General features: G+C 44.3%; 1 protein-coding gene across 1 annotated transcript; it reads left to right on the top strand.

Moving 5' to 3' along the window:
• The first annotated feature begins 39,001 nt into the window (after positions 1-39,001).
• On the top strand, positions 39,002-66,683 carry Rbp2 (retinol binding protein 2). The gene is made up of 4 exons (XM_004663608.2): positions 39,002-39,121; positions 54,015-54,193; positions 64,660-64,761; positions 66,470-66,683. Exons 1-4 carry the CDS (start codon positions 39,049-39,051, stop codon positions 66,518-66,520), a joined length of 405 nt encoding a protein of 134 aa, XP_004663665.1. The 5' UTR covers positions 39,002-39,048; the 3' UTR covers positions 66,521-66,683.
• Positions 66,684-72,089: the final 5,406 nt, after the last annotated feature.

Below are 72,089 nucleotides of genomic sequence, written 5' to 3'. Positions count from 1 at the left end.
GATGTCTTCCTACATTGCAGCCACATTCCAAACTTTGTGATGATGAGACGCCCACAAATTGAACTACCCCAATAAAGAGCTCTGGAGGAGAGCCACCTCAGAAAATTAGATTGTGTGAAGTGACCTCTGCAAGTGATGTCAGTAGAGAAACTGACTTGGGATGACAGTATGGTAAAACTTCCTGATTCTGTTGTCATGGATACCATCCACACTGGCAGTCAGTGCTGAGTCATGCTACGGTATAGACTTTATGTAGCATTCAAGCTTGACTCTAGGGAATTGTGGAATACCTATTACTCTGTAATAAATTTCCTTTTCCATGTAAGCTAGGGTGAGGTTTTGTTTGCAATTAAGAACATTGAACTCGAGCTGGGTATGCAGCTCATGACTATAGTCTTAGCACTCTGGGAGACCGAAGCTGGGGGATTGTTTGATGTCAGCTTGAGCTACATGGTGAGTCAAGACCAGCCTGGAAAAGGTAGTGGGACAGTATTGAGGAAAAAAAAAGTTACATACCTATTGGGTGATACCTGCCCATGTTATAACTCTCCTTTACTGAGACAAAGCCTTCTGAAGGTTCAGGTTTTCGTAGAGTAGGAAGAGACCCGTGCTTTCCAGCACGCAACCTGACCCAAGAGAGCCAGTCAGATGATCTGTCCTAGGCACTGGGATCCAGTGATGGTGGCTAGTCTCTGCTGCTGCTGCTGCTGCTGCTTGAATTGAGGACCCAGAGTTTGGGGATCAGGCTGGAGAGAGGTGAGAGGAGGATTTTACACTCAGTGTAGAAAGGGAGAGGAAGCTGGTCTGCAGAAAGGAAAATGACATAAATGTATGGACTGAAGCCTGGGACGGCCGATGCTGTCTTCCTGGATTTGCACGTGACAAATTTAGGTCACCCAAGTGACACTTCTCACTGAAGACACCAAGAGTTATTCTTTCTTCCCTCCCTCCCTCCCTCCCTCCCTCCCTCCCTCCCTCCCTCCCTCCCTCCTTTCTTTCTTTCTTTCTTTCTTTCTTTTTTGAGGTGGGGTCTCACTGTAGCCCAGGCTGACCTGGGATTCACTATGTAGCTTCAGGCTGGCCTCGCACAACTCACAGTGATCCTCCTCCCTCTGCCTCCTGAGCACTGGGATTAAAGGCATGCACCACCACGCCCCACTCCAGGAGTTATTCTTGAATTTCCCAAAACATTTCTTCCTCTGTCAGGCTTAACCCAGTGAGGCTTGCAGTTTCTCCGCCCCGCCCCCTCTGTGCGTGGTATGTGGTGTATTCCCATGCGTATGCCTACGAGGTGCCCCGTGTATTCCCCTACCGCTGGGTGCACTGGCCTGTGGTGGCTAGCGCAGAATGTCCAGTGTGTCAGGCCTTCTCATTCTGCTGCCGGCGCTTACTTGAGCTGGTTTGTTTGTTGTTCCCTGAGAGCTCAATGATTCCAGATCTCTGCTCCTCTATGGGACTCCAGCTGCAGACGTGGGTGGCCGCACCCAGCTGTTTACTTGGTTCCTGGGGATTAGACTCCAAGCAGGCCTCCTGAGGCCCTGGTGCTCACACAGGAAGTGCTCTTAAACACTGAGCCATCTCTCCAGTCCACCAGTGAAATTTTGATACTTTCAAAGAATCTTTTTAATTTAATCACTTATTTGGTAATTATGCATTCCTCAAAAACTTTTTTTAAAAATGTTTTATTTATTTATTTGATAGAGAAATAGGCAGATAGAAAGAGAATGGACATGCCAGCACCTCTAGCCACTGCAAAAAGAACTCCAAATGCATGTTCCGCCTTGTGCATCTGGCTTATGTGGGTACTGAGGAATTGAACCTGAGTCCTTAGGTTTTGCAGACAAGTACTTTAACCACTACACCATCTCTCTAGCCCAAGACTTCTTTATGTGGTTGTCGGTATTGCTATTGTTTTCTATAATACTCACAGAGCAAAATACTAAGTAATATACTTATTATGGTTTTTATTTTATTTATTATTTATTTGAGAGAGAGAGGAAGAGGCAGATAGAGAGAAAGAGAGAATGGGCATGCCAGGGCCTTCCGCCACCGCAAATTAACTCCAGGCATATGCACCACCTTGTACATCTGGTTTATGTGGGTCCTGGGGAATCGAACCACAGTCCTTTGGATTTGCAGGCAAACGCCTTAACCACTAAGTCACTTCCCTGGCCCTGTGTTTTTTGTTTTTTTTTTTATTTTATAAGCTTTAAATATGCAATAGGTTTGCTTTATACACAATCATGTACATTTTATATACATTTTATAAAATATAAAATTTATATTTTACACTGACTATATACCTCCACAGAACATCCTCAAGTCACCCTTGTGAAGTTATTTTATGAATTCTTTCAACTTTTTGCAAACATGTGATAACTTATAAACATGGTTAAACTGTAAAGAGAAGAGCTTAATGGGCCAGGAAGAAAAGCCCAACACTTCACTTTTACTTTCTTCTTATATCGTGTTATATGACCTTAGTTATGTTAAGATAAGGATATATTCTTTATGACTAGGAAAAGTTAATAACCTCCAATGGGTTAATGGACAGAGGCGATGTTCATCAGTGCTTGCTGGCATCAGAATCAGAGAGGCACACCTTCCCATCCAGCATCACAGGGCAGGGCGCAGTCCTGCCAGGACAGCTCTGACGCCACTAAGACTTTGGACAGCCAACACATGCACAGGAAATTCAGGGACAGTTAAAGTACATTATAGGGATGCAAAGAAGCGACAGCATAAGAACTCCGGTTTCATAAACAAGCTGTAGGAAACCAAAAAAGAGACTGGGGCAAAATCTCTATTTTAAAGAGGACACAGAAAACAAATTAATTGTACTGTTTGGCTATTATTGAATCCTGACATGAACAAAGAGACTGGGAAAAAAAAAACAAAATTAAATTAAAGCAACAAAAATATATGAGATGATTGGATGAATGTGTAAAGTGAGTGGTGTCTTTCTTTTTCTTTTTTGCTACTACTGGAAACACTGCTAAGTGTTTAGGTGTGGTGATGGTAATACTTCCAAGGAAAAATAGCATTTTGTGTTGACTTTGTTTAAAGATTATTGGGAAAGAAAGGAGTAATAGGAATGCAGGCAAAACAAGACCGAGAATAAGGCATAAATGGTGAAGCAGGGTCTACAGGAGTCATTCAACTATCCTGTCTGTATGTGTAAATCTGAACTATTGCATGACCATTTTAAAAATCAAATAATGTTCAAAATAAATGTGTACAAACTCACACTCTGTCCGTTGCACTGTGGATACCTGCACAGGGCTGGCGTGCAGACTTAACCAGGCACTTTCTGTTGTAGATCAAAGCACAGAAAGAAGCTGCCTCGCCTTCTGTGGGGACAATGTGGGGTAACGACTTGAATGAGGGTTCTCAGGAGCCACAGTTCATTCTGACCATCTGCTCTCCTTCAGTTCACAGATGCTCTAGTGCCCAAGGCCGTTCTGGGTGCCATGGAACCCAGCATCAGAGCCACCGCACCTCTCCACTCTGTCCCGGTCAGCCAGCCCTGCACCCCACCTGCAGCCCGCTCTCTGCATAACCCAGCCACATGCAAGTGCCTTGCCATGGGCATGTTGGCAAATGTGCGGAAGTGACAGAGCCGTGAGGACCATATAAGGCAGTGAGATGGGGAGGAGGCAAGAGCAGTTTCATAGAGCACTGCAAAGCATTCAGAGGACTTACCAAATGGTCAAATATGGAGGTAGGAAAGGAGAAGCCAGAAAAGGGTCTCCCCAGCAAGTACTAGGCAGTTCATAACTTGTCTCTCTTCCAGTCTTCACCATCACTGAAGAGGACCACTGCCCTCCGCCTTGTTTTTTTCCACCCCTGTTCTCTCCCTTCTGCTAGAAACACTCAGTCTATTAGATTCAGACATGGCCAACCTTCCTTTCCACAACTAGCTCTAGCACACAACGCAGGCAAAGCAAACCCAAGGTCTGTGGATCTAAAACAAGCAATGGTGGGATTCTAGTCTAAACGGCTTGGAGAAAGTTGCTCTCTATCATCTAAGGAGGGTAAAGAGAAATGTGAAATGAAGCTGACATGGAGGGAAGTTGAGGCAAGAGACAACCATGCTTCATCATGTGAGCAGCGGGACCCAGTCTTGCCTGAAGCCAGTCCCCACCCTAGATTTCTCACTGTGAGCCAATCAGATCACTTCCCCTCTCCTTGTATGAGTGTAGGTTCTGTAACTTGGAACTCAAATGGTCCTATAATAATGGTTTTGTAGGATAAATACTATTAACCTCCTCATGAGGAAATGGAACCTCTAAGCAGTTAGTGAAATTGCTTAAAATTATACATGTGCTTAAGTTAAAATTGTATTCTTTCCCCTTACCCATTTTCTTTCTTTACTCGCTCATCTTTCATTGGGAAGGGTTCTTTGGCATTATAGAATAAGACATTTTTTGTGAACATTGAGGTCTTACAACAGGAGCCAGACTCCATTATAAAAAGAGAAAGAGTTCTCTTGCAGACATTGGAGTTTTAAAATCAGTGGAACCTAAAGCCTTTCCAGGTACTGCTACCTAAAATGTCTAGGATATACTGTGGCATCCACCACCCCTGCTGCACCCACATACAGGTCTCCCTGACATGGATACTGAGCCTCGGGGGTGGGCGTTAGGGGTAGGGAGAAGAGTAGCAGGAAGACGAAGTAAATGAAGACAGTGGAGAAGCAGAGTGGATACCAATAGGTAAAGGCATTGTGGCGGCTTCAAGATAGGTGAGTGAATTCTTTGACACACTTTCCCTCAAGCAATGGAGCCTAGGCTAGAGAGATAGCACAATTGGTAAGGTGCTTGTCTGGCAAGCAGAAGAACCTAAGTTTGATCCCCAGAAGCCACCTAAATATGCTAGGTATAGTGGTACATGCTTGTCATCCCAGTGCTGGGGAAGTAGAAACAGTTGTGGCTCACTGGGGCTTGCTGACCAGTCAGCACAGCCTAAATGGTGTGTTCCAACGACAGGCCATGTCTTAGATAAGGGGAATGGCGCTCCTGAAGTACAGAGTCTATCCTCTGGCCTCCGCATGCACAGACACACACACACACACACACACAAGGGTGGAGCTTGGCTACCCTTCCATATGGACTGGAAGCACAAGGGAAGTGGGTGACTCCCGAGGCTGGGATATAAAGAGAACAGCTGTCTCCTGTTCCCTTGCTTGGCTCTCTTCCCCTTCAGGAAATCAGCACTGGGTCATGAAGACACCTGAGGAGCAGCATGGACGTCCACGTAGAAAGAAACTGAGGCCGTGTCCCCACAGCCTCTGTCCCACCTTCAAAGCAGAGTCTGAGCTACCCTCAGTTCTTTGCTCTTAACTCTGAGACAGTGAATTTTTGATTTGTCACAAGGTACTAATTTTGGGGATTTATTTTTGTACAAACAATAACTAATATAGACATTTCCAGAAACACAGGCTGTCCTCTGTGTGGACTGACGATATCTCAACGGAAACCATGAGGAACTTTTATACTAGGTCCCCTAAACTCCATAGACATGAGATACCAGCTGGTGACAAGACTTCCTTTCTGTTCTACAGGGCCTCACAAGCATAGCCACGAGGCAGCATTGAGACTGACCCCTGGGTCCGTGATGTCACAGAGTGTCCTTTCCTTGGGGTCACATCCCGGTCTAGATGCCAAGAAACTAGACAAAGGTGAAAGCAGGTGGTCCCGAAGAAGAAACTAACAAAGTCCCAGGGAGACTGAGAATCAGGGAATAGAATACTGGTGACTTTCTTATTAATTGAATTATTTAAAACCCAAGGGACCAATCTTCCAAGGCTCAGGGATTGTTGTGGAAGATGGGGGAAGTTTGTAAGAGCCACAGGGTAGGTATGAACATCGTGGCGCACAGCCCCCCTCACTCTGGAGAATGAGGCCCTATTTACCCCACAGTGAACACCAATAACCCTACTGAGGAGGGAAATGGGAGTCCGGAGAGTGGGAATATAAGACCATAATCTATGTAAAAAACAAATAAACTGCTTAAGCTCAAAATGAAAGATCCAATTAGCCACAAAAGAAAACAATTAGACCTGAAGAGATCTTAGATTGTCAACTTCCAGTTGCAGTTATAATGTATGCACATACAAGTTTGAAGGATTTAAAGACTTGAAAATGAAATTATATACATGAATGGTCTGTGTTCTTAAATATTTTATTTTTATCTATTATTTGCAAGCAGAGAGACAGAGATACAGACAGAGAGAGGGTGGTGTGTCAAGGCCTCTAACCACTGCAAACAAATTTCAGATGCATGCACTACTTTGTGCATCTGGCTCTACATGGGTAATGGAGAACTAAACCCTGGTCTTTAGGCTGTGCAGGCAAGCACCTCAACCACTGAACCATCTCTCCAGCCCATGAATGGCCTATTTTAAAGAGCCCAACTGAACTTCTGAGAACAAAATTTAACTAAAATTTATCAACAACAAAACCAAATGTAAAGCAAGCATCGTGGACACGCCTGTAATCTGAGCACTCTGGAAGCTGAGACAGGAGCTCTAAATTTGAGGCTAGCCTGGGCTAGTGACACCCTTTCTTAAAACAAAGATGGAGATGATGTGATTAAGATGGGGATGGATATGAGATCATGCTGGATAAAGGTGTGCCCTTGATTCAATGAGCCTATCCTTAGAAGAGCAGGAAAGAGACCGCTCAGAGGAAGGTGACTGGAATACGGAGGCAACCATTGCAGTACTGCATTATTTACACTGTGATAATGGCAAGGACTGCGGGCTACCACTAGGAGGCAGGAGAGAGGCGCTCTACAGATGGTCTCTGAACCTCTTGAAGAAATGGGTCCTATGCACGCCTGGATGTTACTCTTCTGGCTTCCTGAACTGAGAGAATAGCCAGCCGCCAGTGATTTTTAAGCCAAACAAGCGACAAAAATCATACCAATAAAATAAACTTAATAAATTCTGCAGCGGTACTTAATAGGTTGATATTGTATATATGTAAGTACAATGGTTGAGATGGGGAGGTAATATGATGGAGAATGGAATTTCAAAGAGGAAAGTGTCAGGGGGGAGGGAGGGAATTACCATAGGATATTTTTTTATAATCATGGAAAATGTTAATAAAAATTAAAAAAAATTCTGCAGCGATCAGACAGCAAGTTCACAATGGCCTCAGGAAATTGAGATGTCACCCAGGGCCTTTCACTCTCCCTTTAGCTGTGTATCGATATCCTGAGCTCAGGGCTAAGCTTTGGCTAGATTATCCGCCCAGAAAATGTCACACCATGGCCAGGGGTTAAATGAATGTCCTAGATGGCCAGTGTTATGGGAGCCTACTACATAAAAACTGTATTGGGGCGTAGGAAACTTGAGGGCCTTCTTTCTACAAACCGTGAAGGGATTTTGAAAGGTAAGGCAGACATTTTCTAGCAAGCACAAATAATGCAGCCTCAGGTCATAATCTGGTCCATCATAGGAGGGTGGCCAGGGGGAGGAAATACCTTCAAGTTTTTCTTCCAAAGAACCAGAAGTGGCAGCCAGGCATTTTGACACACAGCACCCCAGAGGCAGGAACAGGAAGATCAAGAATTCAAGGTCATCCTCAACTACATAGTGAGTTGGAGGACAGTCTGGGCTACATGATACCGACTCTGTCTCAGAAATAAAAATTAATGAATTAAATGTAATTTTTAAAAACAGGAAGTAGGTAATGCCTTAATCCAATGACACTGGCATATAGTGAGGGAGAAGTTCAGGAACCACTGAGCGCCACGTGGCACTTTGCCTGCTGGCACATGGCACCTGCTCTCCTCGTTTTGGTGTGGAGGACCCTGGCATTGTGAGCGCTCACTTTTTCTGTTTGACTTGGGCTTCTCCCCTGAAGTGATTTGATCCATCCTGTACTGCATTTATTCTCTTCCTGTTTTCCCTTAAAAAAGAAAGAAAGAAAGAAAGAAAGAAAGAAAGAAAGAAAGAAAGAAAGAAAGAAAGAAGAAAGAAAGAAAGAAAGAAAGAAAGAAAGAAAGAAAGAAAGAAAGAAAGAAAGAAAGAAAGAAAGGGAAGTCCTAGTCTTTCTTTACTAGGAACTTCCTACAAAAGGCCTCCTCTAAGAAGCCTTCCTTAACTCTTTTCTAATTCTCCTCACTTGGATTGTTGTGGTGCTGCGGTGACCTTGACAGAGAAGGGTCCGTTTATCCACACACCCCAGAAGCTGCCTTAGGAACTTGTCTAATCACCACAGGACTTCTGCCAGACTTTGCCCAGCCAGAAGGACCTGGTTGCAAGCTCCTCTCCACTCCCTCCTCACTTCCTGTCTTGAGTACTGGATACGAGACCGTGCAAGTCAGTTAATAAATAACCCAGACTTCATTCAGTGTGGCTATCAGCCCAACCTTGACCACGCTGTCATTTATGGCCCTTCTAAGAAAATTCTGAACCACATGAAGAAATCTTCCTGCCACGCAGCACTAGGTGGGGACCTTTGGTCTCCAGAAGAGCCGCCTCTGAGAGTGTGCTGCTCTTCAGGCGGGGTGGGCATCGCCTCGCCTAATGGGGGCACTAAGATAATGCCTGGAAATGTCTTAAGAAATCCTTGCTATTTTGGACTCCTGCCATTTTATAGCACCTAATTAATAACCCTCAAGGTTCCCGTAATCAACCACAGATCCCCTCCTCCAACCCCACCTATATTTTTAAGATTCAGCTAAAAGCACTGCCTAAGCAAGATGTTATGTCTGGAATTCTTGAACCATCTTTCCTGACTGACTTTGAGTTACTAATAAACTCTGTTCATTTTGTGCTCCATCACATCCCTTAAAAAAACCTTTCAGATTAAACTGTAAGTAACAACCTAAGTAGTTAAATGACTGGAAATTGATGGAAAAAACACATGGAAGAGAATACTTGCAAATCACATATCTAACAAAAGACGCATCTCCAAAGTAGATAAAGAGCATATTAAAGTCAGCAGGATGAAAATAAATAATCCAACTAGAAACTGATCCAAAGAGACTTGAATGGACACTTTACTTACAAAGATATCAGGACAGCAAATAACCACACTAAAAGATGTTCAGCAGCATTAGCCATCTGAAAAATTCAAATTAAAAATACTATGAGCCAAGTGTGGTGATACATGCCTTTAATCCCAGTGCTCAGGAGGCAGAGGTAGGAGGATTGCCATGAGTTCGAAGCCAGCCTGAGAGTACATGGTGAATTCCAGGTCAGCCTGGGCTAGAGCAAGTCCCTATCCTTGAAACACCCCCCCACACACACACAAAAAAAAAATACTATGATATCCTATTAAATATTGTTAGAATGGCACTTAAAATGCTGATAATACTAAATGCTCAAAAGGATGCAAAATTTCAGATCATCACACATTGCTTGTGAGAATATAAAATGGGAGAGTCACTCTGGAACTAAGTGTGAAAATTTCTTTAAAAAGTAAATGTGCCCTGGCCAGGCGTGGTGACGCACACCTTTAATCCTAGCACTCGGGAAGCAGAGGTAGGAGGATCGCCATGAGTTCAAGGCCACCCTGAGACTACAGAGTGAATTCCAGGTCAGCCTGGACCAGAGTGAGACCCTATCTCGAAAAACAAAACAAAACAAAAAATAAATAAATAAATGTGGGGGGCTGGAGAGATGGGTTAGTGGTTAAGCGCTTGCCTGTGAAGCCTAAGGATCCCGGTTCAAGGCTGAATTCCCCAGGACCCATGTTAGCCAGATGCACAAGGGGGCACATATGTCTGGAGTTCGTTTGCAGCAGCTGGAGGCCCTGGCCCGCCCATTCTCAACCTCTCTCTTTCTCTGCCTCTTTCTCTCTCTGTCTGTCTCTCTCAAATAAATAAATAAATAAATAATAATAAAATGTAAAGTAAATGTGGGGTTTGGAGAGATTGCTTGGTGGTTAAGGAACTTGCCTGCAAAGCCAAAGAACCCAGGTTTGATTTCCCAGGTCCCAGATGCACAAGGTCGCTCAAGCATCTGGAGTTCGCTTGCAGTGGCTGGAGGCCCTGGCACACCCACTCTCTTTCTCTCTATCTGCCTCTTTCTCTCTCAAATAAACAAATAAAATATTTTCTAAAAACTAAAAAGGTAATATAGATGGGGGCCTGGGGAGATGTCTTAGTGGTTGAGGCCTGCAAAGCCTAAGGACCCAGGTTCAATTCCCCAGTATGCACAAAAAGTCAGATGTGTAAAGTGGCACATGCATCTAGAGTTCATTTGCTAGAGGTTTTGGTATGCTTATTCTCTCTCCTTACAAATAAATAATTTTTAAAGTAAATATGTACAGATCTGGACAGATGGCTCAATAAGAAAAGTGCTTGCCTCAAAAGCATGAAATGAGTTCAGATCTCCATCACCCACGTAGGAGGCTGGGCAGGTGGTCAGTGAGCTCTAGATTCAGTGGGAATAAGGTGGAGAACAATTGAAGAAGACACATGATGTCAACCTATGGTCTACACACGCATATGTGGGCCTCACACAAACGTAATCAGACATGTAAAACACTCACACATATACACACACAAAAGTAAATGTGTGGGCTGGAAAGATTGCCTAGTGGTTAAGGCCTGCAAAGTGTGAGTACCCAGGTATGATTCCCCTGTACCCACATAAGCCAGATACACAAGGTGGCGTTTGGAGTTCACTCGCAGTGGCTAGAGGACTTGGTGCATCTATTCTCACTCTCTATCTGCCTCTTTCTCTCTCTTTCAAATAAAAATAAATAAATAGTAAGTGTGTATTTATCATACCCACCTATGTATTTTCCCACAGAAATGAGACTTTATGTTCACTAGAAATCTGTGCATAAATGTTCATGACCACTTTATTTTAAAATAATCCCAAACTAAGTACAATCTAAATGCCTTTCAACACATGTCAGATCAAATAAATTATAGTACACCATATTATGGACTATTGATCAAAAAAACCCCACACAAATAATTGCTACCTAGCAATTTGGAGGGATCTTAAGGTATTATTCAAAACTTTAATAATCCTCTTTCATGAGTCATACGATCCATTTATGTGGTTGCAAAGGACAGGGAAGGAGTGAGAGGGTGAAATTCTAAAGGGGCAGTAAGGGACAGTGTGGAAAAGCTCCTCTCTGGAGACAGAACACATGATTGTCAAGATTATATATGTCTTTATAGCATAAAACTGTACACAAACATACAAAATTGAAGGACTGGAAAAAGCTGGCGAAATTTATGTTCTGTAGTCTAGCTAATTGTACTACTTGTAGCAATTTCTTGGTTTTGATTGTGCTGTGTACATGCAAAAGATGACCCGATTGAGGGAAACTAGTCAGTGATCACAAGTGAGCTCTTGGTACTATTTTTAAAATTTTTGTGTCTATAATTATTTCAAAATTAAAAGTATTTTAATTAGCAATATAAAATTCTAAGGGATATGATTAAGCAGTGCTATCAAAAATAATTAGTTAAATTAAATAGTTAACGTTACTCAACAAATATGCAAACAATTAATTAAGAACTTAAAGCAAAGAGGCCTAGAAATATGGTTTAATGGTTAAGGTGCTTGCCTGTGAAGCCTAAGGACCCATGTTCAACTCTCCAGATCCCACATAAGCCAGAAGCACAAAGATGAGGCAAGCGCAAGGTTTCACTTGCCCACGAGGTGGTGTAAGTGTCTGGAGTTTGATTTCAGTGGCTGAGGCCCTGGTGCACCAACTCTCCCTCCCCCCACCTTTCTCTCTCTCTCTCTCTCTCTCTCTCTCTGAGCTAAAAAAATAAGAATTGAAAGATTTTCAAGTAAAGTGTGAAATATCTAAACTGGCTAAAGAATATAGAGAAAAATCTAAAACAGAAATTATTGTATGAAATTGAGAACATTGTCAATGAGCTAACCTTTTTGAAAAAGCCCCATGCTCACATGGTTTTATATACAAATTCATGTTAAATCTTCAAGTAATATTAGTACTATCGCATTTTTTCTTTCAATGATTTTTGGGTTTTTAATTTTTTGTTTTATGTCCATATGCAAATATTGGTGTGCATGCATGTGTGTGATGTGTGTGCACATGTGTATAGAGGCCAGAAAACATCTTCATGTGTCAATCTTTAGGAAAACTATCCATCTTTTTTGAGATGAGGAGATGAGGTCTCTCACTGGCCTGGAGTTTGCCAGTTAGGTAGACTGGCTGGCCTGTGAGCCCCAGGGATATTTCTGCATCTTCTCTCCAGCTCTGAGATTACAGGTATACTACTGTGCCTGCAATTCTTTTTACACGGGTACTGGGAATCAAACTCGCAGTGGCTAGATTGTAAGGCAATCACTTTACTGACTATGCTATCTCCTCAGTCCTCTTTCAACGTCCTCCCTCTTTCTCTCTCTCTGTCTCTGAATGACTTTCTTCTTCTTTTATCTTTATTCTTTCATTTCCCACCCCATTCCATAAGGACCCATTCTACTAGGGTCTCTGTAACACATCGTATATGATGTGAATCATTTTGCAATACTATATCTTAAGTTATATAGTAGTATTATGTTATATATATTATGTTGTGATTGATACTCTTCTCTGCTCCTTTTATTTCCAGGTAGGGTCTCACTCTAGCCCAGGCTGACCTGAAATTCACCGTGTAGTCTCAGGGTGGCCCTGAACTCGTGGCAATCCTCCTACCTCTGCCTCCTGAGTGCTGGGATTAAATGTGTGCGCCACCACGCCAGCTCTATTCTTTTTTTTTTCTTAATGTTCCCTATTCATTTAATTAATTACTTCAGTAATATTTTATGGCAAATACCAGCTATATTTCCCTTCTCCATCCTTCCAGACATACACAGGTTTCCTATCCTGTCCCTATACAGCCCCTCATAGATCTTAGCAGACTCATATCAGGACATGGGCTCAGGCAGAGAAATGGAAGACGGTAGAGAATGTGTGGACCGTATGATCCGGCCTGTGCTCAAGGGTGAGCACATTGCTTGTACCTCCTCACGCTATTGTAGCCCACCAGTCTGTAGGTGCCAACTTCACTTGGCACTACCCAGTTTCCTACATTTGTTTAATGATTGCTCAGTGAAATATCACTGTAGCTCAAGTGTACTTTTGTCTGAGTTTTCAGTGTTTTATGTGCTCATCAGAATCTTGAGTTTTGTCCTCTTTTCTGGTGTTGAAACTAAGATGTGTCTTCTGTTTATTATTTAAAAGGGGTTTTTTTTGTGTTTTATTTTTTGGTTTTTCGAGGTAGGGTTTCACTCTAGTTCAGGCTGACCTGGAATTCACTATGGAGTCTCAGGGTGACCTTGAACTCACAGTGATCCTCCCACCTCTGCCTCCCGAGTGCTGGAATTAAAGGTGTGCATCACCACGCCCCGCTAAAGGTTTTTTTTTTTTTTAAGTGATATTTTATTTATTATTTGAGAGAGCAAGAGAAAGAGTCAGAGAGAGTGAGGGGAGAGAATATGGGCATGCCAGGGCCTCAAGCTACTGTAAACAAACTCCAGACGCATGCTCCACCTTGTGCATCTGGCTTTACAGGGGTACTGAGGAATCAAACCCAGGTCCTTGGGCTTTACAGGCAAGTGACTTAACCACTTACCAATATCTCCAGCCCCTGCTTATTTGTTTATTTTTATTTTATTTTATTTTATTTTATTTTATTTTGGTTTTTCAAGGTAGGATCTCACTCTGGTCCAGGCTGACGTGGAATTAACTATGTAGTCTCAGGTTGGCCTCGAACTCTCGGCAATCCTCCTACCTCTGCCTCCCAAGTGCTGGGATTAAAGGCTCTGCTTATTTTTAAAATTAAGATTGCTAACTTTTTCTCACTGGCTTGTCAGAATTACTTATATAATCTAGATACTACCCATGTCTTGGTTTAGATATTATGAGCGTTTCTTCCCATTCTTTTTTAAGTTAACTTTATCAATGGTGTCTTCTGTTAAACAAAAATCATTAATTTAAATGAAATAAATGTACTTTTTTTTACCTTATGGTTTATCTTTTCAAAATTTTAAGTCTCCTCATAGGTCTAAAAATAGTTAATATTTTCTTCCAGAACTTTATATTTTCACCATAATATATAGATGATACACACACATATATTGCTGTCTTTAATTCATCTTGAATCCAATTTTTGTGGGCAATAGTGGGAGGTTGGTCTTATTTTTCTCTGATGAACTGGGTTTCTATTCTGTGTCCCTTCTCCATTAATCTGTGAAGCCTCATTGCTTGTACATTAACCTATCACATTTCCAGTGGTCCATCTGAGCTCCATTGTGTATTTGCCTGAACTTGTGTCAGCACCTGTTACAGTTTGAAGTGAAACATCCTCCCCAGGCTCACGTGTTTGAGCTCATGGTTCCCAGCTAGTGGTACTGGACTGGAAGGCTGTGGAAAGTCTGGATGTGGAGCCTTGCTGAAGGAGATAGTCAGTGCAGGCCAGCCTGGTGGGTTGGTAGTCTAGCCTTACTTCCTGTCCGCTCTCTGCTTTCTGGTGGCAAACTCTGATATGAATGCCAGTCTCACACTTCTGCTGTCATTCCTCCCTTACCTTCATGGACTGTATCCCTTCTTAAAATGTAAGCCAAAATAAACCTTTACTCCCTACATTGCCTCTTGTCAGGTATTTGGTCCATAATGAAAAATGTATTTAATATAGTATTACAGTGTATTTGTCACTTTGGCTTAGTAGTGTTTGTTTTTGATAGATATCAAACAATTCCCACCCTTCGCTGTTCTTTACTAAACTTAACTATTCATGGAACATTATTATCTCATGTAAACTATAGAACTATGAAACAAAGCTATCTCCTACGCAACACAATTCTAGCAGGTCCATAATTTGGTAGTACATAAATGTTTATAGATGAATTAGCAAGGAATACCATGTTACATGATCTAATTCAAGAACCTAGAATGATTCTTCTCTTATCAGCCACCTCTACATTCTGTAACAGAAGTAGTAAGAGTCCCACATAGAGATCTTGTGGGTTTTTCTTCCTTCAATTCCTTTGTAGATTTCGTCCCCTTGTGAACAATTCCATCTTTCTTAGATTATATTTTCCAGGAAGTTATGGCTGGTTTCAGGGAAATGCCACTGATTTTGTAGGCTGCTCTTTATAGTTGGAAAAATTTTTGAATTCTCTTATTAGTTCCAACGATTGAGGAGGGTTGATTCTGATTTTTCTCTAGGTAAAATAATTGAATCAACTCAAGGGTCTCTTGTAACACTTACCTAGAATAATCTTAAAATTATATAGAAAAGAAAGAAAAAGAAAGATTCCAGATTCATTTCACAAATCACTGTAGTATTCATATAGAAAAATACATATTAACATCATTCATCAATATATATTTATTTACCAGCATTATAGATGAATAAAATTAAATGTAATCAGAATATATCCTTACAACACAGCATGAACAGTGCTACTACAAAAATATAAGAACAATTCAATGTTTCATTATATTGATACGTAAAAAGAGAATTATCATTTGATGCCAGACATCTATTATTGATATTAATTATAAAATAAAACCTAGTAAAATAGGTATGGATGGTAGCTAAATTTTAATCTGATATACTAGATTAAAAACTAGTCTGTCTAGCCGGGCATGGTGGTGCATGCCTTTAATCCCAGCACTTGGGAGGCAGAGGTAGGAAGATCACTGTGAATTCACGGCCACCCTGAGAATACAGAGTGAATTCCAGGTCAGCCTGAGCTAAAGTGAGACCCTACCTCAAAAATCAAAAAAAGGAAAAGAAAGAAAGAAAATAAAAATACTAGTCCATCTTATTAGTAAAACATCAGTAACATTGCTAATAAAAATCAAGAATAAAAATAGTGTGCCCGTTATCATTATTATTATGTATAATAATACTGTGTGTGATGGTTAATCTCAGTTGTTAACTTGACAGGATTTAGAATCACTATGGAAACATATTTCTGGGCACGTCTGTGAGGGATTTTTTTTTTAAATTTTTTTGTTCATTTTTATTTATTTATTTGAGAGTGACAGAGAGAGAAAGAGTCAGGTAGAGAGAGAGAGAGAGAGAGAGAGAGAGAGAGAGAGAGAGAATGGGCGCGCCAGGGCCTCCAGCCACTGCAAATGAACCCCAGATGTGTGTGCCCCCTTTGCATCTGGCTAATGTGGGTCCTGGGGAACCGAGCCTTGAACCGGGGGTCCTTAGGCTTCACAGGCAAGTGCTTAACCACTAAGCCATCTCTCCAGCCCGATTTTTCTAGATTAGGTATATTGACGTGGAAAACCCACCCTCAGTGTGAATGGTGGCTCTCCATGGGCTAGGGCCCTGACCTGAGTAAGGAGTAGAAAGTGAGCTGAGCGCCAGCCCTCGTCCCTCCTGCCTGATGGCAGAGGCCGTGTGACAAGCTGCGTCATGCTCCTGCCAATAATTAATACAAATACTTTCCCGGAAAGATTAGCCATTGCAGTTTGACAACAAAAAGCAGTAGCAGTGCAAAAATTGGAAACGAGATGCAACTTTGTAGATGATATGGTCCTGAACACAGATGATAGTCGCATAAAACCTGTTCCTCAACAACAGGGAGTTCTGGAAATCCCGACTCAGCCCACTGATAGCATCCCAGTTCTGATGCCTCTACCCGAGAATCAGTAACCTTGAAAGTCAAGTGTTTGAATGTACTTAGCTCAATACCTTCAGGCAAAGCACTAAGACTCATAAACACAAGAAATTTAAACAGAACTTATTTATAAGTGTCTTAAATAAGTTTGTAATAAGCATTTTTCTTAAAATTAAAACACACACAGAAAGCAAGTCATTGATAAATCTCCAGGGATTTCCTAAGAGATACATAATTTCTGAAGAATTTATATTAATACCATGTTGCCTCTACACATTTCTCTTCTGGGAAAAACTGAGTATGTTTTCTGATTTTGGCAGCTTTTTCTATTCAGCTCACCAAACCTGTTTATTTTCAGCATCTCTTTGTAAAAGGTAAAAGCACACAATTTTTTGATTTTTCCAGCTATCCTTGGGGAAATCTCAAAGCCTGTTTTTAGGTAAGAAAGATGTCCTGCAAGCTTTATTTTATTTTCTTCAATATTTCAGACCAGATTTTTGGAAGGCAAAAATCAAAAGTTGTCAGAGCAGATTTGGACCCTTGATTAAGTGAGGTAATGGGTAACTGGGAAACAGTATTTGATTACCTATTGAATCAAGGTGACAAAGAGAATGTTAAAAATAAGCACAGAGGCCAAAATGAATGGAAAAATCCTTTTCTCTTTTAGATGCAAGGCACCTGTTTCCTTCTCCTCCATACTTTGCTCTCTCTCCATCACGTTCTCTTCCTCTTTCTTCTTCTCCTTTTTCTTTCATATTAAAGGCACTGAGTCAACATCATGGATATAAAATTACTCAAGACAGCTACAGATTACCCAGAAAGCAAATAGGATGACCAACTGTCTTCATTTCCTCTAGACCATCCTGGTTCAGCCATAAAAGACAAACAAAGTATTGATGTAGATGTCATAGTAAAACCCATTACTTTGTATGCTAACTTTAAAAAAATTTTAAAAAGAACCATTTACATCGTAGGTGAAAATATTAATTAGCAACTCAAGCAAGCAATCCTATCAAGGTTCAATAAACTTGGAAAAATGCTACTATTCTCCTTCATTTCTTTATGTCTGCAGTGGTGGGGATATAACCCAGGCTGGGCAACTGCTCTATCACTGAGCTATATATACCCCAACCCAATTAACATTGCTAATATCATAAACTAGTGTAAGTAAAAGTCACTTACTTTTCCAGTTTTGTTCTTTGTGATACTCTTTTGTTCTGTGGCCGACATTTTAATTCTCATACAAGTCTGGGTTTGGGACACACAAATTCACAACTATGTTTTTGACAATCAGAAGATAAGATAACATGCTATACATTCATAATTGCTCTCTATAAACAGTTTATATATTTCTATTTTATTTTTTAAATATTTTTATTTATTTGTAAGGAGAGAGAGAATGGGCACACCATGGCCTCTAGCAACTGCAAATGAACTCCAGATACATGCACCACATTGCACATCTGCCTTTACATGGGTACTGGGGAATTGAACTCAAGTCATTAGGTTTTTCAGGCAAGTGCCTTAACAACTGAGCAATTTCTCCAGCCCCTCTCTCTCTTATTTTTAATATGCTGAGCATAGATAGTTCTTACCCCATAAAGATCTTTTACATCCTCAATAATTTCAAAATAGTTTAAAGCTTTTGTTATGATTGCATCTTTCCCACATCATTTTAATCTGTGAAACATAGCATTGCCATAACTTAACTGGAAAACATAATCTAAGAAACATGAAATTGTTTTCAAGGGCAAGAAATCAACAAAGAAATTAATAAAAGTAAAACTTGTAAGATCGCCGTGGTAGTTACCTTCATGTTCCTGTAATAAACACTTGACCAACAGCAGCTTCGGGGAGGACAGGGTGTATCTCAGGTTTACAGATGCCAGGGGAAGCTCCAGCATGGTGGGAGAAGCTGGTTCACATCTGTATGTCCACAACAGAAGGAGAAAAGCCAATACCAGCAAGCACAAATAGTCAGAGCTCAAACTGGCTCTCTGTACCTCATTGGGCTGGACTCAAGATCCACCCCGGTAGCAGACTGTTCCACAATGCTGGGATAAACATCCAACCAGACAGTGTTTATGGGATGAAGGGATTTATTTTAAGCTTACAAATCTAAAGGAAGTTCCATCAATGGTGGAAGAAGCTGGCTCCTTCTGACAGACCTAAGCACAGAGAAAAACCACCAGAAGCCAGCAAACACAAAAATCTGCCACAATTCAGACTGCTTTTCACACCTTTGTGCTGGAATTCAGACTTGCCTCCAGTGACATACATTTCTACAGCAGGAATCTGCCTGCTAAGAGCTCAAGCTGTAAATACAATTTTAATAAAACACCTGAATCTATGGGGTCATATATTCTAACTACCACAGCTCCCAATGTCATACCTCTAGCAGAACTCTGCCTATTAGAGACTTAAGTAGGAAGTCTAATTTTAACCTAAAATCCCTGAGTCTATGGGGCCATTTACATTCAAACCACCACATTCCACCCTTGACCCCCACAGACTCATGATCCTCTCATAATGCAAAATGCACTCAGTCTAACTGCAAAAGGCCCCATCATCTTCACTGACTTTAACACTTTTGCAAAGTCTCATCTGAGATTTGGGACTGTCTCTTAACTGTGAGCCCTGTAAAATGACAACACAAGTTACCTACTTCCAACACATAATGGCACACGGTAAACATTTCCATTGCAAAAAAAGGCATAACAAGGAGAGATTAGAACAATGTAAATCAATAGCCGTCAGGTAAATATCAAACATCTATAGTCCCAAGTCTAACGTCCATAACCAGTGATGAAGTCTCCAGGCTTTCAATTCCACCTACCCAGCTGGGCTGTGCATCCCACAGAAAACTCCACTCCAAGCCAACAGCTCTCTATGGCAGCCATTCTGCAGCCCTGGTATATCCAAAACATCTTTGAGTCTATACTGCAGAGCACAGCTCATCTTCATAGCTCTGTACAGTGGCTTGACTGGACTCCCACACAGGTATTAAAACCCTACTTCACATGCCACAGTTCAGCAGTTCCTAGAAGCATGTGTACTTCATAACCTTCTTTCCCTGCATTTTTCATGCTTCCAAAACTTATATGCGGTGTGTGGCATGTTTGTAAATTCAGGGTGGGTAGAGCTTGACTTTCAAAAGCAGGATTCTCCTTTACCAGTCTTCCTTCCAGCCAGCTCCTTTCAAAAGAACTTGCACTGTTACTAGTTTGAGCCTACAGGCATTTTTTCTATTGTCCCAATACAAAACTGTTGATCCACGCTTACTGGTGTTAATCAACTTAACAATTGCAGCTCAAGTAACCTAAAACCAATTTCAGTGTCTGTAATTTCAAACTTGCTTGGATTTCTTTCTATAATAAACTATACATCTTCCATATCTTTCTGTTTTATATTTCTACCAACCACACCAGTCCATTACTTTTAAACTCAAATTTGATCAAATTCTCAGGGTACAGGCTATAAACTACCAACCTTTTTCAGTTGCCCAGTTCTAAGAATTCTCTCTTACCTCTTTGACAATTCATAAATGAAGCCTTCACAGTCCACAATTATCTTTGCATTTAGCAGTACACTACACTCACATCACACACCACAACATGTGTACTCTACATGCCCCCTCTAAAATCATTTCTGAGTTAGCTTGAAGAAAAAACAATATTTAGCACATTCTTTTATTTTCATTTCTTTATTGGAGGGAGAGAGAGAGAGACAGAGAAAGAGGCAGATAGACAAAGAGGAATGGGTGCACCAGAGCCTTTAGCCACTGAAAAAAATTCTCCAAATACATGCACCAGCTTGTGAATCTGGCTTTACATGGGTACTGGGGAATCAAACCCAGGTACTTGGGCTTTGTAGGCAAGTGCCTTAACTGCTGAACTATTTTTCAAGCCCCTATTTAGCACATTTAAAAAATAGTTTTTCTTTTTCTAAGATTTTATTTATTATAGTCAGGAAGAGAGAATGGGCATGTCAGGGCTTCTAGCCACTGAAAACAAACTCCAGATTCATGTGCCACTATGTGCATATGGTTTACGTGGGACCTGGAGAATTGAACCTGGGTCCTTATGCTTTGCAGGAATGGGCCTTAACCACTAGGCAATCTCTCTAGCCCACTATTTAGCACATTTTATGGCACATTAAAGTATTAGATGGTTAGTTATTTTGTGTATTAAGGATTTTATATACACATTTACTTATTTTATAAACCAAACAAAAAGCTCTTATAGTTTATAAAATTTAATAAATTAATGTATTTATTAGAAATAAATGCATACACAATGAGGGGTAATGACATTTTCAATTATAGGTAGCTAGAAAGCCTGTAGCTTCAAGTTTACCCACAATTTGAGTGACACAAAAGACACAAATTAAAAATGAAAACACAAATCTCACCAGACTAATATCAAAGAAATGTTCTCCTGTTCGTAGTAAACATGAAAATTTAAATTGACTTGTGTTCAAAATAGATGAAAATATAAGCAACCCAATAAAACAAAACAAAAATTTAAGCCCAGCAAGCTAAATTCTCTGTTATGCCTCACATAATAGATTAAGTGTCTATTTTCTAACTATATGGCCAGACCATAATGCCAACTGACAATACTTTCTGTCTCCAAGAAGATATAACTGGTTGATTTTAGATGCACCAAACCCAAAAACAAAACATAAGGTTAATTCAGAGAAGAAAATCCCCAGTGAATAAGTTTGTAAGTGCACAGATATAATCTTACTTGGAATTCACCTCTAGGAGCCAAGAAAAATATGTAAAATATGTCTGCCTAGTTGGTCATGAGATTTATTTCCTTGGGTACATATTTCAACTAGATCTATCAGATTACATGGTAAAAATCATAAATCTCATATAAATATCAAGTGGATACTTGGTGTAGATTTCAAATTAACTTATTAATGAGGAGACCCTTAAGATGCTACACTTGCTTCAAATGAATAATGAAGGTTTGAGTTACAGAGACTTATATTCTGTGCTGAAAAGAATCTGGTCACATTGTCATGGTAAGGTATAATTTGCACACAATACTTCAATCAGTTCTATAAGCTAACTTCTAGTTCTATAGGTATTGTATAGCTATTGTTTTCAAATTGAAATATCCTCTTCTGGAGTACAGAGGGAGCCTCAGAAAACTCAGAAAACGCATAAAACGTAAAAAAAAAAAAAAATCCACTCAGGAGAGACTGGAGGGATTGCTTAGCAATTAAGGCACTTGCCTATGAAGCCAAAGGACCTATGTTCGATCACTCTGCCGACCCATGTAAGCCAGGTTCATGCACAAGGTGACAAGCACAAGGTCTCACATACTCACTAGGAGCTCAAGCATCTGGAGTTAAATTGCTATGGCTGAGGCCCTGGAATGCCAATTCTCTTTCTCTCTCACTCAAAAACAAACAAACAAACAAAAAAGGACCCATGAACACCTCCGCAGGCCATATAAGCGGTGGAAAATTGCTGAGGGAAAGGAGAATTTTTAGTAAAGCTGCCTACAACTTGCACAGGATCTTAGAGTGATGTAAGAAGCTGAGTGATTTGGCTTTTTTGAGTTATGATTTATGTTGGAGTAGAATTTTCTGGTGCTGTCCCTGCCTTTGAGTCACATATGCTCCTGAAAGGAAACCTAATAACTCACTTACCCTCCATCTAAACTTTGTTGAAATTGTTTCTTTGCTCTGATGCTGATGCTGTATATGGAATAAATGGGAATTTGTTTTTTCTCTCCCTGGAAAATTCATGGACCACAATTGGGCACACAAACAGGGACCACAGAACTAACGATGAATGATGAGACATGAAACTGAGGTTGATTCATCTGACATTGCTGCACGTGTGAGAGAAATCCTAATCCGGCTGCCTCTCGCCGCATGGTGTGACATGTTGTGCCTTCCTGCCGTAGCGGCAGTTGCGTGCACCCTGCTGTGAGTGATGAGAAGCAGACTCAGATCAAGTCACCTGAGACTGGAATGCCAGGGTGGCCATCTTCCCATACATTATATAGTAGAGCACACTTCCTTGATAAATGGCTTCACATGTGAGCATGTAGATCCCCCAAACAGCTAATGAACTTGAGAATATATTGCAACCACTAACAGTAACACATATGGGAAGTGTTCACAAGCAGACAGCACTTGTGTGGCCTTTGCTGTGAGACATGGTGGCTGAGTCGGTAAATGCACTTACAATACAAGCTCAAGAATGTGAGAATGACCAGGCGTGGTGGCACACACCCTTGACCCCAGCACTCGGGAGGCAGGGGTAGGTGGATCGCCGTGAGTTTAAGGCCACCCTGAGAGTACATAATGAATTTCACGTCAGCCTGGGCTGGGCTAGAGTGAGACCCTACATGAAAAACCAGAAAAGAAAAAAAAAAAAAAACACCTGGTATGGGCCCTCATGTAAGTGCCAGGAGGGTGTGGTGGCTCATCTGTGACCCCAGTGCTCAGGAGGCAGAGATAGGATCTCTGGGACAAGCTGGCTAGCTGGACTAGCTGAATGGTCAGCCTTGGGTTTAAGTGAGAGACTCTCTCTCAATGAATAAGGTGGGGAGCAATTGAAGAAGATACCCAAAGTCAACATCTGCCTCAACACACACACACACACACACACACACTCACTCACATACACACACACACACACAAACACACACACACACACGCACACTACACATATATGCAAAAAAGATATACCACTGAGGATTAACTATATTTCCAGAAAGAACTTGCCTACATAAAGGAGAAGTAGCATTAGGAAAAAGACACTCCGATCTTATTCTCCACCTTAACCTCTGGTTTGGCAGGAAAAGGGAAAACAGGGAATATGAGGCAGAGGTTTTCAAGCTATAAGAGATACATACATACAAGAGAATGTAAAAAGAACACACAAAGCAGAAGTGTGATAAAAACGAATCCTTCCCTGGGACCCAAACACTTGGAGCCCATGGGAAGAACTGGACAGTGAGGAGGGAAATAGCAAGGTTAGAAGATGAAAGATACCCCTCATACCAAACCTGCACTACAAAGAAAAGTAAAACCCCTGATGCAGCATGTAAATACATACTATAATAATAGAGCCTGGTACAGGAAGCTGATTCTTAAGGAATAATTTATGTCTGAACTATTTGAATTGGTAAAACATTTCAGCAAAACAAAATAAAAGAACCCCTCACATTCTGGCTTCTGAGGCTGTGAAACATGAGGGTTGGTGGGTCAGCTGGAATCTCATAAAATGGGAGGAACTAAGTAAATGTAACAACTCATGCCTTTTAGAGACAAAAGCTACATAAGCTGAAGCAATACAGAGGAAGTCATTTCATGATGGGATATCTCATATGAGCCATTAGGGACACTTGGTAATTGCCAGCTGAGCCGTCATAAATATCAGTAGCTGAAAGACAACAGGAAAAGGGCAGGAATTACTGAGGGAACTGAACATACAAAAAGCAATGTTTAATGCCCACTTTATTGGGAAATATAAGACCTTGTTCACAGGGAAATTAAGAAAGAAGTTAATTCAATAGTACCGCTGGACTTATAGAGGGCTTCAGTGGTTTTGCTGAGCCCCATGGTTGGATATGATCATTATAAAGTAAGAGAAGCTGTGGTGGATGTGAATGATGTAGCCGAACATGTAAGTAGATGCATACAGTATTGAAGCATTCGGAGACGATTTTAAGACAGAAACAAAGGGAGAGAGGAAGGTAGAGGAGGAAAGAAGGAAGGAAGGAAGGAAAAAAGAGAAGGAGGAAGAAAGAGGACAGACAATGGGGCCTGAGTTATTTGAAAAGAATGTGGCAAGATTTGTGGAGTCAGAGTTCTTAGGAAAACAGCTTGTGAGCAAGTATTTCAAATACATGAGCCTATGTGAGGCATTTTACATTGAAACCACATTTTGTTCTGACCACCACAGGCTCCATGGTCACCTCACAGTGCAAAATGCACTCAGGGCAACTTAAAAACCCCTTAGTTTTTATCAGTCCCCCAAATCAAAATCTATAGTCTCACCTCAGACTGCAGGCAGTCTCTTAACTGTGAACCATGTAAAATCAAAATGCAAGTTACATATTTCCAACATATAATGGCAGAAAATAAACATTCCTATTCCAAAATGGAGGTATGGTGGTATATAGCAAAGAAATATTGGACCAATGCAAATTGAAACCAGGACAAACATCAAATCCTGCAGCTCCATGTAAGAGATGTAGGACACATGGTAAAATCATCTGGGCTCACAAAGGCTTGGGGGGCTCTGCCCCTCAAGTTGTTTTCTGCACCTCTCTCATGAGCCATATCTACCTTGCCCCCTTAGCTATCCTTGGCAGATGCCCTGGAGTCCTGGCATGTCTGACATCCTGTGGTCTCCATTGCAACTAAGGGTTCAACTTCACAGTGTCCTCTCAGGGCTTCTGTAAAAAAATTCTTTGATTCTGCCTCAGATTGATTCATTTCAGCAGCTCTCTGTAAACATGGTATAATCCTCCCTGACCCCTTCTATACCATATATTTCATGTTGCCAAAACCAACACCATGTGGGGATGCTGTCAATATCTGCTTCAAGATCAGGAGGCAGTCTGGCCCCTCCTTTCAAGCCTTTTTCTTTAAAAAATATTTGAATCCTTCCTATCTTGAGACTTCATTGGCTGGTGCCCTGCACTCAAAACATCTTTTCCATTGTCCCTATACAGAGTAGTAAATTTCCTTTTAATTATGATAATCTCTTTTTAACAATTATAACCAAAGTTGTTGTGCCAGGAACTTTAAACTTGTTCATATTTCTTTCCTTGCCAAACATCACATTTTCTGTACCTTTCTGTTTTGCATTTTGCTCCCTTAGAGCAGCTAAGAGAAGCCAAACCACAGACTCAATGTCATTCTGCCTTGAAAGTTTCTCCACTAAACACATTAATCCATTACCTTTAACTATATTTTATTTATTTATTTGAGGGAGAGATAGAGGCAGATAGGGAGAGAGAGAATATGTGCACAAGGGACTCCAGCCACTGCAAATAAACTCTGGATGTATGTGCCACCTTATGCATCTGGCTTACATGGGTGCCGAGGAATTGAACCTGGGTCCTTAGGCTTTACAGGCAAGTACTTTAACTGCTAAGCCATCTCTCCATCCCTGGCCAGTTCCCTTTAAATTTGTCTTCACAGAAGTTCTCGGGACATAAGCAGAATGCAACAGTTTCTTTGCCAGAATGTCACACAAACTTCCTGCAGTTCGGTCCATGATAGTCTTTATTCCCTTCTGAAACCTCATGAGCCCCAATTGTTTGCATTTATCTCAGCATGTCAGCCTCTCACATTCCCACTAGAATGGCCAATAAAGCACTGTTTATAGCATTGTAAGGCTTCTCTAGTCCAAAGTTCCATGTCCTTCTACATTCTTCCTGCAAATCAGTTCCAAAAGACTAAGAATTGAATCCCATGGTGAGGTTTATCGCAGCAATGATCCCAGTCTTGACTTCCAGTTCCAGAGAGTGGACTCCATCATGGCAGGAAAGGCGTGACAGGCTGTACTGGCAAGCTGTCACCTCAGCAGACATAAAGCAGAGGAGGAGCAGCAAGCAGGGCTGGACTCTAAAAGCAAGTCCTCATCCCAGTGACACACTCCCTTCAGCAAGGCTTCACCTCCTGAAGGTTCCACGACCTTCCCAAACAGTGCCACCAGCTGGAGACAAAGTATTCAAACACATGAGTCTAGAGGAACATTATATTCAACCAAGCACAGCATCAAAAGTCACAGGCACACTCTGTTGTAACCATTTTAAGGGCTTCTGGACTCAGTGACTTAAGGCAGTGCAGTGACCTTGGATTTAGGTACAGTCCAAACTGCAAGGAGAAAGAAGGGCTTCAGAGTAATATCTTCAAGATGAAATTCATATTCAATGTGCTTGACTCCAGTGTGAATTAATTCCTGATATGCTTGGAAGTTTTGAAAAAAAATAATGAAAGATATATATTAAGTTAAAACATAGGATTTTAGGGTTGAGGAGATGGCTGGCTTAGCAGTTAAGGTGCTTGCTGTGAAGCCTAAGGACCCATGTTTGACTCTCCATATCCCAAGTAAGCCAGATGCACAAAGTTGAGGCAAGCACAAGGCCCACATGCCCACTAGGTGGCGCAAGCATCTGGCATTCAATTGCAGTGGCCAAGGCCCTAGTGTGCCAATTCTCTTTCCCCCTCTCTCTCTCTAAAATAAGAAATAAAAAAAACTTAGAATTTGAAATATTGAACTATTTTGGAACTAATGGAAGCTATTGTTAACTCCAAGAAACAGATTGACATGAATGGAAAGCTAATTATTCAGCTCAATTATAAATAATATTTAAATTATCAAAATACCATAAATGCTGACTATTGACTGCATCAAAATTTGTATTGTAATATATACATATATGTGTTTGTGTGTGTGTGTGTGTGTTTGGTTCCTCAGTACTCACATAAAGCCAGATGCACAAGGTGGTACGTAAGTCTGGAGTTGGTTTGCAGTGGCTAGTGACCCTGGCTTGCCCATTCTCTCTCTCCCTCTCTCAAAGAAATTAAATATTAAAAAGAAACATAGGGATCCAAATGTGTTAGATAGACTTTTCTCATCACTGTGACAAGATACCTGAGAGAATAGTTATATATACAGAAGAGGGAATGGTATGAAAGTGTCAAATCTTTGACATCCTTTGGTAGAAGCAATATAACATGTCTAAAACTATACAATGAAGTGATATGAGCTATTATTTAGAAATATGAGGTCATGTTCCCAAGCAATAGCTAAAAAGGATGAAAACAGATGCTTCTGAGTCAGGAAAATAATGAGTGGAGTGAGACAGAAGTATTCACTTTATGCCTTGTAGTACTTTGGCTTTTATAATAACTGCATGCATTGTGTTGAGATAAATTGAAAAATAGGAAAAAAATATTATTAAAAAGCTAAGAGGCAAACAAAACACTAAGAGAAATATTTCTAAGCTATATCATAAGATTAATTTCCTTAATATATAAAAAGCTGTTTAAGTCAATAAAAAGACTAACAACCCAATTTAAAGTGAGCAAAGGACATGAAGAAGTTGCTCTTGGAAAAAGGTTCACAGCTATTTGAAAATATTCTCAGAACTTAGAATCAAAGAAATTTGGATCAGGATAACAAAATACATTTTTACAACTTGGTATAATTAGCAGATAGATTTAAATCATTTTGATAATGTACATGGTAGCCAAGCATGTTACAAAATAAATGAGGTAAAATAAAATGAGAACTGTCATAACACCAGAAAAACCTACATGAGAACTACTTTGACATTTGCTGCAATCTACCCAAAATATATACTAAAAAGAAATCAGAGCAGCACTGTTTGTAATTATAAGCAATAAAGAAAGAGCCTAAATGACCTTCAGCTCCAAACTAGTTAAACTGATTATAACAGCTAGAAGCAGTTGGTTTGTGCTCAGTAAGTAATCAGAGAATTAGGAGGCTCTTGCTGCAGTGATAAGGAAAATTTGTCAAAATGTATTAAGTACAAAGAAAAACATAGCCGAGCGTTTTGGTATATGCCTTTAATCCCAGCACTTGGGAGGCCTAGATAGGAGGATTGCTGTGAGTTTGAGACCAGCCTGAGACTACAGAGTGAATTCCAGGTCAGCCTAGACAAGACCCTACCTTGAAAAATTAAAAAAAAAAAAATGGAGGCTGGAGAGATGGCTCAGCAGTTAAGGCACTTGCCTGCAAAGCCTAAGGACTCGGGTTTGATTCCTCAGTACCCACATAAAGCCAGATTCACAAGGTGGTACATAAGTCTGGAGTTGGTTTGCAGTGGCTAGTGACCCTGGCTTGCCCATTCTCTCTCTCCCTCTCTCAAAGAAATTAAATATTAAAAAGAAAAATAGGTATCCAAATGTGTTAGATAGACTTTTCTCATCACTGTGACAAGATACCTGAGAGAATAGTTAAGGAAGGAAAGATTTGTTTTGGCTCACGTGGTTGTTTGGCCTCACACACAAGGACAGAACATGAGGGCCACAGGAGCGTGTGGTGGAATAAGGGGAAGTCTTATTGCAGAAAGGAGGCAGAGTGGAGGGGCTGAGAAGATAGCTCAATCAGTGAGCACTTGCCTTGGAAGCACCAGGGCTTGAGTTCAATCCCCAATACCCACAAGAAAACACAAGAAAGTTAGTCATGGTGATGTGTGCTTGTGCCTGTAATCACCGCGCTGGTCAAAGTAGACACGAGGATCCCTAGTTTGCCAACCCACTGGGTGAACTCCAGGCCAGTGAGAAACCTGTCCCCCCAAAAGCTATAAGGCACTTAAGGAATGACACCTGAGGTTGACCCTTGGCCTCTGCATGCTAAATGGATATGTGAGCACTCACACACATGTGTGTGCACACACACACACACACACACACAGAGAGAGAGAGAGAGAGAGAGAGAGAGAAAGAGGAGGGAACGTAGTGGAGCAACACAGGAAGTAACTAAAGAGGACAAACTATAACCCTAAGGACATGTACCCAGTGACCTACTTCCTCCAAGGCCACATATCTTGCTTTTCACCGCCTCCCAATAATGGCATCAAGGAATGAATGGACAGGTTATGTCAGAGCCTTCAGGACCTAACCATTTAGCAAAAGCCCATCTGCCCATCACCAACCCGTCCACAGGAGATGTGGACCTCTGTGTGGCCCTGGTCTGAACAGGGTTCCCATACAGGTATGCGTCTGCAACTTAATCTCAGGACAATATAGAGAGGTGGAGTCCTCTGAGTGGTGTGCAGAGCATGGGGGCTGTGGTGGTTTGATTCAGGTGTCCCCCATAAACTTAGGTGTTCTGAATGCTAGGTTCCCAGCTGATGGATATTTGGGAATTAATGCCTCCTGGAGGGAGTGTATTGTTGGGGGCGGGCTTATGGGCTTTATAGCCAGTTTCCCCATGCCAGTGTTTGGCACACCCTCCTGTTGCTGTGGTCCATCTTCTGTTGGCCAGGGGGTGATGTCCACCCTCTGCTCATGCCATCGTTTTCCCCTGCCATCGTGGAGCTTCCCCTCGAGCCTGTAAGCCAAATAAACCTCTTTTTCCCAGAAGCTACTCTTGGTTGGGTGATTTCTACCAGCAATGCGAACCAGACTGCAACAGTAAAGTGGTACCAAGGAGTGGAGTTGCTGCTGGACACCTGACTTGTGGCTTCGGCCTTTTGGAGCTGATTTTCAAGAGGAATGTGGGAGGATTTGAAACCTTGGCCTAAGAGATGCCTTGCAGTGCTGTAAGTACAGCTTGATGGTCTATCCTGGTCAGAGCTGAAAGACCTGAAGGCAGTAAGAACTATGGACTGTGAGGTTTGGCTTATGAGGGTGAGAAAGAGCTGTGCCTGGACTGGGCTAGCAGTTTGTGTGAGAAGCTTGCTCTTGTGCCCGTGTCCTGAGAAGTTGCGCAGGGTTGCTTTGCGTAGAAATGAACTGGTGTGTGCAGAGGGATATGGCACAGAAAGGAAAATCTTTGGGTGAACTGTTGCTCGTTCAGCTGCAACTGAGAGATTACCACCTTTGAGACTGGGCTAGCTGACCTGCGCTAGGGCAACAAGAAGAATGTCAACTCTTTTGAAGGGGTCTGAGTGCTCAAGGAGTGTCCTGTTCTTCAAAGTCTGCTTTATTCCCCCCTGGATTAACAAATTGGCACCCTACCTGATATTGTGGAGTATAAGAAATGCTGGAAAGAGGGTCATTGAGTTTGCAACACGGTCTTGTGTTTTGGAAATGGCCATGGGTAGTGTGAAGCGGGTTTGCTGGTTGCCTGCATAGAGACCCCATGGGGCCATGAGGATGAACCGTGGCTTGCAGTGGAGACCCAGTGGAGATGCCGGGACCATGAGATGGCTGCCGAGGAGCTGCCGGCCCCGATGAAGTTTCCCAGGACTGTGAGTAGCCTAGCTGGAGGGGCGGAATTGGAATGCCAGAGACTTGTTGCTGGTTAGAATTATCGGACTTGAAGACTTGTCACTGGCTAGAGTTGCTGGACTTGAAGCTACAGAGTTTGATGTTTGCCCTGGTTGTTTTAAATCTTGTATTGGTTGAATGTTTCTTTGCTATGCCCAATGCCATCTTTTGCAGTGTGAATATTTATTCTGTGCCATTCTGGGTTTTTTGAGGTTATATTTTGGTATTATGTCTCAGTTAAAAGATCTTGAACTATGGGAATGTATGAACATCATTGAGATTGATAAAAACTATGGGGACTTTTAAAGTCAGACTGAATGCATTGTATTTTACATCATGTATGGATATCAGTTTATGGGGGCCAGGGGCGGAATGTGGTGGTTTGATTCAGGTGTCCCCCATAAACTTAGGTGTTCTGAATGCTAGGTTCCCAGCTGATGGATATTTGGGAATTAATGCCTCCTGGAGGGAGTGTATTGTTGGGGGCGGGCTTATGGGCTTTATAGCCAGTTTCCCCATGCCAGTGTTTGGCACACCCTCCTGTTGCTGTGGTCCATCTTCTGTTGGCCAGGGGGTGATGTCCACCCTCTGCTCATGCCATCGTTTTCCCCTGCCATCGTGGAGCTTCCCCTCGAGCCTGTAAGCCAAATAAACCTCTTTCTCCCAGAAGCTACTCTTGGTTGGGTGATTTCTACCAGCAATGCGAACCGGACTGCAACAGGGGCTCTGCCCAGGTGCCAGGATTCATGCCCTATATGCCATTTCCAGGAATGAGGTTTGCCCCCTTCTTCTGCCCTCTGCCAGGTAAGAATGCAGCAAGAAGGCCCTCACCAGATGAGCGTGCCTTGACCTTGGACATGCCAGCCTCTGGAACTGTGAAAGAACAAATTTCTATTCTTTATAGATTACTTAGTGTAATACTTTCTGTCGTAGCAGCACAAAATGGTCGCTTTTGGATTAAAAGGCAAGAAAGAGATGAGATCTTCATATTTAATTTTATGTGTGTAAATAACCTCTAGTAGTATACATGAGAATGTAATATAAAAACAATTTCCTCAGTAGCAGTGGTGGAAATGGAGCACAGGTGAACCAAACTCTTCAGTGTGTATCTTTGCATATTACTTGAATTTGGAACTATGTAAATATGATATGTTCAAAAATGTAATAAAATATGAATAGGTAAATAAATGAGAAGGAAGTAGATCCCCTGTGTTGACTTGGAAATATTTACATGATTGATTACATGAAAATGTCAGTTATTCCTTAGGCCAGGTAAGATCAATGGGGAAAAAAAAAAAAACAAGAAAACATCCAGTGGGGTGCGTTGCTACAGGCTTCCTGGGGACCCTTAGGAAGGAGCAGGTTAAGGCCTTTGAGGGAAAGTGGTTTGATTGACTCTGGCCAGATCAATGCCTCCTCCTGGTGCTAGTAAGGGGAGAGACAGGCGACTGCAAAGGCCCTGCCAACAATCATGACCCGCGCAGGAAGGAATGGGAGCTTACGATCGTCCTGCTCTCCTAGTCTGCCTTCTGGGAGCAAAAGTAGAGCCGTGGCACAACATGCATGGCACAGGAGGACGAGCCCTGGTGGCATGGGTGTGACTGAAGGAGCCACGCACTCCTTTCTCCTGAGGCCTGCAGGTGAATAGAAATATTACGATTTATAGCCGGCCTTCTGAGCTACTCAAGGAACCCCAGAAGGTGTCTGGAGTCCTGCCTCTAACAGCAAGGAAAACAAATTTTTCTGGCTCTTGTGGCCTCAGAAGGATGTCATGGTGGGAAACTGATCCCCAGGAGGGCAACCTGACTGGTCAAGGGCAGGACAGCCAGGTGTTCCTCTGAGCAGCCAGGGCACAGGGGCTTATTCCCCACTGGTTGCCCTGAGGGTGCTGGGCAGGGCAGGAGGGCAGCTGTGGCCGTAGCCTGTTATCACTTTTACCTGTTCCTAGGTCCTGACCCTGCCAAGTCCAGGAGTTGGCACGTACAACGTGGAGCCCTGCAGAGGCATGAGGTGTGCAGACTCTCTTTATACCTCTGTTCTCTCTTTACACCCACGACTCATGACAATGGTGTATTTGCTTGTTTGCTTTCTAGCTGTGCCATGTTTCAGTGCCTACCAAGCATGCAATGCTTCTCACACTCTGGTGGGCATCAGAATCCCCTGGATAGCTAACAAGGCACAGAGAGGTCCAGGATGCTTAATGCCCATGGGGTGATTTTGACAGGACCAAAGCAGGGACACCATTGAAATAACGTCTTTTAAACACTATCCAACTTAACCCACAACACTGCATTAGAGCTAAATATTAATTTTCTTCATGAGAAAACAAGGCCAAATGGACAAGACAGAAGAGTTCTTGGGTTCGAATCCACCATCTTCTTACCAGCTAAGTGACCTTTAGGAAAGCATCTCATTTCTTTGAACCTTGTCTTCATCACACTGAAGGTGAGATTTCAATGATATCTCCTCCCTGGAGCGGTTACTGAGAGAGTTAAATGAAATAAGACTGAACAAGTGTTTGGCACGTTCAACAAAAGGTTATGTTTGTCATGCTGATCATGGGTCAAACTACTTATTGTGGAAAAAAAAACACTACAAAATAAAAGTTTTCGAATGGGTACATCTTCATTGATTTTAGGACATCAAATAGCATTTGATAAATGAGCGGAGAGTATATGGACCAATATCTTATTGATTAACTCACCACTGTTTTCATTCAATTTGAAGCAGTGGAAAGAATTGCTGACAGTTTGTAGAACCACTGGTTCGTAGACATACCTTTCCCCAGGCACACTCGGGACGAGCAGTCTTCATTCACCCACGTTAGAATGTACTTCAACTAGCTTGTCTAAGGCACCGGGGCTATAGTGATGAGCAAAACAAAAGTGGTCCCTAAACTCAAGGACAAAGTAAACCAACAGATTCTACAGATCTGGCAGCTGGCAGGCAGTCCACGGGGTCTGGTGGAAGGGCGGGCCAAGGAGTAGCAGTTTCCACTCAGTTGAGATTAAGGACATAAGGACACACTTGGAGAGGAAGAGGAGCCCCTATGGGAAGTGGTGATTTGAAGTGAGCAGGCCGGCTCACCGCCTCCTCCTGACTGTAGGATGATGGAAGTAAGAGGATTGGGAGAGCCTTGTCCAGGCCCAGAGCAATCTTATCCCCAGAGCCATGGGAAGGATGAGAACCTGGGACTTCTGTGCATCCTCTCTCTGCCTTCTGGGATGAGCGGAAACGAGGCACCCTGTGCATGAAAATGTAAGACAAGGCCCAGTGTTGCCTGTGGCTCAGGGAGCCCCCAGCCTCCTCCCTCCTGTGACCTACAGGTGAACACAGCGCCACGCAGTGTCTGCTCTCTGCAGTGAGGCATGCAGGTGGGCTAGATATACAACTTTTGGGGGCATTGCCCAAGAGGAGAGGACTCAGCAGCACCCTGCAAGAGCCTTGCTCCCTCCAGAGGAAACACCCAACCCCAAGAAGAAGGAAAGGGCAGGGAATGTAGCTCTGTGGTAGAGTGCTTGCCTGGCATGCATGAGGCCCTGTGTTCAGTTCCTAGTACGGGGGGGGGGGGACCAACAATGGTAAGAAGAAGGAAAAAGAAAGTAAGATGGAGTTGGGTGGCCTGAACAGGTCTGGGTGAGGCCGCCGGGGTGAAGGGATCCCCCACTTCCCACCACAGAGGCCGTCAGGTATTCCTGGAGACTGCTCACAAGCCCTATGCCAGGACATTTGCTGAGACCATGCTCAGTGGACTGACTGATCTAGACGTAACCTTCCAGGAGATCCATGTCTGCACTTCTTCCTGAACTCTCCAGAAATTTCCTTGCAACCTAAAAAAAGTTAATGGGAGCCAGGTTCGATTCCCCAGGACCCACATAAGCCAGATTCACAAGGGGGCACACGCATCTGAAGTTCGTTTGCAGTGGCTGGAGGCCCTGGCGCACCCATTCTCTCTTCTCTCTCCCTCTCTCTGCCACCCCTTCTCTCAAATAAATAAATAAAAATAAAGTAAAAAAACATTAAAAAAAAAAAAGGTTAACAAGGGCTGGTAATTTATTCCCAGATTGAGAGTCATTTGAGATATTTCACAAAGATTTAGGTGAGTAAATCAAAAATGGAGTCACTAGGCTATGGTCAGTTAGAGGGGCTAGGTTGGAACTTTTAACGTTGGGGTTCTGTTTCCAATTGAATGAAGGTGGTCTTCCTTGAGTTCCTGGCTGGCACAGTTGTTTGGTGGCCACTGCTTTTTTCAGTCACTGCCCCTTGCTTTTCTTCCCAGTTCACCTACATTTCCTACACACACGAGCATGAAGGACAGAGCATGCTGCAGCCAGGGGTGGTTTGAAGGGCAATGTCGAGTGAAACAGTGGGCAGCAGCTCGAGCCACAGCCCCTGTAATAGCAAAACACTGCATCCCCTAGGATTTAAATTTAAGTTTTTAAGAAATTAAATATAATGTTACCAAAATAGTTTCAAAGGTAAAAAAAAAAAAAAAAAAGGTCTAAACAGCTTATTAAACACACATAGTTGGCCAGGCATGGTGGTGTATGCCTTTAATCCCAGCACTTGGGAGGCAGAAGTAGGAGAATGAATGTGAGTTCAAGGCCACCCCAAGACTACGAAGTGAGTTCCAAGTCAGCCTGAGCTAGAGTGAGACCTTACCTTGAAAAAAAGAAGAAGGAGGAGGAGGAGGAGGAGGAGGAGGAGGAGGAGGAGGAGGAGGAGAAGGAGAAGGAGAAGGAGAAGGAGAAGGAGAAGGAGAAGGAGAAGGAGAAGGAGAAGGAGAAGGAGAAGGAGAAGGAGAAGGAGAAGGAGAAGGAGAAGGAGAAGGAGAAGGAGAAGGAGAAGGAGAAGGAGAAGGAGAGGAAGAAGAAGCCCACATATAGCTGAGTTTGATACAAAACAACGGGATGTTATTGCATGGAACTAGCTATCTAGAGACCAAGCCACACATTACAAACAAGAAAGGCAGGTTCCATTATTGGGATCTCAGCTCCAGCTGGCCAACTTGAACCAAAATAAGCTAGGCTTGACCAGAGCTGACAGGTGGCTCACTTGAACAAAGGAGGCAGGCTTTTGCTGATTTTCTAGAATGGTCCAGTGTTTGGTTAATTATCTACTATCTACTGGCGTGACTTAAAAAGAGAGTTTTCTTTCTTGTGCTCAAGCATCCTGACACCAAGGTTTGCAAGCTCATGGTGACTTCACCCAGCAACTATCGAGTCTCTCCTGTGGCTGGCACATTATCTTGCATAAACATCCTGACTTCTAGGTGCAGTTTGGGCCTTAGGATAAGGCTGAGGGATTGACAGTAGGGGTGTGTGTATGTGTGTGCCTGTCTATGTAGGTGTGTGTGCCCTCATACCTGAGCGATAGCCAGCAGAGCTTAGAATTCTTGTTCAAAAGTATTTCCTCTTGACAGCAGTTAAAGGCGCTTGCATGTGAAGCCAGCCACCTGGGCTCCATTCCCCAATACCCACATAAAGCCAGACACACAGTGCACCACGTGAGCCTGGAGCTTATTTTCTGCAGCAAGAGGCCCTACTGTGCTCATATTCTTTCTTTCCAGCAAATAAAGGAATAAAACATTTAAAAAATGTTTCCCCAGCCGGGCGTGGTGGCACATGCCTTTAATCCTAGCACTTGGGATGCAGAGGTAGGAGGATCACCGAGGGTTCGAGGCCACCCTGAGACTCCATAGTTAATTCCAGGTCAGCCTGGACCAGAGTGAGACCCTACCTAGAAAAAACAAAACAAAAAAAGGTTTCCCCTTATGAAGTTAAGGCAGAGGTGTATAATTGTCTCTCACCACACTTATCATAAGGCCAGATATATCAAGCTGATTATTGCCTCTTCACTTCTAAATAATCTGCTTGGAGGATTTTAAACTTTGTTGTCACATTTTCTAAGTTTTTACAACAATATCTTCACTGTTATACCATTGAAGTAAAATTCTTGACTGTTCTAGTTCACATATGCTCTCTTTGGCTGTATTTAATCAGCTGTTTAGTCTATTGCATTTTTAATTTTAGCAACTATTAATTCCTAGAAGTACCCTTTAATTATTTTTGCATTGTTTTTGAGAACTTATTCTCAAAACTTATTCCTGTTTAAAGTTTTAAGTGCTTTTTAAAAATTTGTTCATTTTACATGTATTTTACAATATTTTAGATATTTTGAATAGGTTCCTTGACACTGTGCTGGCTATACCTGATCATCTTATCATCTGAAACACATATAATATATTTCTTCTGATGCTTGCTCTTGGTATACTAATTTCACACATTTTATAAGTGAATTATAAAAGTTATATTTTACATGGCTTCATTACAAAGAATCCATTCTGACTGATTGAAAGGTATATCCTTCCAGGCAGTTTTTAAATTTTTTAAAAAATTTATTTATTTATTTATTTGAGAGAGGGATAGAGGGGGGGAGAGAGAGAGAATGGGCACACCAGGGCTTCCAGCCACTTCAGACAAACTCCAGATGCATGTGCCACCTTGTGCATCTGGTTTACATGGGTCCTGGGGAATCGAACCGAGGTCCTTTGGCTTTGCAGGCAAGTGCCTTGACTGTTAGGTCATCTCTCCAGCCCCCAGGCAGTTTTTACACTTACTTTTTTTCCCTGCCAACAGCCTAAAGTTATCGAAATCTTAAAATTGTTTTTTAAATGTTCTTGGTAACCCCAGAAGTTTAAATTCGAACCTTAAGCCAGAGTAGGCAGGGTAGGGTCCAAGCTAAATAAAGCGATACCCTTATTGTCTTTGAACAAATGTTGGCTAGTTGACATCTTCAATGAAGTCTTGGTTCCTCAGGGGTTCAGGCTTTCTGAGGTCATAAGGGTTTCACCTTCCTACCTTGTACAAGCACGCATTAATGCCCAAGATGCTGGCTCATTGCCGTCAACAGCGCCTTTCTTATTCCCCAGCTCTTCCCTCCCAGGCCAGTTTTCATTCCATCTTTGCAGGGGAGACCTGTGAGGTGCTCTTTGGATGACTGTTGGAAGCACATACACTTGAGTGTGGAAAGGAAGATGACTTACCCTGACTCAGCTTCTGGTCGGGCTTCAAAGTGTGAATCCCCAGCAGTCCTTTCTGGCCCCATCTGCTGCCTCTGCTTATTTTCCATTTGTGGCATTTTCCATCATGAACCCTTTTCCTTTACCCCATGTTGGACCTTCCACAACAGATGGCTCATTTGTTTGCTCGACATCTTCCTGACTGCCATGTGTTTGCTAAAAGATACATGTGTGTGCTATTATACATCCAACCAACCCCACAGTTGAAACCATGTAATTAGACTTCACAGCACAGAAGTGGGTGTGTACACCCGTGTGTGTACACCTGTGTGTATACCTTTGCATGTGTGTACACCTGTGTGTGTGTGTGTATATGCCTGAGTGCTCCAAAGTTCCTCGTCAAAATTGCTATCGCTTGAGGGCCTCTGGCATATCTATCTCAGCCAACACTCCCATCTTCACAGTATAGGGTTCCATCTCCAGACCTCATGTCTCAGAATGAGACACCAGAGCTATAAACCAGCCCACTTCATTATCCAAGAGGACGTCAGCGTGGCGAGCAGCTCTGACCAGTTTCCTTGTCCTTGTGCTGGCTGTGGCCCCGTCTGGGTTTTGATGATCCTTGGCTTGCTTCTGGAGTATGGAGGCTGAGTCCCACCGCCCCTTGCCTCTCATCTGGCCGCCCTCCAGGCCCAACTTGCTGGTGTTTCCAGAACATGCTTCTGTCATTCATGGAGCTGCTGCTTAGGGGTGTATGGCCGCCTTGCTGGGAAGAAAGAAAGGGGAGGTCAGCTCCTAAGTCACACTCAATTCCCCTCCCCAAGCTCACCTGGCCAATTGTAGAGAAGATTTTGGTGCCAGCCAGGCCTGGATTTGAGGCCTGCCTCCGTCACTTATGAGCCATTATTGCACATGTGGTTTAACCTCTTTGAGCCTGGCTCACCTGTAGAAGGAATACTGTTAAATTTAATTCACTGAGTCTTTGTCCACCTAAACAAGTGAAATACAAACACTGCGTACGCAGATGTGAGCTCCCGCTCCTCTGTTACACCAGCCGTGGCAAAGAACTGACTGCAAGTCTGGAAGGCTCCAGGTCTGAGGTGTGGGTGCTGATGTACTCTACTACATGCTGGGTGGACATGGGTGTTTGTTTTCCCCAGAAACTGGATGGAATGTTCTGTGTGGGGTCAGGGGCTCTGTGGGAGCCCAGCCAGCCAAAAATGAGCTGCCCCAAGGTCCCATGTATTGTGGACATCATAAGGACACATGAACACCTGGCCCCAGCAGGACTTTGTGCCGGCATCGCCTGCCCACAGACCAACTGAACTTTGCAAAGGAAAGGAAAGTTCCTTTGAGTTGGGCTTGTGACCTTTGACTCCGTTATCTTCAGATCCGTAAAGCCGGTCCACTGAGCTATATAAAAGCAGCTCAGCTTGACTCGCTCTCCCTGCAGCCTTCTCCACCGCGTCCACGTCCACCATACGCCCGCGCCAAGCCAGAAGCCGCCGCCATGACGAAGGACCAGAGTGGAACCTGGGAGATGGAGAGCAATGAAAACTTTGAAGGCTACATGAAGGCCTTGGGTAAGAGGGGAGGGAAGCAAAGGGAGGGGACATTCGGAGGACATCAGCCTTGCCCTCTGGGCAGTGCTACTGTGGAATTGACATGTGTGAATCTCCTCATTTCTGAATTATAGGGTGCAAAGTCAGGTAAGTCATTTTCCCTTCCTGAAAACTGGGAATAATAGTAAATGGAATGATATTTACCATATCCATAGCACCATACTTGGTCCACAGAAAACATACACTGAATGGATGATTAGTGAGCGCGCGCGCACACACACACACACACACACACACACACACACACACACACACACTATATCCCAGCCTGCTTTGCCATCACCATAGTGATAACATTTGAATCTTATATTATCCACCAATGACCTCTGCTTGATTGTTTGTAGGCCTTCTAATAGAAAAATAGAAAAGGATCTGTCAGCCAGCCTCTCTCCATCTGGAGACATTCAGGCTCATAGAAGTGGAGGATGCATTTCTGTCATGTAGTTCAAACCACCCACTGCTTATCTGACTTCTGACCCGGACTTCAGGCCAAGGGTTGCCAATCTGTATGGGTCTTGAAGTGGCAACAAGGTGGGTCTCTTCTAGGGCTGAAGAAACTTACAGCCATGTCCAGCTCTGGGCTGTATGAGAAACCAGAGAGAGGGAGCTCCTATCTGCTGGGTGGCTTCCATGTTCCAGGCCCTGGGCAAAGAGCTGCGGCTGCCACTCTTACTTCTTCCCTACCACAGCCTCCTCACCAGCCTTGTCTGGAACTTCCCCATGGGCAACAGGAGGAAAGTGGCTGCAGGGCATGTCAGAGACCTAACAGTTTGCAGATGATCTAGAAGACCTCCTCAAGAATGGGAATTGTGAGATTCTCTTTGCATTAATGTCTAGTTTCATGAATATTCCTACCGTGTCAATAAGCAAAAGGGAATGTGATATGTTTCATAGTTTGTAGAGACTAGAATGCTTCCAGCACTGAATAACTTTATTTTACCTCTTGGCTATCAGAATTTGATCTCTGTATACTTGAGGGGAAGAAAAGCAAGCAAAACCCATTCTACCAGGATGCCACCCACTGCCTCACCTTGCTTCTGTTTAGTACCATAAGTGGCCAATGTAAACGGAATTCTGAAACTATCTGTGATAACTTGGAGCACAGCTGGGGCTAGGGACCAGGACTTACATGGTTACGCTGAGGAGGCTGTTTGTTTTAGAATCCCAATTTCCACTTTTACCAAATAAGGATAATTACATTGGCCTTGCCACCTCTCTAGACAGTGTTGGATGTAGTAATGGTTTTGGACAATGGAAAGTACTGGAACAGGTGCAGCTTGGAAGCTTCTAGGTTCAGCAGCATGCTGAGTAAGCTGTGCTTGTGGAATGTTATCTGAAAGCAAGAGTGTGCCTTTTGCTGCATTTGCTTAAATAAGAAAAATTCCTGTAGTGAGTGATGTTGAGATTAACATCCAGTATGAGTTTAGTCTATAGCCCCCCCAGACTAGGCCCCCTAGAGTCCAAATTCTGAGGCAAGCATTCCCACCAATCCTCTTTCCCTTCAGGAAATGAGCTGGTACAGGGTACAGGGTCCTTTCCTAGGCTAGAGAGGTAGCTCAGTCCATAAGGTGCTTGTGGCCAAGCGCAAAGACCTGAGTTTGGTCCCCAGTGCCCACATGAAAACAGAGAGCACAAAGGTGTGCTCTGGTAATGCCAGCCTGGGAGACGCAGAGGTAGGAGGGTCACTGGAGCTCACTGGCCGCCCTGTCTGTGCTACTTGGTGAGCTCCAAACCAATAAAAGTCCATGTCTCAGAAAAAAAGATGGCCGGGCATGGTGGCGCATGCCTTTAATCCCAGCACTCAGGAGGCAGAGGTAGGAGCATTGCTGTGAGTTCAAGACTCCATAGTGAATTCCAGGTCAGCCTGGGCTAGAGTGAGACCTTAACCTCGGGAAAAAAAAAAAAAAAAGGACAGTATTCTTAGGAATGACACCTGAGATCGCCTTCTGGCCTCCAAACCCATGCATGACGTGTACCTATAAACACACACACACACACACACAAACACACACACACACACACACACACACACACAAACCTAAAAGAAATCCTCTCTTACTTACATCCAGCCTCCTCTGGACCGCACACCAGCTCATACCTCAGTGTGTGCATGGCAGAGCTCAGAAGTTGTGAACATGAGGTTTGAAAGGCTCTGGACTGCTTTTCAAATTCTCCTTAGTATGGGATACTTGTCTCTTCAAGCCTCCATCAAAACTCTCAATTTAATATCACATGACACTGCTGTCACTTTAATGAGCAGACTACTTGGCCTACTTATGCCAGGGTGTCTGCAGTGCAGAGGGCTGGGTGGCACTTTGTGGACCGAGATGAATGCCATAGGTGATAACACCAGCTGGACACAAAATGTGGGTGTGCTTGGTGCCTGATTTATCCAGCTGCTGACCACTCATAGGATCTCAGGGCCCCAAGGGACTTGCCCAATGTCCAGCCCACAATGCCCTGTGCAGAAATATTTCAGCAACATTCACCTTTCCACTGTTGAAAAAGAAGCCTAATTTCTATCATCTGTCCATGGGGGACCTGGGCAAGGCAAGAGCTGGCAGTGATGAATCTCAAGGGACTCTTCCAGAAGTAGGTGAGGAGTGGCCGACTTGTCAATCTAACCTGCTCAAAGCAGCCCCACATATCTGTTTCATGCACCCCACACCCAGGCTGCAAACCAGGGTTGCTTTCCCAACACGGAGAGTCCATGAAGCTTGCCTTGCTTGCCCTTTTGTGTACTGAGGCGCTTGGCAGTTGGGAAGAGCATTGAAGAGATATTTGCAAATCTCCAGATGTGTGAATACCAGCAAGTATGACGCCATTCTCTGCCTAAGAATCGTCACTTTTGTAGACTTCTACCCTGTGCTTCAGGGGTTTGGTTTTTTCCCAGAGGACCTGATTGTTGGTTCAGTGGAGAGAGAAAAACTGTTGAGATATGGATCTGAGCAGCACGCTAGCTCTGTCAACAGCCCAGTGACTCCCTCCACCTGCTGGCGTCCCACATGACGCAGCTGCCAGCCTCAGCAGAATGACACATCATGACAACCTTTGGCTTTGCCTCAAATTATCAAAGTCATTAAGAGCTCAAGGGTGAATGCCGAGGGTGTGTCTGTGATGCCGCCTCTCCACCTTGGGCACCTGATGTTTCCTACATCTCCACTAGAAATCTTTTAGACACTGAGTACAGCAGCTGGCAGGCTCCATCACCCAAGGACTCTGTCATGCCTTGAGGTCTTCCTTTGAACAGAAGAGGGGTGGAGTGGGGTCTTCATTTCATAGGGGCAGGCAGGGGGAGCACGTTTAAGGAGAAGGTTCCAATGATGGGGAGGAAACCAGAGAGCCATTAGTTCTGCTCGGGACAAAGACTCACTCCGCCGCAGCAGCCTCAGCAGATGTGTGGGCAAGCGGGGACTGAGCCCCGGGCAACAGAATAAAAGCTGCGGCCTACCGCCTCTTTTGCCCACAGCCTGCATGCTGCGAGGACCCCCGAGCCATAGGAGAAGACCCCACGAAGACACCCTCAGCCCCAGCTGAGGTCCCAAGCTCCAACCGGCACCAACTGCCAGACGTACACAGGGATGCAGAATCTCAAGTTACAGTTGTGCACAAGTGGTAATTACTATGTGGAAAAAATAAAAAGCTGCCATCACACACAGCGGCTTGAAACAATTCCAGCCAACTTTTATGATGCCTCGTGGGTCTGTGGTCGAGCGGGTCTCCATGGTGGCTCTTGCTCAAAGCCTGTCATTCAGAGAGAGTTGATGGAGGCTGGGGGTGACCCCATCCCAAAGACTTTCCCGTCACTATATAGGTCATGGAGCTTCTTTTCGCTGATGGCTAAGAACTTGCCTGAGACTGAAGAAAGGCGTGGACACATGGTCTGGGGATCCTCACAGCATGGTCCTTCATCCAAAGAGAGGAGGCAGAAAGTGATGGCCTGTGTTTCATTGGTCCAAGAGTTGTAATCACCTCCTCCGCTCCATGGGAAGCACCAGAAACTCCGTTCCTTCCTGGGCATAGTGTCAAAGTCACTTGTAACAGTGATGTATAGAATGAGATGTAGCCATTTGAGGAAGTTCACTCTGCCAATCATGGGATAGCAGGTATTCTGTGTCATGGCCCCAGAATGGCTGGAGTAACAAGAAGCATGTGCTGGATGGGGAGGTGAAGGGGGAGCCGCACTCTGGGGGTGGATGAAGGCTTCCTGAGCTTATAGCATGGGGTATTAGGACACTGGACAGGTTCCCCAAGCTGAAATGGGTCAGGCATGACCCATGGGCATGTGTAGAGGCATGGACCTGGGTGACCAGAAGGAACTGGACTTCTAAAGTGCTGTTTCTGAACTACAAGGTGAAAAGGGAGACTGAGAGGTGCCCAGATGTTTAAGGTGGCATACCACACACGGATTTCATCACCTAAGAGGAAGCTCCCTCCAAGGATATCACACTCGCTCCAGCAGCTTTGTAGTGAATCAGCCAGTGAAAGCTGTCAGAAAGTTGGAAAGATTGTGGAATGGCCCTAGAAGGTGGAAGAGCAGAGCAGAGCAGAAGTCAGCGTGGAGTGGGTGGGGAGCACCTAGACATGATCACAGCAGGAAAGAGCCTAGACATGGTGAGCAGGTAGGGAAGAGGCAGGGAGACATAGGCCCTGAAAATGAGACGTCATCTTATAACCTTCATCATGAAGATGGTAAAAATACATTGGAAAGTATGTGCCCTAAAATTAGTTGGATCATGTCCAATTTAGATCACCTTTTTTTTTGGGGGGGGGGGTGTTGGTTTTATTTTGTGAGACAGGGTCTTGTTTGTATAACCCAGGCTAGACTTGAGCTTCCTATTTAGCCAAGGATAACCTTGAATTTTTGACCTTCTGTCTGTACCTCCTGAGTTCTGGGATTGTAGGCATGTACTACCATGTTTATATGTTACTGGGGGTCAAGCCTAGGGCTCCATACATTCTGGATAAGAAGACGCCTAAATGAGCCATATCCCTAGCCCTCGATCCTCTTTGATTCTATAAGTTGTCACTGTTCTTCTCTTAGTTCACAGAAGAAAGTGAGGAACATCTACCAAGACTGTATTTTTCATTTAAGGGAATATACACAGCCTTCAAAGGACAGTGCTTACAACAGTTCTGATGGGTCACTGGAAGCTCTTCTAGGAAAGTGGCAGCCTCAGAAACAGAAGTCAAGCAGTCCTTTTAGATTGCTCTGTGCAGGAAATGTTTCCTAAACATCCTGGTGTTTTTTTTCTTTCTTTTTTTTTGGGGGGGGGGCCAAGGATCAAAGGCAGAGTCTCCTACATGCTAAGTGAGTGACCTGCTGGGGCTCTCCACCCCAGGGCCTCTGACTGTTCAGGAGCTTACGGTTTAGCATCAGGGGTGAGCACAGGCACACGTTGCTTTTGTGACATGATAAGCATTGTTCTAGAGCTTTTTATTTATCATGTCATTTTAAATAATTCCACTTTTAACAAAGGTATTGAGCACCGACAACCTGTCAGGAAGCATTTTGGGCAACGGTGACAGAATGGTGGAAGAATACGCACACCCCAGGCCCTATGGGGTTGGCCTGCTAGTGGTGGAGAGTTAGCACACAAGTCAAGATGGTTTTAGGTCACAGTGAGCGTTTTAAATAAAAGTCCAAAAAAAAAAAAAATATCATAGTGGCAAATGACAAGCAGTCAGGGAAGACCATCTGAAGAGGTGACAGTAAAACCAAGCTAGAAGCTGAGAAGTGTTGTCCAAAACACAAGGGGTAACAAGTGTGTTCGAGAAGGCATGCCCATGGGAAGGCTGGGGGGTTGGGGATATGGGGGGCAGGTGGAAGGAGAGCTAGGGGCTGAGAGTAGCAAAGTAGGCAGAGGTCAGCTTCATGACGGGAAAATGGAATGGAGCCAGTCTTCCTTATACTATTTAAGGCTCCAGCTTGAAGAATGAATCCTAGAAGAGCAAGACAGCAGGAGGCTACTGAGCTTTTCAGATAGAAAAAAACAACGGTGATGGTTCGAATTTGGGCTAGGGCAGTGCCTGCAGGGCTTGACAGGAAAGAACGAGCCCCACATATATTTTGGAAATGAAACAGAGAGGCTTGCAGATGAACATGAAGAGAGAGGAAACAGAGAAGACAAAGATGACACTTGGGGACACACCTGAGTATATGGGTGACCCATCAGCTGAAAGGGAGAGATTGAATTTGGGGTGGGGGAAGTCCCAGGCAAGTGGAGGGGGTGAGTTCAGGACTCTAATTTGGCTTCAGCTGCTCAGTATGCATTCTGGTGAGAATGAAAATTGGCATATTGAGATTAAGGCCTAGAATTTGGGGTGGAGCTACGGACGAAAATGGAAGGGATACCTTCTGTTGGACGGGATGAGGAATCTGAAGCCCAGTGAGATGTGGGAGGACTTGCCCAGGGTCACCTGGAGCCGGGAAATGCTAGAGCTCACACAGGACTCCGATCTTTCTCCCCTCAAGCCCTTTCCACAGCACTGCCCTAAACAGTGTGCCAAGTATGGGGGTGAGAAAGAAGGTATCATGCCAAGCAGGGCTTGTTGGTATGGAAATACTTAAAACCGAGAGGCTGGACTTCCAAATCACTGCAAGAGGGCCATTCAGAGTCACTGACTAAAGTGAATGATGAATTTATACATCAATGCTGATGACTCAAGGATGAATTTACTGTACAAAACCTGGATTTCTGCCGGTGCTGACAAGTCAACGAAGTGATACAACTTGTCACAGTCTTACTTAGACCATACTGTGCCCGGCTGGGCTTTCAAATGAGCAAGTATTGAGAGGTGCCAGATGACCACAGTAAACGCTGTCCCTTCTACAGTGCCCCTTGCATTCTTGGCAGCACCCCTACCCTGACCCCTATCCAAATGGGTGGAAACTAGACTAAAAGTGGCAAGATTAGGCAGGAGGGTGGGGGGTGGTGGTCTCTGCCTTGCCACACTCTGGAGGGAGTAAGAAAAGGGGCAGGCACAGGGGCTCGTTTAATTCCTCTGTAAATGTGCTCTCTAGAGGAGGAAATTGCATGAGAAAAAGGTGAAAATTGCTCTTCCACACTACTTCTCACAATTGCCTGAAAATGTCGATGGTTTGAGAATTGAGAAGTCCAGGTTCAAAGCCCAGTGAAGCTTGGAATGGTTCTCAGATTTCCTGTGATGAATACGTGTGCATCTCTGCTCTTTAATTTACAAAGAGCACCTGCCCTTTTAGCCTGCAACTTTAGCTTTCTTCACAAGCCCATTACAAAGCATTTTAATGTTGAGTAGCATACTCATATTTCAACTTTATGGCTTGCATTGTTCAAAATGCAGTTATGGAAAGTATGCTCTAATAAAGTCACTTTGGTGGTGGTGGTGGTGATGGTGGTGTGTGTGTGTGTGTGTGTGTGTGTGTGTGTGTGTGTGTGTGTGTGTTTTCCTGTAGTAGCAGCAGCAGCCATAAGCCATATATATTATTCAGAAATAGCTTGCCTTTGGACCTTTCCTTCTAAAATAGAAATTCATTTCATCTAGCCATAAATCAGGCTCAGAAGTACCTTTAATCTGGAAAAGCAGATAAAACATACTTGATAACCCTTGTGTTAAAATACCATATCAGGAAAATAATTTTCTCTGCAAAGTTCAGAGGAAGTGTTTTGATAATCTGTGTGTGTTCACATGTGTGTCCATGTGCGTGTGTGTGTGTGTGTGTGTGTGTTCTATAGCTGCAATTAAACCCCTTTGATGAGAAATATTCAACAAGGCATCCACCAGCAGGACATTTGGCTCCTTTCCCTAGGGTAGGGCAGAGGTGACATGATTAACTGGCCTGTGCAAATGCTAAAGGGTGGCCAAGAGGCCAAGCCATTTTTCAATCTGGAAGAGATGCAATGCTGGACTCCATTTACATAGAGCCCCTAATAAGATTCCCCAGGCACTAGTCAGAAAGATTGACTCAAGTGGTGTTCCCCGGACACACCAGTTCTCTCAGCATTGGGCATTTTTAGCTGTGATCTACTTTTCTAGGCAGCCAGGAACAAATAATGATTTTTCTTCGGGAGCCTTAGTTGTGAATGAAAAACAGGCTGCGTTTGTAGGGAAAGTATTGTGAAGCTGGGTGACTCTGAACCCCCCACTTAAATTCTCTGTGTCTCCATTTCCTCATCCGTAGAGTGCCTGCTTGCTCACTAAGGAGCTCTTCCTTCTAACTCCTCTGTCATTTCCAATTCACCCATAGTAGTTTGCTTGGAGCGCTCTCCTTTGTTTCATCTGGTTAACAGATGACCTCCGATGTCTTTTTCCTGCCTCCTAATGATAGCTTACAGAAGTGTGGGTTGATACAAGGGGGACTTAGGCACAGACGCTTGAGCAAGTGTTGTCTATAAACCAAACTACAGAGGAAGGAAGCTGAGCCAGCTAGGGAAGTGTCCCATCAGGCTGGATAAAGAGCCTCTAGAATGAGGTGTGGATCAGCTGCCATTGTAGCTGCTCCAAGTGCCGGCAGGTGGCTTTAGGAATGTAGAAATATGACTGAAAATCTCATTTGGGGCTAAGTACTGATCTGGTTCCTATGTGACCCAAGCAGACAAGGACAAAGGTGGAGGCCCACGTGCAGAGAGTAGTCACAAGCTCCTTGGTGCCGTGCAGAGCACCGTCATGCTTACTCACTCCTTGCTAGAGCCACCTGAAGTGAGCATTCATTCCCTCATTTTATTATGAGAAAACGAGGGGATCCGAAAAGGAAAGCAACTTTTCTAAGGTCACATAGCTGGGCAATGGAGGACACCCTTCAACCCCCATTTTCATGCCAGCTTTGTTCTAAACTGTGCTGGGCAACAACCAATTGGAAGAACAAGCAGGACCCAACCGGAAGGTCTTCTGCTGAGTAGCTCTGGATTGGAGCCTAGAGTTTGCCCTTCTAGAAGGTTCCCAGGTACCACTGCTGCTGCTGCCAGCCCAGGCTCCTGACTTTGACAGCCACTGTCCTGGACCATGTTCCCCATAAACTAATACGATGTGAGTCCCTACTGCGTATACAGACCTAGAGATGGTTTGGGGACGAGCACACACAACAAGGGGACAGCACCGTCTTTGTCTTCATGGGGTGAGATTAAGCAAAGGAGAGTAATCAATCCCATGGAAAGAAAAAAACAGGGAGGGGCTGGAGAGATTGCTTAGCAGTTAAGGTGCTTCCTTGTGAAGCCTAAGGACCCAGGTTTCACTCCCCAGAACCCATGCAAGCCATACACTCAAGGCGATGCATGCATACAAGATCATGTATGCACACAAGATAGTGCACACGTCTGGAGTTCAATTGCAGTGGCTAGAGGCCCTAGTGTGCCAATTCTCTCTCTCTCTCTCTGTCTCTTTCTCTCTCTGTCTTTTACACACACACACACCAAATAAAAATTTAAAAATAAGGGCTGGAGAGATGGCTTAGCGGTTAAGCGCTTGCCTGTGAAGCCTAAGGACCCTGGTTCGAGGCTCAATTCCCCAGGTCTCATGTTAGCCAGATGCACAAGGGGGTGCACACGTCTGGAGTTTGTTTGCAGGGGCTAGAAGCCCTGGCATGCCCACTATGCTCTCTCTCTCTCTCTGCCTCTTTCTCTCTCTGTCTGTTGCTCTCAAATAAATAAATAAAAATAAAAAATAAAAAGTAAAAATAAAAATTTAAAAATAAAACAAATGTTTTTAAAAGTCAGGGAGGAGCTGGAGAGATAGCTTAGCAGTTAAGTGCTTGCCTGTGAAGCCTAAGGACCCCTGTTCAAGGCTCGATTTCCCCAGGACCTATGTTAGCCAGATGCACAAGGGAGTGCACATGCCTGGAGTTCGTTGGCAGTGGCTGGAAGCCCTGGCATGCGCCCATTCTTTCTCTTTCTCTCTCTCTCTCTGCCTCTTTCTCTCTGTCGCTTTCAAATAAATAAAGAAACAAAAACAAAATAAAATAAATGTCAGGGAGTAGTGGAGAGTTCCTCCTATTCTTTTCTCAAAAAAAAAAAAAAAAAAAGTCAGGCCTGGTGTGGTGGCACATACCTTTAATCCCAGCACTCAGGAGGCAGAGGTAAGAAGATCACTATGAGTTCAAGGCCACCCTGAGACTACATAGTGAATTCCAGGTCAGCCTGGGTTGGAGTGAGACCCTACCTTGAAAAAATACAAAAAAAGGCGCAGAGGTCAGGGCAAAGCAGGAAGTCTCACCTGAGAGTAAAACTACAGCCGGGACAGCAAACCAGGGTAGGGGTGGTCAGGCCAGGCCATGGAAGGCCTCATAGGATGAGCAGGAAGGGAAGGGAGAAATGTTCAGGGAACATCTGAGAAACTGCAAAGGACTCTGAGGAACCTGGCCCATGAAGGTGCAGACTCAGTCGCAGTGGTGATGAGCGCAGCAGCTGTCATTTATGGAAACCCTGCCACGAGGCTGAGTTCTTCAAAGCACCGTCAACTCTACTCTTTCCAAGCAACCCAATGGGATTACTCAGAACACCACTGTGGCTACTGTTCTCTGCTGCTCCTGGGTCTGAGCCCACATATCCAGCCTTTGATGGCAGTTAGACACATAGTTAGACATCACCTGACTTACCCGACTGTGGCCCTGGGACAGAAAAAGAACATAAGAATTAAAGTGATACCTGGCTTCTCTCCCACGAGAATGAATTCATATGAACAAGAATGGGGATGACATTATTTGGTGGCTTTCAGCAATTTTAAAGAAGGATTCATTTTTTTTTAAAATTTTTTTATTTGTGAGCAACAGACACAGAGAGAAAGACAGATAGAGGGAGAGAGAGAGAATGGGCGCGCCAGGGCTTCCAGCCTCTCCAAACGAACTCCAGACGCATGCGCCCCCTTGTGCATCTGGCTAACGTGGGACCTGGGGAACTGAGCCTCGAACCAGGCTCCTTAGGCTTCACAGGCAAGCGCTTAACCGCTAAGCCATCTCTCCAGCCCAGGATTCATTTTTATATCAGAAACATTTGACTACCTGGCCCTAGCTAAACAGGCTAGCAGTTGTCTTGAAGGCAGGAAATAGAGCAAGAGACATGCTTGTTCGTAGCTTCAGTGTCAGTGTGCCTGACATGAGCAGCTCAACAAGGATCGTGTCAGCCCTTTCCCTACATGCTCTGTGAAACACCCGGCAAGTTAGATTTCCCACCATGGGAGAGTGTGGAAACCTGTATCCTACGTCTCCCTGTTGGAGCTACAAAGCCTCTTTCCTACATCAAAGGCAGAAATCAGTTTTTGTTGGTTTTAATTCATTTATCACACTTGATTGAGTTAGTCCTTTTTGATCATTAAGCCTCCTATGACACTGCATCTGTGTTGCCAAACACAGTGGTCAACCCAGGGCTCTGCATATGCTGGTTAAGAAACCTAGAAGTGTTCACAGCACAGGAGCAGCGGAAAGCATTCCTCTCATGGGTGCCCCATGGCCTGCAGGCTGTATGGCCCTAATGTGATCATGGAAACTTCCATACAGAGCTGAAGCTAAATGAACCGTCAGAGGATGCCCAGGGGATACACAGAGAATAGACATGCATTGCCACTGAAAGGAAGATTCATCCAGCGGAACCAAGACACCCTTTATCTTGGAGGAGATTTGACAAGTCAGAAGTTTCTGGTAGCTTAGATAGTGATGGTTTAACCGGCCTCTCCCAGCTCTTGTGGAGCTTGGCATAGCCTAGAAGACAGACTGCCCTGAGTTTAAGCTCTATCTCTCTTCCGCTCTGTCAGACCCAGGGCAAGTTCCACACATTCCCTAAGTCAGTTTCCTCTTTGCCTTAATGGAGATCATATAATGCTTATCTCATATATTTGTTTGGAGAATGCAGCAAACAAAATTTCCCAAGGGAATTTCTTCCATGAGGCATAATTCTGGGTATGTTTCAAAGTATGCCTGATCACAACCTCAAATATTACCAAGGGGTCCCAAAGGCTTCCTGAAATACTGTACCTAAAATTCAACTCACTGTCTCCAAATAACATGAGTTCTCTTTTACATCCCTGGCTGTCACCTTGGTCACCCCAGTACAACCTGCCTTCTCCTCCCATGTGGCTACCTCTACACCTCCTTCCAAGTACCCAGGCCCTGTGGCTGCTGGTACAATCGTGTGAGTTCACACAATCCCTCGTGTCTCCAGTCCTCCAGTTCATTACTAGTGTCGTAAGTAGGTGTTTACACAGTGGTCTTCTCCAAATAGTAGCCCATGAGGAAGCCCAAGATCTAACAACAACCAGAGGTTCTATTTCTCATAGATGCTGGAGTGGGACCCAGAAATCCTCCCAGGTTAGCCCTGAGAGAGCTACCTTTGGGAGTGATTGTCAAATCTAAAAATTCTTAGACGTGACAAGCACTCCACAAATAGTCAAGAATGGTTGAGCCCTGGTATTCATTTGCTCATGCAAATGTGAGCATATATCTCTTTTCAACTTATGGTATGGATATGGAATTGTTTCTCTTGGGCTACCTAATATTACTTTAAGCTATTCCTTTAGGCTCAAATCTGACTACACAATTTAGAATCCGAGAGATTAACGAGGGCCCTTCCCTACGCAGATGTTAGATATTAATTCTGTTATAGATTATGAGCTGTGGTCAGACTTCTGGCCTGCAGTGAGGTTCCAACAGCCAGCCTTGTCTCTTCTTTGTTCACTGGGAAAAGGGAATGAATAGAGACCATAGGGATTCAAAAGAAAATTGGTCAGGAATGAAATAGGGAAAGAGGACAGATGCAGGGGGTGGGGGTGGAGTGAGGATACTACCATGGGAAGGGCTGAAAAAGCACAAATTCTCCAAATTGACAGGAGTAATGCGTTGCCAAAGCCTGCTGACCTCTCCCATGGGCACAGAATGGTATTTATCTCATACCAGACAATACACAACATGAAATTTAGTCAGTACCTACCACAGAGCAGGGACCAGAATTCCCAGAGAAGCAACACTCAATAAGTTTAAATGTTCTTATTTTTGAGGCTGTTATGACCCTTGAGTTATAATAGCAATGATCTTGGTATTTTTGGAAACCTTCTAGATACATTTCCTGGGTGAAATATGAAGATTTAGGTTTGCATACAAAGATATCTGGAGACTTTGAAGGCATACAAAGGTTCAACTATGATTTGTCTCAAGATTAAGCACTTGATGATGATCACAGCATGGACAGAAATCTAGTTTCAGAATTATCCTCCATCATGATCATGAGATCTTTTCCAAAGGACAATGACCCATTTGACTTCAATGGCATTTGATGTACTACTAGAGGCTGGCAAGCAGGTGGGCACAGCTCTCAGCTTCTAACAGTGACATGAAAAGCTTAGGAAACTGAGCACTCCTCTGGAAGGGTGCACCCCCTTTCTTGCTAAGAGTTGTGAAGAAATTAGTATAATTTCCTTTAAAATATGAAGACAAAGAAAAGATGTAGCTAGGGCAGGAGAGATGGTTTAGTGGAAAATGCACTTGCTTACAAAACTTAACAACCCTGGTTTGATTCCCCAGTACCCACATAAAGCCAGACGCACCAAGTGGCTCATGTACCTGGAGTTTCTTTTCAGTGTCTGGACATCCCAGTGTGCCCATTATCTCTGTCTTTCTTCTCTATCTCTCTCTCTGCTTGCAAATAAATAATTTTTTAAAAGATATAGTTAAAGTTGGGCTGGAGAGATGGCTTAGCGGTTAAGCGCTTGCCTGTGAAGCCTAAGGACCCCGGTTCAAGGCTCGGTTCCCCAGGTCCCACGTTAACCAGATGCACAAGGGGGCGCACGCGTCTGGAGTTCGTTTGCAGAGGCTGGAAGCCCTGGTGTGCCCATTCTCTCTCTCCCTCTATCTGTCTTTCTCTCTGTGTCTGTCACTCTCAAATAAATAAATTTGAAAAAATATCAAAAAAAGATATAGCTAAAGTTAATGTGGAAAACCATCGATAATTGTTAAATCTGAGTGAGCCTGGGCTCCTGTACCCTTGTTTCTGCTTGGTTTGTTCAAAATGTTTCATTTTAAAAAGGTAAGGTAGGCAACTATCAAGCTTTTCATTTTTCTCCTCTGTGCAAAAATGCTTATTGTCAAGCTGGGCGTGGTGGCACACGCCTTTCATCCCAACACTTGGGAGGTAGAGATAGGAGGATCGCGTGAGTTCGAGGCTACCCTGAGACTACATTGGTCACCCTGGGCTAGAGTGAGACCCTACCTCAAAAAAACAAAAAATAAAAATCGCTTATTGTCTAGAATACACCAAAAACTACTGAGTGTTTATAGTGAAGGGGAGAGCAGCCTAGATTAAGAAGCCTTGCATCAGCTTTAAAAATGGGAGTTATTCACATTTCCCACAACCCCATGGGAAACAATAAAATAGGTTAAAAAAATGGGAGTTGTTAATTATCCCTCCCTGCTGGGGACATTTGTAAAAGTCTCATCTTTACTCATGACGGAGACTGTGGGTTTCAAAGTATTTATCTCTTTTAAACCATGAAATCACTATAGCAAACTCTTAGGAGGGAGCCCAGTGGGCCACACAGGATGAAGGGCTGTGGTGGAGGAGGGTGCGTGCGTGCGTGTGTGTGTGTGTGTGTGTGTGTGTGTGTGTGTGTGTGTGTGTGTGTCTGTCTGTCTGTGTGTGTGTGTGAGACCCATGCATGTTGGGAGCTGTAACTCAGGGTGAGTTTCACGTGCTGCCTGTCCTTCTGTTCCTAAGGAGATGCCCAGTCTTCTCAAGTTCCTGGCAACTGTACAATCAGGCTACTTGCTTCTCTCTTAAGCAAAGAAAAGTGGCCTGTCTCTGATCTGTGTCTTTGGACCCTGGCACTTGGCCTTGTTAAAGGAATGAATGATTCTGGTTGCGCACATCATAACCTCCACTCCTCCTTTCGCCAACAGATATTGATTTTGCCACCCGCAAGATCGCAGTGCGCCTGAGTCAGACCAAGATCATCACTCAAGACGGTGATAACTTCAAAACGAAAACCAACAGCACCTTCCGCAATTATGACCTGGATTTCACTGTTGGGGTGGAATTTGATGAACACACGAAAGGCCTGGATGGCAGGAATGTCAAGGTACTGTCGTGGGATAGCAGTCTGGGGGGTGGCTCTTTGACTTCACAACGAAAAAGTGACAGAAACAACCCAGGAAGGGTGGGTAAGCAGGACCAGAAAGGACAACTCTGCTGGCAGTAGCAATTAGGGAAGGCTAACTCCGAGGAGGCAGGCTAGAAAGAGTTGAGGGAGCCTTCACCCCTTGAGGACTCAAAGCAGGAGCCGGCTCCTAAACTGCCTGGTCCAGCAGGCAGGGAGAAGTGGGCAGGGTGGAGTGTACGAGGCACGGGAGGTGACTGTGACCAGCTGGGCGGGTCAGGCTCATGTCTAGAGACAGCTGGGCTCAGCTCCTGCCAGCACTGTCATTGAAGGGCGAGACCTCACGGAGCCTGAACTTCTCCCCACTTCTTAGGAGTTGCCGAGAATTCAGCTTGTCTGGGTGTGGAATATCTCACTTTAAGATGGTCCCAATTCGCTGATTGTTGTTTTAGAAGATCATGATGTGGATGAAGTATTAGTACTACAATGTATAGGCTCAGTGAAGTCAGGTTTATCTAGTCTTAGTTGAAGTCTCTGACTGACTGTGGCTTCTGTCCCCCCATTGCCTTCACTGACAGGACAATATTCTAGGAAACCCCGTGTGCACCAGAAACCACACTTCCAAGGGCATGAACTTTCAAGTCCATCTCCCTTAGCCAAGTTCTCACTTACTCTGACTTCTACCACCTGTGGCCAATTATAATTCAAAATTAGTAAATGGAAAAAATCCCAGAAATAAACAATTCCTGAGCTTTAAATTGCATGCTGCTCTGAACAGCACGTTGAAACCTCACTCTGCCTGCTCCACCCTGCCCGGAGTGTGAGTCATTTCTTTGTCCTGCGTATCTACGCTGTGTACTGACCCACCCACCGGCCACTTCGTAGCCATGTTTGTTTTGGGGCTCATGTAGGGCTCAGTACCACGTGAGGTTTCTCAGAGGGTCTTGGAACCTATCCCCTGCTGATGGTAGGTAGGACTCTGAAACTACTCTGAGAGTTGTCACAAAGACCAAGACCTTTCTTTTGCAGAAAAGACAGGCCTTTTCCCAGAGGGGCTGTCTGTACCTGAGGCAGAGGCTTGCGAGCAGCAGGGAGGGGTGAGGTGGAAGAGGCAGGAGTACGGTGCTTCCCCACATCACCGCTTCACTGGGCAGCAGACTACCCCTCGTACCCTGTGCCAGTCTTCGATCATCCTAACCAAGGGGTACCGGGTCAGTCCCCTCCAATCCGGAAAGGAAAAATTCAAACTTAGTCCTGTCTAAGGACTTTGCTTCCCCCAACCTTAGCATTCTAAGGAACCCTGGGGATTACTCAGCCTAGAAGGCCTGGAAAGGCTTTGGATTGTCACATATCATCGTTGCCGCTGACTCGTCACAGTGGATGCAAGGGTGGGACTGGGGATACCCACAGAACCTTTTCCCTCTGTGAACAGCAAAGGAAAGGCAAGGTTGAGTATTCTGTCTCCAGGCATGTGTTCCCCCATCGCCAGCAAAGGGCCATCCCCTTGGATGATGACTCAACGAGCAGAACCCTGTACCCTGGTCTTCCCTGGGTCAAGCCCCTTTCCTGTGTTCCTAGGGTTTATCCCAAAGTCTCGGCTCTCCCTGAAAAGCAAGGGCCATGGCTCTGGCTCCTTTCTGGGAGCAGAAGTGTTACCAGTTAGCTAGCCATCAGTCCTGCTCTACCCAGGTTAGAAATCACGGGGAGGGCAAGTTTCCCTGGTTTCTGGCAGCTTTGTCTCCCTTAGTGCTTGGCAGCCACAAGTGGCAACATTAGGTTGGTGGGAGCAGAAGTACGTGGCACCCTCTAGTGTTGCAGTCCTTGAGCCTGTCTCAGAGAACCTGGTCCTTGGCCAAGCAAGCATGACAGCTGTTCTGTAGGACTAACAAGTTGGACTTCCTCAGGGCTTAACTCAGGTCAGTGCCGTGATTCTTGGCCCAGGAGGCTCCCAGAGACCAGAACCTATGGTGTCTCTTCTCTGGCTCCACCCAGAATTTTTTTTTAAATATATTTCTTAGCCTTTTATAATTTATTTATTTATTTATTTATTTATTTATTTATTTAAGAGTGACAGACACAGAGAGAAAGACAGATAGAGGGAGAGAGAGAATGGGCACGCCAGGGCTTCCAGCCTCTGCAAACGAACTCCAGACGCGTGCGCCCCCTTGTGCATCTGGCTAACGTGGGACCTGGGGAACCGAGCCTCGAACCGGGGTCCTTAGGCTTCACAGGCAAGCGCTTAACCGCTAAGCCATCTCTCCAGCCCTCCACCCAGACTTTTATCCTTGTTCAGTCTCAGCTCTCTGCCCTCTCTGGCCTGACTATCGACTTCCAATACCCTCTTCTTCCTGCCTCGGCCACCCTTGAACTGCTCAGCTTTTTCTTCAGCATGTTAAGCAGCCGGCTGCCTTGCTACTTTTCCAGCGCGGCCTGCCTGCTGCTCATGTCTTGCCACCATTGCTATGTCGCTGCTTCTTCCATTGTTGTTTCTGCTGCTTCTTTCTTCATAGTACCAGCTCAACTCATCTAACTGAAAGTAGGCAAGAAAACATGTGGGAAAAGCTTTGTATTGGGCCTGGTGGTGCAACACCAGGGGAGGCAACACTGGAGAGCGTCTCCGTCCTGATTCACTGAACTGAAGTGGCTTGTATACCAGGGAAGGGGTGTTTGGACCAATCACATCCTAGTCTCTTCTAGCACCAATCTCAACCCCAACCATAGCCTTGCTGCCCCTTTCAGTCACAGCAGGCCTTCTGTTCCACAGCCATGGCAAAGTGCTCCCTGTCTGCACTAGGTAGAAATGGTTGCGGGGTCATCTAGAGTGGACCAATTCGGTGTCAGCATAGAGTCCAGTGAAAACTTGTTCCAGCCTGTACTGACTGAGGCTGAAGCCTTCAGATGGCAGAGCAATCGATGGTGATAATTATATCGTTTTTTCAAGGCATTCACAGAGTGTTCAAGATGGTGGGTGCTGGCATAAAGGTATTGCTGTTGGATGGTTGACTGACAGTCCGTTTGTTCAAGGCAGCTAGGGAGTCATATTCCCCATCACCCACTACGTTGACTTATTTATAAGAATGGCCATCAGAAGGAATGCTTCCAATAAGAACTGAAGGAATCCATCATTAACACCGGTAGTGATTTTAAACAGATTTTAACAGCACTTAACACCTTCCCAGTGCCCAGGGAGAGGTAAGTTCCCCTTCCCTGTCTCAGGAAGAAAAGCTGTTATGTTAGAGTACTGACTCTGAGGTATCCTGCAACATTCATGACCTCAGCTGCCAAATTATATTCAGTGCTCTTTGATAACGATAATGATACAAATAATGAAAAGCATTTGGGAAATTCTTCCATTAGAGCAGTCCTTACATAAGAGAAGATGCTTTCAGGCCTTAGAACATCCATTTAAAAACCCTTCTGTGTGGTACTGATAGAGTCACAAGCCTTTTCTGAACTATGGCTGAAAAGACAATTTATGAGACATCAGAACTGATGGGAAATTTGTCTCAGAATTTTTGCATCACTCTGCTGTTGCAATCTAGTCAGTTCAGAATGATTCATTCCCCATTCTTTGTAGCTTGGGGCGTCGACTGCTGCAAGGCAAGCCTGAACTCCTGACTTGTCCTTTATCACTTGTGATGATAGACAGTGTTCTCTTCCTGAAGTAACTCACTCCTCTCTGGCCTTTCCTCGTTCTGAAAAGATTCCACCAACCTAGCATGCCTACCCTTCTCCTGCATCTCCCCTTCCTCGGGATCAGTGGTTAGCTCTGCAGCAACAAGCTGCATGGCCTGTCTGCTTGTTGCCTTCAGTGGAGAGCCAGGAGAACACACACTCACACACACACACATACGCTCACACATGCACACATGAAGCTGGTGGGATGTGACCTGTTCAGCTGGAAGCTGGGCAAAGGTCTGCCCCATGAGAAACAGCCCAGAGCAGGTGCCCTCAGGACAATCCACCTCCTATAACTTGGAGGGAATGTCAAGGTGAGTCTATCTCTGTGATTAACTTAATTCAGGTAACATTCTTGAGGACATACACAAGCAGTGTGTGTGTTCAGGGGCACTTGTGTCCATGTATGTGCTGGTGTGTGTGTTGGGTGGGGGCAGTAGCAGCAGCAGTTGTACTTATCATTGTTCTTGTTCTCCAAAGCTGCACATCCCAAGCCCTTGATCACCCTCAGAATCCTCACGAAAACATGGCAAGCTTTGGTTAGAGGTGGGCGTTGTAGGTGGGGCCCTACAGGGCCCTGAAGTGCCATGTTCTAAGTCAGCCCAGAGCAGGAGCAATGAAGTCACATCAAAGGTGCCATGGACTCTTTTCTGAGGGCGCTCCAAGACCCTTTCCTGCCTTCCTTCTTGAGCATCATGCATATTCCTCACCTCGTACCTTGACTTGTTTCTAAGAGGGTTTAAAACGCCTCTTAAGAATACACAACCAAGGGGTCGGGGAGATGGCTCGGCAGATAAAGCACTTGCCACACAAGTATGAGGACCTGAGTTCAGATCTCCAGCACCCACACAAATGACAAGTGGGAGGATTGGCCTGCCTGGAATCACAGTCTTCAGAAAGCAGAGACAGGGGATCCCTAGAGCAAGCTGGCTAGTGAGATGAGCGGAATCAGCAAGCGCTACATTCAAGTGAGAGACCCTGCCTCCGCACATAAAGTGGGGAGCAATTGAGGCATACACCCAATGTCAACTTCTGGCCTCCCCATGCACATGTGTGCGTGTGTGCCCTCATACACATGTGCCCACATGCATATGCATAGTCACACCCATGCATGTACATGCAAAAAAAAAAAAAAACCCACAAGCGAGACCGGGAGGATCATTCTAGAGTAGACCACCTGCCTAGCATGTGTCATGCCCGAAGTTTGATTCTCAGAATTGAAAAAGAAAACCTCTGAAGCTGCCTCAAAGTGCATAAAATAGAAAGAAGTAATCAGTGTCTCTACGACAGAGTAGCCAGGAGAAATAACAAAGTGCTAATTCCTGACCCAGTGTGAAGGATCGTGGGAAACATACTCCATTACAGAAGCCGCTCATCGAAAACCATGTGCTGTGTGAGTTATCGGAGACACTCACAAGAGACAAGGCATAGAGCTGGGGACGAGGGACTGATAGTAGATACAAGGTGTCTTTTAGGACTGATGAAAGTGTTCTGGATTTATAGAGTGGTGATGGTCACACAGGCTGGTGAATATACAAAAAATACTGAATTGTAGGCTTTAAAAGAGAGAATTTTATGGTTTTTGAATTACATCTCAATTTTAAAAATAATTGAAATTGGAGCTGGTAGTAAGGGCTGGGAGAGGCAGAAGGAAACCGCACAAGTGGCACCACTTGGGGCTGGCAGGACTCCTCCTCCAGAGGGCAGCTTGGAGGAGCTATCGAGGAGTGGTCATGGTGGCATGGGGCCCATTCAACCATGTTGGCAGATTCCTCCAGAGCCTTTCATTTAGAGAGCTGTTAATTTCCTTTCTTAAGAATCCATTGAGGTAGAGCGGGGCTGGAGAGAAGGTTCAGTAGGTAAGAGTGTTTGCCACACAAGCAAGAGGGCATGAAGTCCACCTTGAGTTCAATTCCCCAGCCCCCAAATAAACTGTGAGGGACAGACGGGATATTCACTGGCGCTCACAGAAACAGTGACTCTGGGTTCAAAGAGAGGCTCTGTCTCAAGGAAACACACAGATAAGTGATGAAAGAAGACGCTCAGCATTCTTCTCAGGTTCCACACACATAGGGCATGCACATCTGCACACCCACTGTGCATATACCACACACACAAACACACACACACACACACACACACACACGAAACCATTGGAGAGTGATCCAAATTCATAGAAGAGTAACAAGAACAAAACACACAAAAACACACACACTTACCAAGATGCTTTACCATGTGCACAGGATCTCTCCCTAGTACACTCATTTTTTTTTTTCCTGAACAATATGATCCACCCCAAATAGTCTAACTTATACTTTGGAAAAATCAGGATATTCTTCTTCATACCCCTGGTAGGGTTAGTAACTCCTGCAAATGGAACATTGGTTAGCACCTGCATGTGTTTTCATAGAGGGCTGTCTTAAATGATGCTCACCTTGGACTCTTTAAGAGGAAAGGTCTTAGTGGGACTTGACCTCCTGCCTGCCTTCTATGCAAACCTGCTCTTCTCGGAACTGTCTCTCCATCTCCAGCCTCTTGCTCAGAAGTGATGGCTTTCCTCACTTGTATCCACTTCCTCAACTCCAGGATCATTCAAAGCAACTGAATCTATCTTTGAAACCTCCTCAGAAATAGTGACAAAAGCATCAACCAAAAGCAAATGGAGCCTAGCGTGGGGGCTCACACTATCGTCCCAACACTCCAAGAGGCTGAGAGAAGAAAGTGACTAGACAAGCCCAGGCTACATCGAGAGACTCTTGCAAAAAATATTTAAATGATAAATTAAATAAATAATAGTAAATTGAATTGTGGAGATCAGTTCGCTTAATCATACTCTTCTTTCTGCTTCCTATTGACTGTTTTATGTAGGAGTAAGGCTCTAATATTGTAGCACTATGATTCATGGGTAACCGATTTACTTTAGGGTCAGAATAACTTTTAATCTTGCTGCCCAATATGAGTTATTAAAATGAAGTATTAGGACAGGCCTCCTCTGAACTAACATTTTTCTCCTTCCTTCTTTCTGTAAATTTTGCTAAACTCTTATGGCATGTCAGAGCTGTGTCAGGAGCTAGAGGTGAAATGATGAATCCAAGCCCCTTTCCTGCCCACAGAGATCTCAAGCCTCATAGAGAAGGCAGACCAACAAATGGACGACAACCATCAAATGTCCACCTTGGAGGGCATTGTCTACTCTGATGGGAACTCTTCTGTGGCAAGCAGGCTGGTGAACTCACCAGGTTCACTGAGCAGTGCTGAACCCAGTGCTGGGTGGTGTTGCTGACATGAACAATGCCATAACCTCTTCTTTCCTAGAGCTTACAGCCCATGAGAGGAGAGAGGCATCAAGTCAATTGGTGTGTATTAGGGCTCCACCAGATTCAAAGCAGTATGGGAGTAGGGAGAACAGAAAATACAACACTTGCCTCAGGAGAAGATGACAATAGTCCTTTTCCATCTACTTGCTAAGGAACTCGGGAGTGCAAAACCAAAGATGAGAAACAGCAAACATGTATTGCCGGCCATCCTCCCTCCCAGAAGAGCTCGGAGAGCAGCCTGGCGCTTGAGTTTATCTGAGACCTTTCTAAGCTGTGCGGCACTCAAAAGCCTTGAAGAAGACAGAAACCTCTTTTGCCTTTAGAAAGAATGTTGAGTTTTATTTTTAAGTTAGTTTGGAGGAATATTAGCACATGTAGATGATTAAAAAATTTTAATTATGGGCTAAGTGGAAAAGGCACTTGCTTGAAAATCCTGATGGCCCAGATTCTATTCCTCAGTGCCCACATAAAGCCAGATGCAGATGTGCAAAGTGGTGCATGCATCTGGAGTTCAGTTGCAACAGCAAGAGATTCTGGGCAGGCCCATACACACGCTCTCTCTCACTCTCTCTTTCTCTCTGTGTCATAAATAAATATTTTTTAAAAAGAAAAAAATTTGGACTGGAGAGATGGCTTAGCAGTTAAGGCGCTTGCCTGTAAAGCCTAAGGACCCATGTTCAACTCTCCAGATCCCACATTAACCAGACACACAAAGGTGAGGCACATGCAAGGTCGCACATGCCCACTACGTGGCGCAAGCATCTGGAGTTCGATCAGTGGCTGAGGTCCTGGTATGCCAATTCTCTCCCCCCCTCTCTCTCCCTCTCTCTCTCAAATCAAATAAAATGAAGAAAAAAATTTAAACAGTAAAAAAGTGAATATTCTTTTCACCTGGGCTCCTAGCTCAGTCCCTCCTCCATACTCAGAATTTCTTTTACCACTTTACCTTTTTACAGAGAACATGTACAAAACACATGTACACATACACTCTCCCCATACCACTCCTTTGTTTGGTACACACGATTCTCTGCACCTTGCTGGATTTCATTTTCAAAGTTATACAGCGTGCTCTGTATTCTTTCTCTGCTTGCATAGCATGGAAGAACCATAACATATTTACCCAGACACCTACGTGTAGAAGTCACAGAGCTTCTAGTCTTTTGCTGCAACAGCAATGCTGTGGTGCACTAGGGAGTAAAATGAGGAAGAATAACATTGTAACATAAAGTGTATGGAATGGCCAAGGTCAAATATTACTTTAGGAATAAGTAGATTCAACAATCTGTAGAAAACAGATCTATATAGTGCACAAGGAAAATAAAGGGAAAACCCTATAGGTCAGTGTTTCACCAACAGGGTTTACAAGATGTTGAAGAAAACAAGCACCTGGTCTTTATCTTAATATTGTTCATAGGGGTACCAGGTGCTCTGTGTGAACTTGGAAGAAAACCAGCTGGCATCAGGCTCATCCCTGAGGAAGGCTGGCACAAACACAGTGGGAATAGCATAATCATCTCAGCAGGCACATGAGCACCACAGTGGGTGGCCCCAAAGGCTCTCCTTGTACCAAGGCAGGTATCAAGATAGAAAGTGGAGTGGGGCTGGAAAGATGGCTTAGCGGGTAAGGCACTTGCCTGCAAAGCCAAAGGACCCAGGCTCAATTCCCCAGCACCCACATAAGTCAGATACACAAGGTAGCACACATCTGGAGTTTGTTTGCAGTGGCTGGAGGCTCTGGTGCACCCATTCTCTCTCTCTATTCACCTCTTGCTCTCTCAAATAAATAATATAAATAAATTTTTCTTTAAAAGATAGAAAGTGGGGGACAGGAGAGGAGGAACTTGAAGGTCATGTAACTTGTAAATGTGTGCTCTGGGGTGGCAATAGGTCTGTGGTTTCTCCAATCTGCTGGCAAACTCAACTTGAAGTCCTTCATGAGTCCTGCTGCTTCCCCGTATTACTAACCAGGTGGTTTCTATACCTAAAAGGAACCAAGGACCAGAGAAGGGTTCACCCTCCTGATTTTGGGTGGCAAGGCTGGCTCTGGAGCCATGAGGGAAGCACTTTGGTTAGTTAGGGAAACTTCCTGCTTTTGTTTCCATCCTTCATTGCATGCATGGTCCTCACAATGTGACTGCAGAATTTCCAGGTCAAAGAATATGAGCAGTTTTGCCAGGCATGGTGGTCACACCACAGTCCCAGCACTTCAGAGGTGGAGGCAAGAAGATTATTTGTTCAAGGTTATCCTTAGCTAATAGTGAGTTCAAAGACAGTCTTGGCTGCATGAGACTCTGTCTCAAATAATTTCTGTGTGTGTGTGTGTGTTCAGTTTTGTGTTTTGAAAGGTAAGATTACCCTCTAAAAGATATCTTTTTTTTGGTGAACCAGTGAATTTATTGGGGTTACTTACAGAGCAAAGGGAGTGGTTAATTATAGGAATGTAGGTGACTCAAAAGCAGTTGCATTATCAACAAAGTCACAACCCATCCTGGATAGTGACCTCACAGAACTGCATCATGGAGTCCTCTAAAAAGATATCTTCAGGGTGGGGGGACGAGATATTTTGGGCTGGAGAGAGTTCTTAGTGGTTAAGGTGCTTGCCTGCAAAGCCAAAGAACCCAGGTTCAATTCCCCAGGACATGTGTAAGCCAGATGCACAAGGTGGCGCACGTATCTTGGAGTTCATTTGCAATGGCTAGAGGCCCTGGCATGCCCCCCCCTCTCTGACTGTCTCTCTCTCTCTTTCTCTCTCTCTCACTCTCTCTCATAAACAAAATAAAAATAAAATAGTTAAAGTAAAATAAAATAAAAAGTTATCTCTTCCTATGAGCTACATTTGAGGGTAGGGCTCTCCAACTCTGTATGTTACTACACCTTTGCCCAGTGATCACGTGAGTAGTTATATCTGAGAAGCAGTCTTATTAACATTGCTCCTATGATTTGTGAGGTGGAGTTTCTTATATTTAAAAGCCATATGCTAGGGTGGTTCCACTGTAAGCTGCTATCTCATATCCTTTGTTAACATGAACTATTAGGCTAATGGTCTCCTCACTGTTTTACAGAAGTCCTTTACATATAAAGAAATTGACTCATTACTGATTTACTACAACCCCCCCCCCATCGCTATTTATCTGTTGAATTTGAAGCATTTGCCTCTCCCAGAAGTTTTGCATTGTTAATAGTTTGATAGTGTCTTCTTTCCTTTATTGACTTGAAATGTTATCTTTACCATATAATAAAATGAAAGAGTAGAATTCTTTAATAGTGAACTGAGCCAGCCCAGAGAAGCCAGCTTGGCTTGAATGGTGTATGTGGAAGGTGACACTGGAAACATCAGTATTCTGCCCTGTGGATCTGCAGAACCGGACAGTGCAGGAACTGCAGCTGCGGACTTAAGCTTGTCCAATCTCTCAGGACCATATGTGTGATTTGTCTGGGAATCTGTCATTGCAGACACTGGTCACCTGGGATGGTAATGTCCTTGTATGCGTGCAGAAGGGAGAGAAGGAGAACCGTGGCTGGAAACAGTGGGTTGAGGGAGACAAGCTGTACCTGGTAAGCCCTGGGGTCTGAACAGCCCCTTCCATTGTATTCCCAGAAATTCCATGGCCATCTGCCCAGCTGTTTTGACAATCAACTTGCCTCTGCTCTCCTTCCCTGAGCTCCAACCACCTGCTTGTGTCCATAGAGTCAGGCCATTCCCACCTGGCTCAGGGGACTCCGAGAAGAAATCTATGTGGCTGTTGCTGCAAATGGCTGCAAATAAAAGAGAAAGTTTAAAATGCTGAGTTAGGAAATCAAGATTCAAGGAGAATTCAGAGAACCTGCTAAAGGCCCGCTGGAGAGAAATGTGAGCCATGGTATGAAGCTGCCCTGGAGGAGGGCGGGACCAGGCCTCCTCTTGGTCAGGAGGGCAGGCAGGCTACTGGGAGGGGCTGGGAAAGGGGCGGGGGGAGGCAGGGCCTGGAACTGGGCATTGACATCTCACTCTGAGCCCTGATACATCTGAGCCCCAGATACATGAGGTTGGTTTCTTACTAGGAGCACTAGGAGTGATGGCTGATATTCTTCAGTGAACTCTATCTGTCTCGACAGCTTAATTTTTCATTCTTCAAGGAAATAGAATTCAATCTTCAGGCAATTTATGGGCCCCATATTTGAAATAGTGGAAAAAGTTTCACTCCCTCATACACCCAGCCTTTCATTCACTAAGTGAATAGCTCATTCAATGAGCGATCACCATTCATTCATTCATTCATTCATTCACTCACCCATGGAGTCAGCCAGGTGCCTGGCTCCAGAGTCATCACTTGGGTCATCATGGTGCTCTTCAGAGCCAGCCTTGCTTCACCCCAGATCTTTATTTCAGAGACAGTATCAGCTGGTGATACATGAGGCGCGTTCCTCATGTGTTCCCCTGACAGCTCTTGCTACCTGCTCTGGTTTGGATGATGCGTTTTTTGTTTTGTTTTGAGGTAGGATTTCACTCTAGCCCAGGCTGACCTGGAATTCACTATGTAACCTTAGGATGGCCTTGAACTCACAGTGATCCTCCTACCTCTGCCTCCTGAGTGCTGGGATTAAAGGTTTGAGCCACCACACCGGCTGGATGATATATTTTTTAATGGTAGGGCCATCTCCAATGGTCCCTGGGGCTAAGATAAGCGATTCAGCATCAAGTGTAATGAGCATGGTGATCTTCCCCATGCTCGCTTTCCCTCCTCCTTCCCGGGTCCATGAGGTGCATGAAAGACCTGTATGGAAAGCAGGATGTGTCAACTGCAAAGATAGGCCAGGAGGGCCCTTGCACAGCTCACCCCTTGTTGCTGGCTGAGCCGTGGCCGACCAGTGTCCCCAGCAGCAGAACCCAGGCCACCCTCACTGCTGGAGCGGCTACTGCCCAGGTCCTCACCCACCTAAAGCTGCTCCGTGCCACCTGTTTCCCTTCCTCCTGACTCCTCCACCTTTAGTAAATTGAGGCAATGTCGTTTTAATCATGGGAGTAGGAAAAAATATCCCACCCAAGAGGGTCCTTTCTTTGCCATTTTCATCTTTATAGTTGTTCAGGCTCAATTTGAGTGTCAAGATCAAATTACTGCTGCCTGCAGGGTATGCCAGCTGATTGGGTCTGAGAGCGGTACTTTGCCCAGAATGACTAAATGTCCTTTTTTTTATTCCAGTCCTGCCCCTGCATCACGAGGGCTGGTGATGGGCAGAAGAAAAGACAGGCTTGTTAGACATTCACCTCCTTTGTGACTTGTAGGAGCTGACCTGTGGTGATCAGTTGTGCCGGCAAGTGTTCAAGAGGAAGTGATGGCCACGTGGGAGGTCTGCCAGACATGCAGAGTTCCCGGCTGGCCGTGGGAAGCAGTGTGGAGACCGAATTACTTCTGACAGAGCCCCCTTAAGTCACCTGCATGGTTTTAAACATAATGAGCATGTACCAGGCATCTTCTTTTTTCCCTTGGAACCTGGCATTAAACAGCGAAACAAAAATCACTCTCGTGCTTTGAAGCTCTTTCGAGACTCTATTCTTTTATTCCTAATGCTGTCAGTTTTACCCACAGGCAGGTGAAGTTAACCGCCTTGTCAGGTTGGTTGCTGTGGCTTTCTTGCCATTCTTAATTTCATTTGTTGTATTTTATTTATTTCTTTTTCATCAGTTTGTTGGAAATGTTAGAAGTGTTCTCAGGCCAACATAACACCCCCTACTGATTCACGAATATCCCATTTCAGAGAAATTCCTTTGGATAGATGCACATTTGTTCTCTCATGTTTAGTATTAAAATTCATCTACCTGTGAATCCACACTCTGCCCAAAGCTTCAGCAGGACTGCAGTCCTGGCTCCTCTTGGCCCCGGGTGATCATCGTGCACTACCAAGGGAGTCTGAGCCCCTGCCCATGCTCATCAGTGTGTCTTCTCACCCGCCACCCATCGCCCATGCAGAATGCTACAGGCTCTCCACCAGGAAGCCCCAGTTCAAGTTCTGCTGCTCTGCTTCTTAGCTAAGCGACTGTGGGCACATCACTTAACCTTTATGTCCTAGTTTCCCCCGTCTATAAATTGGTGAGACACTGTGTCCCTAGAGGTCACTATGACTAATAAGCAAGTTAATGAACACAAAGAGCTCAGAATGGGGCCTCATCCATGGTTAGGACTCAGTCCCTCCTGGTCTGGTACTTGTACTGAGTTACTTCCTCAGGGCCAGTTGAGTAGTCAGTGGCTCCAAAGCTTCCTGCTGCTCTTAGCACATTGGCTCATTACTCTGAGCACAACCGTATTTCCCTGCTACACACAATCAGAGTAGTGTGCCCTGAGGTGCAGAATGGTTAATAGCAACAGATTTATAAGGGATCATTTGTGGGGGCCATGAGGTCATAAAGCCATTGCCTTCATCTCTGAAGCATTTCATGTGATAAGCAGGTTTCTCCCAAGAGGGGCAGTGTGTGGTGCTGCCTCACTGTGGTATAATTTGAATGATGACATCTCTCATCAATCTTGGATATCCTGGGGTTGGAGGACAGATAGGAAGACTGAAATCCAGCCATGTGGTCCAGGGCTAGCCTAGCTCAAACTCTCCAGCCAGGTAACCCACAATGAGGGACTCCTGGCAAGCCGTGTTTTCTAACAACCGTGTAACGTGCCTGACAAAATGAAGCCAGGAAAGTGCCTGTTCTGTAGCTTCATACTGACTAGGCGATGCTCCCACAGGAGCCCTGGGCTAACACTCCCCCCCCCCCCCATTTTGCTCTTGCTCATACAAGCCTCAGATGACTCTCTCTTTGTCTCTGAAGAAAACTAGTGCTGTCTCAAGCCATTTGAGGACAAGATTCTGTGAAAAATTAATGGGTAAATGAACTTCAGGAATGTAGGGAATTCTATCCCCTTCTTTCCAATTCAGAGCATTTTTAAAGTTTGGAAAAGTCCTGCAGCAATAAAGCCTTAAACCACTGGATCCCCTACCACCCAACAGAGATTTGCCCTATAGGGTGGACTGAAGGAACTGAGCTCACCCCATAAATGTGTGCACTGCTTTTCAGTAACAGATAACAAACAATCCAACTTGAAATTCTTGGTTTCAAAATGGAATAACTCCAGGCTATATTCCCCACAAATGATGTGTAGCTGAATGAACTGATCTATGGAGTGTGAAAGACTGACAGTGGCTGGATTCATTCCACTGATAATAGCTCTTTTTCAAAGATGTGAGCAGAGGGCTGGAGAAATGGTTCAGCAGTGAAGGCTGAGGACCCAGGTTCAATTCCCCAGGACCCACATAAGCCAGATGCACAAGGTGGCACATGCATCTGGAGTTCATTTGCAGTGGCTGGAAGCCCTGGCACTCCCATTCTCTCTCTCTCCCCTCCTCCCTCTTTCTCTCTCTAAAAATAAATAAAATTTTTAAAAACATGTGAGCAGAGTAGAAGGAGTAAAGTCTGTGAGCCCATTTCAAAGCCAGGGCAGGTATTTTGGGACAGGGCTTCCTGCACATTCCTGTGCCCACTATGGGTAGTACAAGGCAAGCCACCTGCCTCATGCTTCGGTTCCCTCAGCCTATCTCAAACCTAATCAGGCACAAACACTTCACCCCGCTCCAGCAAGCATCAGCAAGCACTGGAACCCAGAGGAAGAGGTCACCTTCTAACACTGAAGGTGAGGGCTCTAGGAAGGACCCACGGAACTCTAGAACCCCAGTCTCCAGGGTGTCATGAAACAGGATGAGGTCCATTATGAACTAAGGGTTCCTGTTACTGGAAATTAAAGAAAACCTGTGCATGAAAATCAGTCCACACATAGATAGCACTGTAAAGTAGCCAAAGCATGGACGCAGGCTGAGCCCTTGGTCTCCAAGCAACTGAGGGCCCTTCCTTTCTTGGATGAGCAACTATGCAGCAATTGCTTCCTCTCATGGAGCCTCCAGTTTCTCAACTATACCTGAAAAACTGGAGAACCTGCTTTAACAGGGATAAAAGGATTGAATAAGATATTAGCATAGTACCTAAAACAACATACACTACTCCTCCTCAATCCCACAATTTTAATTTTATCAATTAAAGTTTTAGTTTAATAGATAAAAATATGTTTATCCTTACATTTATGATGAAGATATGATCCCTGTGGTAGACAGCTTCATGTCGCTGAGATGAACTTCCAGACCAGGCACAGTTATGGAGGAAGGGATTTATTTGAAAATTACAGATCCAGGAGAAGTTCTAGAATGGCAGAAGATGCTGGTCAAGTTTCATAGGCCCAAGCGGAGAAAGAAACCAACACCATCACCAGTACAAGCAAGAAACTCCAGGCAGAGCTCAGGCACCTTGCATAGCTTTGGACTGGAATTGCAAATCCACCTCCACACCTGAGGGCTGGAACCCAGGATCCACACGTAGTGGCACCACCCCCAGCCAACTAAACCCTGCCTTCTGAAAGCTCAGCTCTCAGTGTTAAACTGAGATTCCCTTACTACAGGCACTGTCAGACTTGAAGATCGCCATGAGGTCTTGTTGAAATCACGACTCCCACTAGGCACCCCCTCCAGGTTCTATGTACAGAGTTGGGTCTAAATGGCTCCCCCAAAGCAAAGAAGTTCATTTAAATACAACACGTCAACTAAAGCAAAATAATGTATCTATAGCATTCTGAGACTCAGCTTGATCTCTGACTGGCTTCTCAGGGAAGGAACAGATCCAGGTTATAGGCTTTACCCTTTGTTAGGCATCTCCCATGTCTTTGTGGTAGCTCCTTGCGTGATAATGACTCAGGCACCTATTTTTCAGATGAGAAACTGAGGCTTATATGGGGCCAACCACTCATCCAAGAGTGCACATCAGTTGAGTGTCAAAGTCAGAATGCATACTCGCATGGGTCCACAGAGCAAAGTCCTCAGCACAGAGGACTGCTGTGGCAGAGACAGATTCCTGGTATCTCCGGAGACAACTTCTTCACAACTATTTGAAATTAGAATTTATTTTTTAAATCAGCATTAAGCCTTTTTTTAAAAAAAAATTGCATTCGGAACTTTAAATTAGAACTATAATTTGGTTGTGTTCCCATCACTTTATTCTCTTTGTGCTTTCTCCCCACCCCCATTCCACTGAGGACCCTCATCTTTTGAGATAGTCCTCCCTTGGTTTTGTTTCCTCGTTCCTTTTGTCCTCCTCCATCCTCCATGTCAAAATGTTCATGAGCTCAGCTCAGTGCAGGTCTTATGGGGTGTGTCAGTAATCACTGTGGGGTCATGACTCTACCAATCAGTTCATTATGTCTTTAACTCTTTTTTGTATTTTTTTTTTTTAATGAAACAGAGAGAAAGAAAGGAGAGAGAGCATTGGAGCTCCAGGGTCTCCAGCCACTGCAATCAAACTCCAGACGTGTGCACCATCTTGTAGAAATGTGTGGCCTTGTGCTTGTGTCACCTTGTGCATCTGGCTTACGTGGGATCTGGAGAGTCGAGCATGAGTCCTTAGGCTTTGCAGACAAGCACCTTGTCCACTAAGCTGTCTTTCTATCCAAGTCTCTAGTTCTTGTTCAAGACTCACTTCACACGCACAAGATGCATTCTGTATGGCTACAGGGTGCAGGTTATGCTGAGCCTCACAGAGCAGACGACAGACAGACCTGGCTCTTCCACTTAAACTTGCTCTTTTCCTTCATGATTTGTGATTGATTGGAAGGGCAGAGGTCAGGGATATTTGATTTGGACTCCCTGGTTATACTTGCAACATAGCTAGATATAGCCAGAAGCTGCAGCTTGAGAAGATGAAATTAAAAAAATTATCAAGTCCAAGTTTTTAAGAACTCCAAAGATTTGATCATGGGCCCTTCCAGGGCTAGCCTTCACATTAATTGCTCACCATGGTTTTGGATTGCTAAGGTTACTGAAAGTGGGTAAGGGAAGAAAGAGGGAAGCCTGGAAGAGTGAACAGAACCCCACTCTGGTGATCTGAATGTGATACACATGCGTCAGTCCTCGGCTGGCGGTGCTGTTCAGGAGGGTTGTAGAATCTTTAGGAGGTGGAGCCGCACTTACAGGAAGTGTACCGCTGGGCTAGAGTGAGAGCCTGCCTTGAAAATGAACAAACAAACAAGGAAACTGAGACCGAAGATGCTATGTCAAATATGTGCAGAGTAACAGTCCATGCACGGCAGGGCCAGAGTTGGAATGTGATGCCAGAGTCCCCTCTCTTGTTAGCCCTCTGCAGTAGTCGGCTTTCTGTAGTCATCCATCAGTCTTGGGGAAAATGGCAAATGTGACCTTTTCCAAATGCATACAAATTTTAATCCAGACCTTAAAGGACAATGGCATTAATAAAAGAAAGCACTTATTGAATTGGAACAAAACAGACTTTTATTAGCCTAATTCCCTTTAACACCTATTAAGTGTTTTAAGAGCTCAATGGAAATGTTTTCTTTTATTAAAGTTCATTGTTTTAAGTTTTAAAAGCACTATTTTCCAACTTAAAACTTTTCTAGAGCCTAAGTCTTTGACCTAGTCACAAACCCACAGGCTAGATGCCACTGGGCAGCTGGTCTCACCCGACTGGGGCTAGAGGTAATTACACACAACGTGAGTGTGTGGGTCACTGGGAATCACCACTTGTCCGTACTTTTCACACGTGGAACCACTTGGGGAATTGTGGCTATTGACTGCCATTCTCATCCTTCTGGTTCACAGACTGCGCACGGGTGGAGGTAGTTCTCTTTTGTGTTTGCTTGCTGCTGCCTCTGCTGCCTCCTGGCATCTGTCCTGTGCCTGTCAGCATTGAAATCACCATTCAGTATTTATTGACCACATACCAGTGCCAGTGGCTGTGACAGATGCCAGACACTTTCTTCATTAAGCTATGCATGCAAGGGACACTTATTTATGATCTACTAAGA

Source organism: Jaculus jaculus, chromosome 17 (genome assembly GCF_020740685.1).
Source record: "Jaculus jaculus isolate mJacJac1 chromosome 17, mJacJac1.mat.Y.cur, whole genome shotgun sequence".
Taxonomy (NCBI): Eukaryota; Metazoa; Chordata; class Mammalia; order Rodentia; family Dipodidae; genus Jaculus; species Jaculus jaculus.
Note: the sequence above shows the minus strand (reverse complement) of the source record. Positions and strands in the feature narration are given on the sequence as shown.

Excerpts from the sequence above, each read along its gene's own strand:
- Rbp2 (XM_004663608.2), top strand. The coding sequence starts at position 39,049 with ATGACGAAGGACCAGAGTGGAACCTGGGAGATGGAGAGCAATGAAAAC. Across the intron at positions 54,194-64,659 it reads TGGATGGCAGGAATGTCAAG|ACACTGGTCACCTGGGATGG; the intron begins GTACTGTCGTGG and ends CTGTCATTGCAG. Across the intron at positions 64,762-66,469 it reads AGGGAGACAAGCTGTACCTG|GAGCTGACCTGTGGTGATCA; the intron begins GTAAGCCCTGGG and ends TGTGACTTGTAG.